This window comes from Chelonia mydas, chromosome 3, assembly GCF_015237465.2.
Source record: "Chelonia mydas isolate rCheMyd1 chromosome 3, rCheMyd1.pri.v2, whole genome shotgun sequence".
Classification (NCBI taxonomy): Eukaryota; Metazoa; Chordata; order Testudines; family Cheloniidae; genus Chelonia; species Chelonia mydas.
In genome coordinates this window covers 196,904,034-196,974,689 of record NC_057851.1, presented here as the reverse complement: position 1 = coordinate 196,974,689, position 70,656 = coordinate 196,904,034, and the positions used below count along the sequence as shown (strand labels likewise).

At 46.5% G+C, this 70,656-nt stretch overlaps 2 protein-coding genes and 3 long non-coding RNA genes across 7 annotated transcripts; 4 read left to right on the top strand and 1 right to left on the bottom strand.

The window, feature by feature from the left end:
* The first annotated feature begins 11,757 nt into the window (after positions 1-11,757).
* On the top strand, positions 11,758-18,669 carry CST3 (cystatin C). Its single transcript, XM_037896195.2, has 3 exons — positions 11,758-12,046; positions 16,734-16,847; positions 18,255-18,669. The coding sequence occupies exons 1-3, from the start codon at positions 11,828-11,830 to the stop codon at positions 18,330-18,332; spliced, it is 411 nt and encodes a 136-aa protein (XP_037752123.1). The 5' UTR covers positions 11,758-11,827; the 3' UTR covers positions 18,333-18,669.
* A 13,391-nt stretch (positions 18,670-32,060) lies between these two features.
* LOC102936310 (C-type lectin domain family 1 member A) lies at positions 32,061-42,710 on the top strand. 2 transcript variants are annotated; one of them, XM_037896194.2, is made up of 7 exons: positions 32,061-32,899; positions 34,495-34,590; positions 36,070-36,162; positions 38,366-38,482; positions 39,265-39,407; positions 40,739-40,881; positions 42,058-42,710. In XM_037896194.2, the coding sequence occupies exons 1-7, from the start codon at positions 32,827-32,829 to the stop codon at positions 42,197-42,199; spliced, it is 807 nt and encodes a 268-aa protein (XP_037752122.1). In that variant the 5' UTR covers positions 32,061-32,826; the 3' UTR covers positions 42,200-42,710. The 2 variants fall into 2 exon arrangements, with proteins under 2 accessions (XP_037752122.1, XP_037752121.1); XM_037896193.2 differs by having other exon boundaries at positions 32,061-34,590.
* LOC114021531 lies at positions 38,465-57,917 on the bottom strand. The gene is made up of 5 exons (XR_003566056.3): positions 57,840-57,917; positions 50,634-50,754; positions 50,213-50,270; positions 39,312-39,387; positions 38,465-38,701 (listed from the first exon to the last, which is right to left on the bottom strand). It is a non-coding gene; the product is annotated as an uncharacterized LOC114021531 (long non-coding RNA).
* On the top strand, positions 46,053-47,819 carry LOC122465265. Its single transcript, XR_006289979.1, has 2 exons — positions 46,053-46,199; positions 46,518-47,819. It is a non-coding gene; the product is annotated as an uncharacterized LOC122465265 (long non-coding RNA).
* On the top strand, positions 49,426-54,486 carry LOC122465264. Of its 2 annotated transcripts, XR_006289978.1 has the most exons (5): positions 49,426-50,286; positions 50,578-50,729; positions 51,101-51,222; positions 52,166-52,308; positions 53,197-54,486. It is a non-coding gene; the product is annotated as an uncharacterized LOC122465264 (long non-coding RNA). The 2 variants fall into 2 exon arrangements; XR_006289977.1 differs by lacking the exon at positions 52,166-52,308.
* Positions 57,918-70,656: the final 12,739 nt, after the last annotated feature.

The window sequence follows — 70,656 nt, the reverse complement described above, 5'->3', positions numbered from 1 at the left end:
TATTCAGAATGACAACATCAAGAATTATTAATACAAATGTTTACACAATGATACATTAGCTACACCCTAGGTATTCCCATCATTTATGTGGGTGAAGGGGGTTCAAACTGGGCAGAACTTCCTTGGATCAGGGGCGGGGAAGAATATAGACAGGAACTATGTAGGACTGGGAAATCTTAGTAATTTAATTACTAAGTTCAAACAAGGCTAAGTCTGTTACCTGGTTCTTAAATTACTAGACCTGACTTGTGGCTAGAGCACTGGACTGGAACTCAGGAGATTGGGGTTCTAGTCCCGCCTCTGCTGCTGGCCTACTGGATATCCTTGGGCAAGTCACTTCACCTTCCCGTGCTTCAGTTTCCCCAGCTGACCTGCTGTGTAAAGCGCTTTCAGATCTGCCGATGAGAAGCACTAGCTAAGAGCTAGACTTTAATTTATTATTATTTTATTATAAATTACTTGGCCCTATTCTTTTGTCACTGCTCAGAAAATAAGGGTCACATTTTCAAAAGAACCCAGCACCCTGGACTCTGAGCTCTTTTGAGGAGCTGGTCCTCAAGGACTCATTTGAAGCCATTCTAAGGAATGAATTTGTTTTGGTGCATCTCACAGGGCTGTTCTGAGGCTTAAGGAGACCACAGTTGGACCTTAACGGTGCTAGTCAATGTTAAAGTTGTGGTGTGCGCCAAGCTTGCCACACGGGGGGGAGGGGAAGGAGGGAAAAGAGAGAGAGAGAGAGAGAGAGAGAGAGAGAGAGAGTGTAGGTAGAAGGGGCAAGTCTCATTTCCTTAAGGTTGCCAAGTTGGGGACCCGAAACTGCTGGTGAATTATGGGTCCTAGTGTAGACAAGTCCTGGAGGCACAAAGCATCTACAGAGCATGTGCAGGGGAAGTGGACAGAGCCATGCTGAAGGGCTAGTGTCAGGAGGCCAAAATTCAGGTTAAAAAGAAAAAGGTCAAACCCAGGAATGTTTTGGAGAAAACTGGTAAATACCAAAAAATGTAGGGCCTTAAATACAGGGATGACACCAATGGGGCCATTTGTCTCTTCAAATATGAATCACTCCTAACAGCTGCCTCATGAACTGCTGACTGATTTTGCATCTGGATCACAGGACTTCAGCCCTTTCCAAGCTGAACTTCTCCAAAATGCAGCCCGTTGTCTATTTACGGGGCAGGGGAAAAATCCCAAAGGCCAGAATCTTAGCTGCTGTAAACTGCCCACAATGGTAATGTGCTGATTTACACTACCTGCGGGCCTGGCTTTTGGTTCCCATTAACTTCAGTGGAGTGACGCCGAGTCACACCAGTTAAGGATTTGGCTTTGTGTCAAACAGCAGCTTGTACTGTCTCCTCTGGGAGATTTTTGCTGCTCTGGAGGTTAAGATTAATTTAAAACAGCTGTTTATTTTTTCAAATGTGCTTGTTCTATTGTACCTAACACCATCTACTGCAGTAATTGCTTTCCGTGAGGGTCATGGAGGGTTCAGCCTTGTAGAGAAACAGTAACATTGGATTAAGAGACTGAACACGCCTGCCAATCTGCCTTGTTTAAAGAGCTCTATTTGAACTCATGAAGCTTCTGAAAAGAGCTAGCCAGCATGAAGTTAGCAGACGGGATGGGGCCAGTAGGGTGGGTAGGTAGGTAAGCTTTGTATGCACACAGCCAATAGCTGGAGCTGGGCATGCCTTAGAAACAGACACACCTGCGTTTTTAATACACTGGACCTCAAAGATATTAGGTCTAACTTAATTCAGTGCAGTTTGTCTTAATTCCATAAGGTTTCTCCAGGATATTGTCAGTCTGTCACACCTACACTGCAATTTTAACCCCTGGGGTAGCTAAATCAGTGCAGCTGCACCAGTGCAAACCCTTTATATTGACAATTGATGCTGGTGCAGCACCATTCGCACCAGTGTAACTCACCCCAAATGGTGCTACACCGGTATAAACCATGCCTGCACTGGGGTGTGCACTGGTGAAATGCCAGTGCAGACAAGTCCTGGGTTAGTGTAATGTCTCCAGCGCTCCCGCAGGGCTGGGCAGCCCCCTACTGCCCCAAGGTGGGGCTGTGTAGTTAAGGCGTGGCCAGGCCCTCTGGAGTTATTTTAGGGGCCGCAAATTCACTGTGGCATCCAAAAGAGTTGGTTCAATTGCTTAGGTTATATGCCTGAGATTTCACCCAAGCCAAAGGGAGAGAGGCATTCAGATCTGACTGAAATCCAGTGGGAACTGGGCGCAGAACCAGCAGTTTGGTGCCTAATTGCTTTGAGGATCTGGGCCTGGCTGCTTTAAGTTCTTAGAAACATCCCCCGCCATATCTATAGTATTTACTTCATAGCTTTGCCTCATATTTAAACAGATGGAGAGCACCTTGCCCCGCCCCTCCAGGTATAATCAGCTCCTATTAGTGAATGCATTTGGTTGTGTAGAATTGTGTAGATTTCATTGTATGCCTGTACATCTGTCTGTCTCCTCCTATGGGCAACAGTCTTTTGCACTGATTCTGGTCAATTCCTTCCCTCCATTTCTGGGTCATGAATAGAGCTGGGTGGGAAAGGGTTTTCCTGTCTTGCAAACATTTTGAAGGATTAAAAAAAAAAAAAATTTCTTGGTTGTATCGGGACAAAACTGAGACCCTGTGAACTTTTGTTGTGAAAAAACAGAGCAAACAGGGAGACTTGTATTGCCCTCACCTAGTCTCCCACATCCCTGGCGAGTACCCGAACCACCATGCTATTGGCTATTCTGGGAGAGGGGAGGGACCTCTCTCGCCAGAAACTCCATACTGGACCTGAGAAATTCTCTCCCCAAAATTTTCATAGAAACCGACCGGCACCCATGAAAAGTTAACTCCCGACTCACTGAGACATTCCTGACTCATTTGAATTGTCAGTACAAATAGAGAGAGAGAGTTCTCCTGGATAAATTTCATTGTAGCCTTGGGGCCACATTCACTTGTAGTGTGAAGGAATGTACTTCATGTAAGTCAACGAAACACCAGCAGAGAACTCAAGGCATTACTTTAAAACCTTCAATGAGACGACTGTGAAGTTCCGTTAATAGGTAACATCTTTGGGGCAGGGACTGTCTTTTTGTTCTGTGTTTATAAAGCACCTTGCACAGCGGGATCCTGATCTGTGATGAGGGCTCCTAGGTGCTACGGTAACACAAATAAATACACAATAATAATTGCAAGTTGGGCAAGGTTTTAGCTTTTAAATGGGATGCACTGGGGCAGATTCTCTAGTGCCCTGCCCCTTGCCTACTCCTTTACACCAGAGCAACGTGACTGTAATGTTACTATATTGACCTGGCAGCATCTTACACAAGCTGCACTAGCTTTGCATTGAATAAATGAGTACATAAGCTGCAGGCAACGGGGACCCTGGCTCACTGCTTTTCAAACCCTAGGTGTCTGTTTGAAAACATGCCCTGGACTCTCTAATCCTCCTCTCTTCATTAAAACCTTCTAATTTCCCTTGTAATACTGTACAGCCCACAGGTTTGTACTGCAGCCTGGGAACAGTGTTGGAATTCAGCTGCCAGAACAGAAGTTGAGGGGAGATTGTACTTCATGAAAGCAGGGGCCTATAACTGATCATGACACAGGAGGCCTGCTTCTTCAAGAATCAGGCATTGACAATGCAAGACAGAGCACCTAACTCTACCACTATGAAGATTAAAAACAGTTAGGGCCTGATCCAAAGCCCCTTGAAGAAAACGGAGCAAGACTCCCATTGATTTCTATGGAGTCCGCTCTAAATTACCATGGTGGTTCTTTCTCCCTGCATACTGCGTGTCTTTTGTGGTGCACAAGTACCTCGTGATATAAACAACTGTCACATTTGGCTTCCATCAAATGAGTTGCACAGCATGTGGCCAACTTCAAGGATTGTCCCTGCGGTAATTCTCACACTGCACATTGCTTCCGCTCAGCAAACACCACGCAGCCTTTCCAGTCACTGCGCACTGCCCTCATTTTCATTACAAGGCTGCAGCCGCCGAGTGGACGTGATTCTCTAAACCATTTCACGGTTGCCATCTCTTGGCCTGACTACCTGACTACTGCCCTCTCTGTTTATTGCCACGATGCTCCATTAGCCGCTGCTCTTCCCCGTGTAATATTCCTGGCAGGTAAGGATACCTGGTTAAGGTACCAATCTAGGATTTGGGTGACCTGGGTTCCGTGCCCAAGTCTGCCACAGACTCCCTGTGTGACCTTGGCTTCATCTCACTGTGCTTCCGTTCCCCATCTGTGAAATGGGGCTGGACACGGAGGCTTGGAGGAGAATTCATTCATGTGCAGGAGGCGTGTTGGAGATGGGAGCTGTATAAGCACCTAAACAGGTTAAAAAAATAATCCTTCCCGGGATCATTTCCTCCACAGGAGGGGACAATGCGCGCTAGCAAATCCAAACGGTGGGAGGGGGCAGAACCTGGAAATGCCACAAAGCTTCAGCATGCCTGGGGGGGAGCAGGCCTCATCCCCACGGCAACTGCCAGGGTCCTCTGTGCTGTGCTCTGCTGTCCCCACAGGGTGTGGAGCGCCTGAAGGAGCTACCGGCTCTCCTCCTCCTCCCATGCCTGGGCCCTACCCCTCCTTTGAGGAGCAGTGAGGGGTGTTAATTGCAGTAGGAACATTATGACTTTAAGGTGTGATGCAAAAAATGCATGCTTATCCCTTCCCCTCCAATGGAGGCTTCAGCCCAATCAGGAAGACTTGCCTTCCACCCAAAGGATCAGAGCAGTGTGACTTAACTGCGGAGAACCTGAGGGCTTGGTTTTCAGAGTTGGTTTTCAGAGTTCCCAATTCCAGCTGAAGCCAGTGGGTGCCGTGTAGATGCTCAGCACCGCTGCCAATCAGCTCCCTAAAGCCTTGGCCAAGTTCTCAAACAAGCCCTTGTGTCTTTTCTCCCATGCTGCTGCTCATGCTTGGAAGGAGCACCCCATAAAGCGACCTCCTCAGCCTGCTTCAAATCCCTTCTTAAAACTGTGTTAAGTTTTTTCTAGGCATCAATTCGGCCGCTGGTGTGCCGAGGCCACAGCCTGTCATGCTGACCCATATTGTCCCACTGTTTCCTTGCGCTCACCCGTTGGTCTGTCTGGATCATCTGCTGTCTTTTGTTCTGTGTTCTGTGGTTGTACAGAACCTAGTGCAATGGGGTCCCAGGTCATGATCGCAACTCACTCGGGTAATATAAATAATAATAAGCAATACGGATGCCATTCCAAGGTCGTAGCTTGAAAGCAAGAAGAACATGGAAAGAGACATTCCACCAGCAGGTCACTTCCCCCATGGAGCAAGGAGAGGAAAAAGAACAAACAGACTCAGAGTCACTATCAGTTCCTCAGTCTGTGCTGAGGCAGCCCGGCAATGCATGTGCGCCACCCCAGCTCCAGGGCAGATTGTGATATGTCACAATCTCCACTTCTGTTATGGGGATCAAATGGCTGCTTTGCATTTTCTGAAACTGGGGAGGTACGCTATGTATGGAGGAGATAGGGAAGATAAGATTTCTGAAACTTGATCGTGTTGGTTGAAATGCTTGCAAATACTGGGGTTTTTTAGAGTCATCAAAATATCCTTGGTCTTTCCTTGCAGGGACAATGGGGCACTTATTATGATGAATGATTTGATTTCACTTTATTTTGGCTAAGAGTGAGGCATTTGAATCTTGTTAGGTTGTGCCCTTGTGCTTCAATCTTTGGGTTTTTTTTGGATCATTGTCACATATGGCCTCACCTGACTACATTAGCCTCTTCTAGATAGTCACTGGGAGGGGGTTCTACATTACTTCTAGCATTGCATAAATACCGTCGGTCTGTTCAGTAGGTTTACAAAAGTCAAAGGCACAAGGTGTGGGAGGTATTATCTTTTATTGGACCAACTTCTGTTGTGAGAGAGACAAGCTTTAGAGCAGTGGTGGGCAACCTATGGCCCAGGGGCCACAAACAGCCCTCCAGGCATTTTAATCTGGCCCTCGAGCTCCCACTGGGAAGCAGCATCTGGGGCTTGTCTCGCTCTGGCGCTCCAGCCGGGGAGCGGGGTTCAGGTTTTGCCCCACTCTGCACAGCTCCCAGAAGCAGCAGCATGTCCCTGATCTGGCTCCTAGGCGTAGGGGCAGCCAGAGGGTTCCGCACGCTGCCCTCGCCCCAAGCACTGCCCTCGCAGCTCCCATTAGCTGGGAACCACAGCCAATGGGAGCTGCAGGGGTGGCACCTGCGGACAGGGCAGCACGCAGAGCCGTCTGGCCGCATCTCCTTGTAGGAGCCGGAGGGGGGACATGCCACTGTTTCTGGGAGCTACTTGAGGTAAGCACCACCCTGAGCCTGCGCCCCTGAACCCCTCCCATGCCCCAAACCCCTCCCCCAGCCCTGATCCCCCTCCCACCCTCCTAACCTCTTGGTCCCAGCCCGGAGCACCCTCCTGTACCCCCAACCCCTTATCCCTTGCCCCACTCCAGAGCCCGCACCCCCAGCCAGAGTCCTCCCGCCCTCCAACGACCAATTTTGTGAGCATTCATGGCCTTCCAGACAATTTCCATACCCAGATGTGGCCCTCAGGCCAAAAAGTTTGCCCACCCCTGCTTTAGAGCTTACACAGAGCTCTTCTTCAGGTCTGGGAAACTGACTCAGGGCTTGTCTACACTTACAGCGCCATGATAGCGCTTAATGAAGACGCTGCCAACCTGATGGGAGAGCTTCTCCCGCTGACATAGCTTATGCTGCTTGTGGAGGTGGGTTTCTTTATGCTGATGGGAGAGCTCTTTTCCGTTGGCATAATGCGTCTTCACCACCCATGCTGCAGCGCCGCCGCTGCAGTGCAGTATGTGTAGACGTGGCTCAAGTGTGTCTGCTAAATACTGGGGCCTGGTCTACACTAAGGCTGCAAGTCGATCTACATTACGCTAGTTCAGTTTCGTAAATTACATACTGAAGTCGATGTAACTTAGGTCGCCTTACAGCAGTGTCTGCACTGTGCTGTATCGACGAGAGATGCTCTCCCATCGACTTAGCAGGTCTTTACCAGACCCGCTAAATGGACACCGCTGCATTGATTGCAGCAGTGCCGATTTAGTAGAGTAGACATGGCCTGGGTTAACTACTTATGTTAAACAATCTTGTTTTTAGCAGTAACACTTCGAATCAGTTTCCCAGAGCCGAAGAAGAGCTCGGTGTAGCTCGAAAGCCTGTCTCTCTCACCCACAGACGTTGGTCCAATAAAAGATGTTACCTCCCCCACCTTGTCTGTCTAATATCCTGGGACCCACACGGCTACAACACCATTGCATACAAAAATCAGAATCAGTTACACAAATCGGTTGTTCTTAAAGGACGTGTTTCTCCGCTGCCTTGCACCTGTGTAAAGTGGGTGTGAAATACTATAAGCAGTTGAATAGTTGTGTTTTACTCCTCAGTGCTGAGGGGGAGAGGTTGGAGGAGACTTGATGGGCTCCTTCCAGCCCTGTATTTTTATAAATACATAAGAATGGCCATACTGGGTCAGACCAAAGGTCCATCTAGCCCAGTATCCCGTCTTCCAACAGTGGCCAATGCCAGGTGCCCCAGAGGGAATGAGCAGAACAGGTAATCATCAAGTGATCCATCCCGTCACCCATTCCCAGCTTCTAGCAAACAGAGGCTAGGGACACCATCCCTGTCCATTCTGGCTAATAGCCTTTGATGGACCTATCCTCCATGAACTTATCTAGTTCTTTTTGAATGCTGTTATAGACGTAGCCTTGACAACATCCTCTGGCAAGGAGTTCCACAGGTTGACTGCATTGTGTGAAAAAAATACTTCCTTTTGTTTGTTTTAAACCTGCTGCCTATTAATTTCATTTGATGCCCTAGTTCTTGCTTTATGAGGAGTAAATAACACTTCCTTATTTACTTTCTCCATACCAGTCATGATTTTATAAATCTCTAACATATCCCCTGTTAGTCATTTCTTTTCCAAGCTGAAAAGTCCCAGTCTTATTAATCTCTCCTCACATGGCAGCCGTTCCATACCCCTAATCATTTTTGTTGCCCTTTTCTGAACTTTTTCCAATTCCAATATATCTTTTTTGAGATGGGGCAACCACATCTGCACGCAGTATTCAAGATGTGGGCGTACCATGGATTTATGTAGAGGCAATATGATATTTTCTGTCTTATTATCTATCCCTTTCCTAATGATTCCCAACATCCCATTTGCTTTTTTGACTGCTGCTGCACAGTGAGTGGATGTTTTCAGAGAACTATCCACAATGACTCCAAGATCTCTTTCTTGAGTGAAAAGAAAAGGAGGACTTGTGGCACCTTAGAGACTAACCAATTTATTTGAGCTGTAGCTCACGAAAGCTCATGCTCAAATAAATTGGTTAGTCTCTAAGGTGCCACAAGTCCTCCTTTTCTTTTCGCAAATACAGACTAACACGGCTGTTACTCTGAAACCTTTCTTGAGTGGTAACAGTTAATTTAGATCCCATCATTTTATATGTATAGTTGGGATTATGTTTTCCAATGTGCATTACTTTGCACTTATCAACATTGAATTCCATCTGCCATTTTGTTGCCCAGTCACCCAGTTTTGAGAGATCCTTTTGTAGCTCTTCGCTGTCTACCTGGGACTTCACTCTCTTGAGCAATTTTGGAGCAATCTGCAAATTTTGCCACCTCACTGTTTACCCCTTTGTCCAGATCATTTAGGAATATGTTAAATAGGATCGACCCCAGTACATGGATGACTATGTAAATTGCAATGCAGTGCCCCCCCCCCCAAGAAAAGCTGCCAAGAGGATGAGTCTGAAGAAATGGAACCCCAGTCTTTGCAGATGTGCGAAGTGGAGCTGGGTGGGACATTTTCAATTAAATGAAATTTCGTCGAAATAGCGGATTCATCAAAGCCACAACATCGGCAGCGATGTACTGGTTTCGATTAAGTTTTTATAGAGGAGAGTTGTGAGGTCAAGAGCTCTCTGGTCGCTTCTGGTCAGAGAGAGAGAGAGCCCCAAATTGAAACCCTGAGCTTTTCAATCTGAAAATGGTAATTTAGTGAACACATTCAAAAGGTTTTGGTTTCCTTCCAATGCAGAACAAAAACAAATTCCAAAACCTCAGAAGTTGCGAAATGGAACTGCTGTCCTCCAGCCAGCTCTAATCAAAGGGCCAGAGGGGAGTCCTTCTGCACCGTTAAAGCCAGTGTGCTAGTTTTCACAAAGAAATTCAGGTTGTCTTGTATTAACTGATGTGGGTTGTATTAACTGATGTGATGTTACACACAACTTTGCAATCAGCGTGTGCAGGATTGAGACTCAAGTCTGTAAAGCACTCGGTAGTCAAGAAGGGCCAAGGTTAAGGGAGCTGGCACAGCCTTTTCTCTTGTGCGTTGGCATTATGGGACAGTCCCTAATTACATGATCACCTACTATTTCTTCTGCAGGACCCCATCTAATTCAGGGCAAGATTTCTCACTCTCGATCTACAGCATCTTCGGTCTAGTCCGCACTAGAAAGTGGAGTTGAACCTTACACAGGCAAAAGAATGTTTTTGCCAGAATTAGTGCTGGAGGTGACCCACCTTGATTATCATGCGCATTATAAAGAGGGGTTTCAAAGGGGGATGGGCTGTTGCCAGCAGGAGAGTGAGTTTGTATGTGTGTGTGTGGGGGGGGGGGAAGGGTGAGAAAACCTGGATTTGTGCTGGAAATGGCTCTACTTGATGATCACTTTAGATAAGCTGTTGCCAGCGGGGGAGTGGGGTGGGAGGAAGTTTTGTTTCATGGTCTCTGTGTGTATATAATGTCTTCTGCAGTTTCCACGATATGCTATGCATCCGATGAAGTGAGCTGTAGCTCACGAAAGCTCATGCTCAAATAAACTGGTTAGTCTCTAAGGTGCCACAAGTCCTCCTTTTCTTTTTACGAATACAGACTAACACGGCTGTTACTCTGAAATTTGCCAGAATACTTATACCACTTCCCTGATCAAAATAAGTTATACCAGAAAACAAGAAGTCCTTTTACTGGTATAAATGCATCTACACCAGGGCTTTTGCCAGCATAGCTATGTCAGTCAGGACTCTGTGTGTGTGTGGGTGGGGGGGCGAGAGAAGAATCACACCCCTAACCAACAGAACTATGCCAGAAAACTTGTAAACTTGTAAACACAGACCAGGCCTCACACTGCAAACAGCCTCATGGAAATCACTGAAGCAGCTTGTGGAGTAATGTGCTGCTCAATGTGAATCAATATTTCTGTGCATGTATTGGATGGTGAATGATGTAGTTGCTCAATGTTGTTCTGTTGGCAGATGTTGGTGGCTCCCAGCATGCCTGTCTGTAGTTGCTCATAGATCAGAGACCTCTTCGAGGCTAATGGCGAAATGGAAGAAGCAATTAAGCTCCTTTAGAAAGTAAGATAGCTGAAAAAAAGAGAAGCCACTGCCCAAAGCGCTGGCCACATAGAAGGCCTAGGGAAGCACTAATAGAGGAGAAATAAGAGGAATTTCCCTGAGAGGTGATTGCAAATGCAGAGGATAGTGCACTGATTGGTTTGCAGCTGTAAGTGTCCATAAGTGTCAGAAGCAGACAGGCAGGAGAAAGTACCTGAAAAGCCAGGAGAAAGCCAGACTCGCTCTAGTAGCATGGCTCTAAGGGGAAGCCAAGACAGGGACCTTTTTAGAGGCAGAGTGCTGGCTGAAAAGGCAGGTTTGGAATTATGAGCAAGGAAACTGCTTTCTGTTGTTTGTTCGTACTGTGTCCTGGGAAACATTCTTTGTAATGACATGGGATTGAACCAAAGAAATACCAAAAAGAAAAGGAGGACTTGTGGCACCTTAGAGACTAACCAATTTATTTGAGCATAAGCTTTCGTGAGCTACAGCTCACTTCATCGGATGCTCAAATAAATGGGTTAGTCTCTAAGATGCCACAAGTCCTCCTTTTCTTTTTGCAAATACCGACTAACACGGCTGCTACTCTGAAAGAAATACCAGACATAAATATCTGCCCCCTATCAGCAACTACCCACAAGGTGCCAAACTGCTAACCGCTTGGGCCAAAAGGAGCAAAGGTATTTATTTCCCCCTCCCTGTTCACTGCATGCCACGCAACCTACCCCTTGCACCTTCAAAGCTATCAGCTAAAGTGTAAATTAAGCAGTCGTGGTCTGGGGGGCTGACGTCTAGTTCATGTTTTGTCAAGCAGCGGGAGAGGAAGTTAAGGGCTGAGTGGAGCTGCCTGATGATGTTTTTAATTCAACATTCTGATGAGCTTCTTCCCTCCCAAGATTGGACTTCGATGGCGGGAAGAAAAAGAATGGAAACATTTCAAGGGCCAGGGAGAAGACGACAACTGAAATGTGCTTCCAGGTCCCCGAGGTCTGTTTGCAGACAGACAGACAGCTCCCCCTTTGCCAGGTGTAACCAACGCCAAGTGCAGGTCTGGGGGGGGTGTGTGTGCGTGTGAACGGCAAGGGGCGATGGGATCAATCGCTAAGGGGTCAGTCCCTGGGCAGACCCCCCCAGGCCCGCCCCAGGCTCGGTGACCTCGGGCTTGGCGAGGGAGGGGGGGGGGGCTGAGTTTCTGGCACGATGGCGCTGGCTCGTGTCTGGGCTCCGCGCTGCCGAAGCCAGGGGGACGCGTGTGCGCCGGGGGCAGGGGCGGGGCGGGGGCAGTGGCCCGGCGGCCCCCCCCCCCGGGCTAGGCGCGGGCTGCGGCCATGTGGGCCGGCCGGGGCGGGCCCTGCGCCGAGCCTGCCCCCCGGGCCAGGCGGGATATAGCGCGGCGCAGGGGCCGGCCCCGGGCACCGCCGCTCTCCGCCCCGGCCCGTGCAGGACGATGCGCGCCCCGTGGCTCTGGCTGGCCGCCCTGGCCCTGGCCGCCGGCGCGGCGCTGGCCAAGGACCGGCCCCCGCGGCTGCTGGGGGGGCTGATGGACGCCGAGGAGAACGACGAGGGGGTGCAGCGGGCGCTGCGCTTCGCCATGAGCGAGTACAACAAGGCCAGCAACGACAAGTACCGCAGCCGGGTGGCCGAGGTCATCCGGGCCCGCAAGCAGGTACCGCGCCCCCCGCAGCCAGGGGAGGGTCCCGGGGGGGGCACCGAGCCCGCCCCCGCCCCGCTGCCCTCCACCCCCGAGCAGAGCCCCGGGGCGCCTGAATGCAAACGCGGGCGGCCGGGGCCAGCCGCGCTCCCCGGGGGCCGGACACGGGACAGGCAGGGTGTGAATCCCTGGGGAGGGGCAGGATTGAAATCCCAGCCCCGCCCCGGCCCCCCGCCCCCGAGATCAGCAGCGGGGTGGGGTGGGGGCCCGCTCTGAGGGGAAAGCGCCCCCTGGGCAAACTTGTCGTTTTGGCACCCGGGGGTTGGGGGTGCCCTTGCCCCAGGGGGCTCCTCAGGCCCCCCAGCCCCTGGCACCCACTGAAGTGGGGCAGTGACAGCGGTGCAGGGCTCGCAGCTGGAGCCCCCCCCAGACAGCCCCAGCCCTGAGTCAGGGCCAGGGCTCAATTTCACAGGGCGGAGCCTACCAGCAATGACATTGACACCTTTGTCAGTTTCACGGCGGCTATTATTTCACATTTTGTCTCTGGCTGTCAGCCCAGGGCAGGGCTCCCAGCTGGAGCTTCCCCTCCTCCCCCCCACCCTGGGGCTGGCAGCCTCTGGTGACCCAATGTGAAATAATAGCAACAGGGAAACTGACAAGGATGTCAATGTCATTGCTGGTAGGCTCCTTGCTGTGAAATTGAGACCAGGTGCCTGGGGTCCCAGCTCTAGCTATCCGCCCCTCTGTTGCTGCCTTGGGTGGGGGGCCTGAGCCTGGCTGCCTTCCAGTGAGATTGAGAGGCAGGAAGGAGAGCCTGAGTCCCCCCCACACCCAATCCCACACTGGGAGGTAGCAGCAGGGGGGGGCTGTCAGTCCCTGTGTGGGGGCAGACCGCCAACAGGCGCTGGAAGTAACGCAGTGTCTACACAGACCCCCTTGTCCTAACTACATCAACCTAAGTTGTATGCCCCTCACGGAGCTGGCGTTATTAGTCGATGTAGTGGGTGACTTCCGTCAGCGGGAGCACCATTGTAGTGGAGACACTTGCAGAGTTAGGTCAACGTAAGCTGCCTTCCGTCAGCCTCACTATGTAGCGTAGACCGGACCCCTTGCAGGAAAACAAACCACCAAGCCAACTTTTTAAAAAAGGAAAGAGGAACAGAGAAGCAGGCAAACAGTAACCAATCAGCAGAAAGGAGTGTGTTCCTATACTTCAGTCTGGCACTTAGAATCTTTGTGGTTGATGGGGTGTAGTGCGTACAGATTAAAAAAAAAAAAAAAATATCGTGTTCCCCCCCCAGAAGATGAGAGAATGAATCATGTTAGCCCCAGCACTTAATGCACTACTTGGTGCTCAGATCCCATTGTGAGGAGGCCCCAGGAAAGAGTCTAAACACTTATCTGAAATGTCCCTCCTCAAGGGGTGGGGAAGTGGAGGGGGAAATGAGTTGGTTCCTTCTGAAAGTTTAGTGGGGGAGAGGGAGGGGGAGTTTGCCTGTTTTATCTCAGCAATATTAGGAATGTAAACTCTGCTTTTCCCAGGCCCTCGTATATGTTCTTGGAGATGTTTTCTTAATTTGAAGGGGTTGAGGTTGTTTTAATGAAAAGATTCTTAGAGGTTAACAAAGCCGAAGACTTTTAAAAAGCATTTGCTTTCGCAGTGTTTTGGGCTTCATTTCTATGGTATCTGTAATGTCATAGCCACCTGTCCCAACTGCCCAGTCATCCAGAGAGTTTCTCATGAAAAACAAGCAAGGAGAAGCGGAAATAAATTAGGGGAACAGAACCAAAATCTTTTAGGCCTTTTCTCTGCATCATAAAGAAACAAATGCCACAAACCCTTCCCTCTTCTCCTTCCTCTTCTGCAGGACATCTCTGGAGGTTGCAGTAACACTTAGTGGCCTTGACACAATTTGATCAATGCTTAAAAACAAACAAACAAAAAACCCTGGTTACTTAAATACCTAGCTCTTACACAGTGCTTTTCATTGGTAGACCAAGTGTCACAGAATTCCCGGGCAATGCTTTGGAACTGCTCCCTATGAAGCCAGTCAGGACTCTGGTGAAGTCTCCTTTCTGTGAGAAGACTGTCTTCAGGGCAAAAAGCTCACACGGCTTCCACCTTCCTGGGTCTGACCTTGGAGCATTCAGCATCCTTTGCCCCTCCGTGCGCTCCCCACAGCGAGTCCACCCAGGTGGGGTCCTGGGGAAGCCAGTGGGTCCTGTCCCAACTTTGCAGTCAGACATGACTCTCAGCCAGCCAGCAAAACAGAAGGTTTATTAGATGACAGGAACACAGGTTAAAACAGAGCTTGTAGGTACAGAGAACAGGACCCCTCAGCCGGGTCCATTTTGGGGGGCAGTGAGCCAGACAACCGTGTCTGCACTTCACTCCTTGTCCCCAGCCAGCCCAAACTGACTCACCCTCCAGGCCCTCCTCCTCTGGGCTTGGTCCCTTTCCCGGGGCCAGGAGGTCACCTGATTCCTTTGTTCTTCAACCCTTTAGCTATCACCTTGCAGGGGGGAAGGGCCGAGGCCATCAGTTGCCAGGAGACCGAGTGTCATCCATTTATGTATGCTGGCCCTTTGCTCTCCAACAATTACATCCCCTTACCCCACCACCTAGAGACTCAAGACATGCATAGGGGAAACTGACAGGTTTCAGAGTAACAGCCGTGTTAGTCTGTATTCGCAAAAAGAAAAGGAGTACTTGTGGCACCTTAGAGACTAACCAATTTATTTGAGCATAAGCTTTCGTGAGCTACAGCTCACTTCATCATGTAGCTCACGAAAGCTTATGCTCAAATAAATTGGTTAGTCTCTAAGGTGCCACAAGTACCCCTTTTCTTTTTAGGGGAAACTGAGGCACTCCTACAGTATTCCGAGGAAACATTAAGAACAGTCCCACTTCATCACACCAAGACTCTTTACAAAGGTCAGTAGCATTAGCCCCATTTTACAGATGGGGAAATGGAGGTACAGGGCAGTGAAGTGACTTCTGCAGGCTGGCCGGTGGCTGAGTAAGGAACAGAACCCAGATCTCCTGAATCCTAGTCTAGTGCTCTAGCCACTAGCCCACATTGCTACCATAAATGATGGGAGGAAGCCTATGTGAGACTTTGAAACTGAAACTGGAGGACCGTAGCAGTTACTATATTTTCTAATGCATATTGCAGTAGTGAACAGAGACCCTGATGGGGATTGAGGGCTGCTCCATTATGCTAGATAGTGTACAAACACAGAGACTGTGCCAACAGCCCAAAGCACCCTCCTGAGAAAGGAGGGTGAAAAAACACACAACAGGCATAGAAAGTGATCAGGGTTATGGCAGGCACATATCATGTTCATTCCACAATGGTTTTCTAACCTATGGACTCTCAACTGCCCTTCTGCTTTGAGTGGTTAGTCCATTTTTCTATTAACAATTAAAAAGACTGCCATCAACTGCCCCTCAATCAGAATTGTGTTTATTTTTAAACTGTCCTCACTTGCTTGTTTCAAATGCTTCACTTGGGCAATTCTCCTGTAGGATGTCAGCTGGAGAATGAGACCCTGATTTAGCAAGACACCTGAGCACCTGCGTTTGCTCCATTGAAGTCTCCTCTGCAGTGTTGCCAACCCTTGTGACCTTTAGCACAAGTCACGTGATATTTGGTGTTTTTCTTAAAGCCCCAGCTCTTGGAGTCATGCAACTACTAGGGCTGTTAAGCGATTAAAAAAAATTAATCGCAATCAATCGCGAGATTAAAAAAAATAATTGCGACTAATTGCACTGTTCAGTAATAGAATACAATTTAAATATTTTTGGAGTTTTTCTATATTTTCAAATGTGGGCATGGGGCTCCAGCTCCCCTGCTGCTGATGCCTCCCTCCTTACCCAGAGATATGCAATTACTGCATTAATTTTCTTTTCATGTAATCACAGGCGTTAACTGCGATCGACAGCACAAGTAATTACATGAGAATTTCAGCTTTCAATTTTTGGAAGGAAGGGAAAAAAAAACAAACCACTCACGGTTGCAGAGAAAAGCTTGGACCTGTGACCCCTGAAGGCTCAAAACCTAGAAGTCAAATATTTTTTTAAATGTTGGAGTCTTTGTAACATGACTTTAGACAATCCTGATTTTGGGGGCTACCACTTGTGATTTTATTTTTTTTCTTCCACTGCTTGGTATTGGCAATACTCCCGTCGATGAACTGAAGGAGTAGGAGTCAACTGCTTCAGTTCCTTTTAACTAAACATATCGATTATAGCTTTTTAAGCCAGTAAGCAAAGCTATCACATGCCTTGAGTCCGCACCTTTGGTTGTGTTTTCTGGCCTGCAAAGAGTGCTGGGTCCTTACTTTAAATTGCCACAGGCAGTCCTTTTGGATGCATGTTTGGTTTCAGCCCCTTGGACTCTCTCTCTGCTTTTCCAGTGTCACTCACTTATTCCTTCCACCTCCATTTCTTCAAGACACTTTTCTTTAGTGCTTATTGCAGTACGACCCCTAGAGGCCTCCCCTGCGATCAAATAGTGCTTGGTGCTGTACACACACCTAGGAAAAGCGTGCCTGCCACAAAGAACTCAATCCTAGACTAGCAACACAACCACAAAACAAGCCTTCCTTTTAGTCCGGTCTCTCTGATCCTCTCGGCAGATCAATGGCCTGTAGTGCAATCTATCAGTGCTGTAAACAAGCTTTTCCCCTCATTTTACAGATTGTGTCTGGAGTCAAGTACTATCTGAATGTTAAGGTTGGCCGGACAACTTGCACGAAGTCATCAACGGAAGTTCAGGACTGTGAATTTCATGAAAAACCAGATCTGGCTAAGGTATGGCATAGAAAGAGCTTAAAAACACTCAGAGGGCTAGCATATCTCTCTGACTTGTATTAAGGTATTACCTAGATGCCCCAGATCTTATCTGGGGCCCCATTGTGCTAGATGTGGTACAGACACATAGGGAGACAGTCTCTGCAGCACTTGCAGTCTTAAATGGACAAGACAGACAAAGTGTGGGAGAAGAGTGCTATTATCCCCATTTCACAGATGGGGAACTGATGCACAGAGAATAAGTGACCTTATCCAAGGTCACATGGGTCTGGCAGAGCTGGGAACATAACCCACATCTCTTCACTCTCACTCCAGAGCCTACTCCTCTGTGACATTGGTCAGTGGCACTTTAAGACGTTTCGGTCCCCAACTTATTAAAAGGTTCTTTTTGTCACTGAGGTCTACAAATAGGTTAATGGTGGCAGGGGTTAGTTGTGACAGGAGTTGAGATCTGACAGTTGCGGCAGATTTGCCAAGAATCCCAGTCCTCTGCACAGAAACAATGTGATTCAGTGGGGAATGTCGCCTGATTTCAGATCAGCTCCTTAATGACTCAACTGAGCCACAAAATGGGGTCTAATCAGAATCCAGTTTTCAATAATACTACGGCCTCATCACTATTAATGACTTCATAACTATGGGCCTAGATGATCAGATGTGTGCCTGCATGCACATTTATTGCAACAGCACATGAAATTATACACGCAGTTACTGCACGTTGCACAGCTTGCTGGTAACTTGTGTGTGCAGCTACCAGAGGTGTGCGTGCTACAGTGATACATGCACTAAATGAGTTAGCTGCACTGACATGTCCCTTTTTAAACATACACATGCGCTAGCTCTCTTCCGAAAAGCTCCATCAGAACTTGACTCCCGTTGTTGAAAGTCTTGGCTGAAGTTAGGCTCTGAGGGTATGTCTACATTGCAGTTAGACACCTGGGGCTGGCCCGTGCCAGATGACTTGGGCTAGCACAGCTTGGGCGATGGGACTGTTTAACTGCAGTGTAGACATCCCACCTCACAGGGTCCCAGAGCCCAGGCTCAAGCCAAACCCGAATGTCTACACTGCAATTAAGCAGCCCCCAAGCCTGGGCCAGCTGGCACGGGCCAGCCGTGGGTGTGGTATAGACACCCTTAGAGGAGCTAAGTGCTGAGGGCTCAGCCTTTCCTGCTGACTTTGACAGTGGTTGGGTGCCTGACACTTTGGAAAACTAGTTTTCCAACTCGGATCTACTGTTGATGAAAACTGTTGTCCCAAAATATTCACAAGTGCAGATAATTTAAAGAGCCACCATCTCAGTTCTGCAATATGCTGCTGACTTCCACAGATAGTAAATATTTGCATCCCTGGGATGACCAGTTCAATTACATGTAAACTAACTGTTCCCCTCTCCTCTTTCTCCTCAGCACGTCACTTGCAGCTTCGTAGTGTACACTGTTCCTTGGCTAAACCAAATTAGCCTGGTGGAAAATAAATGCCAATAAGCACCTGTTTGTTCCCGCACACGTCGGCAACCAGTTGTTGTAGGTTTGCTGTTTAAAAAAAAAAAAAAAAAAGCAATAATCTGAATTACCCTCTCGAGATGGGCTTCTGTCCATTGCTGTTAACTGAAATGCTTATGTATACTTGTGCTATGCAAGTAAAGCTATATAACCTTCCTTTGAAGCACAATAGAATGGTTTGTTTCTTACCTATAATTACTTTGTTCCTCCAGTCTTTCCTTTCAAATAAAACATTAACCTAACTTGTCAACATCAGAGGTTTTGAGAAATGTCTGTGTCCCTGTTACAGAAACTGTCAGAATTAAAAACTAATTAACCAGTTCTGTAGCATGTAGTCATTTTGTCATGTGTGCGTTATAAGCCTATGAACGGATGTGTTACCTACTAAAGTGGGGGAGCTAGAATAGTGCAAGCAGCTGCTTGCACAAGTTCCCCACACAGCTTTGTCCATGTAGCTCAGTCCTGACCAACAGCACTCATGCTATTTGGCCTGGGTTTTGCTGCACCAGTTGTGTGGTGTGGTTGTGTTGGAAGTCGTGTGAGAGCCTACTCATAGCACCCATATAATCCAGGCTTGGATTACGGTGGTACAAGGAACAGATCCCTCTTAATTTAAAGCTAAAATTCTGGGCAGTGAGACAGTAGCCTGAAAAGTAACTCTAGCGGTCCTAGTTGTGAAGGTATCACATTTTCAGGAGTTAACCAAGGCAGCAGTGTCTCTCTGCCTGAGTCTGCTGAGAGCCTGGAACAATAGTGCTAAGAGATGTTTACTGTCCCATCAATCCAGAAGGCGCTAAAACCAAGGAGCCCCACTGAGGGTTGAGCCCAGTTTTAATTGCCCAGGGATGCTCAGAGAACATGCACAATGTAATGGGAGGAGTGAATCATGGGGTGGAGTCTTTCTTATGGGTGGATATTTTTAAAAAAAGTGCCCCCATCATTTTGCATCCCCCTCCCTGCCCCTGAATATATCATAATCTTCAGTGCATTATAAACACCTAGACACATGGATCAGGTATCCCCAGGACAGTACTCTGAGCTCCCGGTGTTTGTAATGGTTAAACATGATACCATTTCCCCCCACAGCCTCCCCAGCAATTTCATTTCAGTCAGTGTTGTTAGAAGTACAGCACAGGGGAGGAGCAATTGCTTTCAGAGCCTGAAGGCATTTCCGCAGCAGACAAAACACCACAAATAATGGCTTTGATCTTGCAGATATGCACACAGGTGCAGAAGTGTTTGCAGCATAGTAGATATAGACCCAATACTAGATGAGGACGGTAACATTGTTAATAATGATGCAGAAGTGTTCAATACAGAAGTATTTATCTGTCAGGAAGGACGTACTCGTCTCACAGGAGGATGATGAAGTACTTTCCAGTCCATTAGTAAACAAGGAGGATGTTAAACCACATCTACTGGGGATGAACATTTTTAATTCAGCAGCCCTGCAAAACTTTCACCCAAGAGTCCAAAAAGAGTTGGCTCAGGAAATCTCAAGCCCCTTCATATTAATTTTTATGAATCTTGGAATATCTGGGAAATTCCAGAGAACTTGAAGAGTGCTGCTGTTCTGCAAATATTCAAAAAGGGGCAAGCGAGAGGAATCAGGTAATTGTAGGCCAGTTAGCCTGACATCAATCCCAGGCAAAACAGAAAAGCTGACATGGAATTAAATTGATAATAAGGATAGAATTAAATGACAGTCACCAGGGCTTTATGGAAAATAGTCTTATCAAAGAGTTTATGTGTGTGTGGTTTTTTTTTTGGGGGGGGGGGGGGGAAGAGGGTGAGAAAACCTGGATTTGTGCTGGAAATGGCCCACCTTGATTTTCATACACATTGTAAGGAGAAAGAAAAGGAGTACTTGTGGCACCTTAGAGACTAACCAATTTATTTGAGCAAATAAATTGGTTAGTCTCTAAGGTGCCACAAGTACTCCTTTTCTTTTTGCGAATACAGACTAACACGGCTGTCACTCTGAAACTTTTCCTTTTCATTTTTTGATGTGATTACAAGTTGGGTGGATAAAGGTAACTATGGAAGTAAATATAAAATATCTGCAAATTTTATCAGCAGATGACACAAAGACTGGTGGAGTGGACAGGGCAGATCTAGATTGCTTGGTAACCTGGGTCCATTCAAACAAAGTGTGTTTTAATACAGCCAATTATGCATCCAGGAATGAGGAATGCAGGCCATGCCAACAGAATGGGGGAACTGCATCCTGGAAAGAAGGTGCTGGAATGGATTTAGGAGTCGCAATAGACATGCAACTCAACATGCCTTCCCAGTTTGATGCTGTGGCCAAAAGGACTAACGCAATCCTTGGCTAAGCAGGCACGAGTGAGTAGAAACAGAGGCAATGGTACCGCTGTATATGGTATTTGGGAGCCCACATTGACTAGTTGGTACAGTTCTGGTGTCCATATTTTAAAGAGATGTTGAAAATTGGAGAGGGTGCAGAAAGGAGCTACAAAACAGAGTTGAGGGCTGGAGGATATAGAATCAGAACTGGAAAGGACCTCGAGAGGTCACCTTGTCCAGTCCCCTGCCTTATGGTGAGAGACTTCAAGAGGGCCATCTGTTTAGCTTGTCAAAAAGAAGAGTGAAAGGTGACTTGATTACAGTGGATAGACAGCAAATACAAAGGACTAATTTAGCAGCAATAGGCAGAATGCGAACCAGTGGCTTAAAGCTGAGGCCAGACAAGTTCAAATTTGAAACAAGGCACACATTTTAAACAGAGAGGGTGGTTAAGCATTGGATCAAACTACCAAGGGAAATGGTGGATTATTCTCTATCTCCCGATGTCTTCACATCAAGACTGGACGCCTTTCTGAAGATATTCTTTAGTCAAACCCCTGTTATTGGGCTCAATACAGGGGTTAACTGGGTGAGATTTAACGGGCTGGGTTATACAGGAGGTCAGACTAGATAATTCAATGGTCCATTCTGGTCTTAAATTATGACTAGGGGCCTAAATATATTATAATTCACATGTGTACGCTATATTTATGTACCACCTCAGATCACATTGTTTAATATACTATTCCTCTTCTCCCCCTCCCCAGCTGCAGCTTTCAAAGCTACTCCAGCATCGTGGTATCTCTAGGACCTAGATAGGGCAGACTCTAGTGCATGAAGTAAGACTTGAGGTATCTAACAGATAGGAAAAGCGGATAAACAGCCAGTGTAAGTCAAGATCTTTCTGTTTCTCTTTATTTCCTGCAGATGCATTGTTCTAGTCTTCATGGAGATCAGCCGGGGTGTGTGTGCACACGTGGTTGAGAGAGAGAGGAGTGAATCCGTGTGTGTGTGTGTAAAATCTGTGTGTACACAGATCTGCTTTCACCATGAAGTTACTATAATATACATTTATTAGGCTGCATTTCTGAACAGGATACAGGATTTGTTGGAATAAGATGGGGTTAGCATAGCTAAAGCCAAAAGGAAGCCACTGGCATGAAGTGAAGTGCTCAACACCACGACAAAAACCAAACTTGGTTTTTGGAACGTACAGACAATGTACGAAACAGGGAAGCTAGCTCAGGTCACAGCAGAAATGAGACACTACCTGGGCGTCAGTGAGAGCACATAGATGGGATCAGGATTAACAGCAACCTCGGGAGAAATTTTGCTGTATTCTGGACGGGGTGATAGACAACACCATGAGGGTGTTGCCATCCTTTTGCAGAAGGGAGTGGAGTGGTCCCTGCTTGGGTGGAAGTCCATCAGCAGCAGACTTATGAGAGCCAGGCTGAAAAGGAAACAATAATAATCACCCTAATTCAGTGCTATGCTCTGACAAATGACAGTGATGAAAAAGCAAAGGACAAATTCTACCTTTCACTACAGGTGGAGTTAGAGAGAGTACCACGCCATGACCTAACTATCGTCATGGGAGACCTGAATGCCAAGGTCGGTAAGGACAACACAAACACCGGAGCAATGGGGAGACATGGGTGTGGCACCATGAATGAAAATGGAGAGCGGCTTCTTGATTTCTGCAATATGAATGATCCAGTCGCCGTCGGAACCCTATTTCAACATCGTGAAATTCACAAGCTGACATGGTGTTCTCCAAATGGCAGAGATCAGAACCAGATTGACCACATGATGATCAATGGCAAATGGCGACGCTCACTGACAGATGTGAAAGTGAGAAGGGGTGCAGATGTTGACAGCCACCACCACCTTGTGACAGCCTCCAGTCGAACTAAAACTGAGAAGTGTGGGTCCACCAAACAAGGGACATAGACGCTATGACACTGACAAGCTAAAGTCCCCTGAAATACAGAAAACCTTTGTTCTGCAGTTAAAGAACAGGTTGCAGGCACCTGCTGACCTTGATGAAGAGGGGAATGCAGATGAGATCAACAAGATGTGGGACAAAGTAACAGCAATGTCTAAACAGAGCAGTGAAGCCTGTCTAGGGCACTGGCAGAAGAGAAGGAAGGAGTGATTACACTCAGTACATGGAACAGCATAGAAACCAGACAAGCCCTAAAGGAAAAAGGTTTAGGCACAAAATCCCAGGAGCTAAAGGACAAATCCATGAGCTGTATAGCAAGGCACACCGGGAGGTCAAACGCCTTGTAAGAGTGGACAAACAACATTATACTGATAATCTGGCAACAGAGGATGCAGCTGTTCATGGTGAACAAGGAACAGTCTACAAAATGACGGCTTATCAGTGGTAAACGGCAGACACCAACAAACACTCATCAGGGACAAACAAGGCCACCTACTAACAACCGAAAAAGAACAAGAAATGCGCTGGACAGAGCATTTCAAAGAATTGCTGAACAGGGAGTCAGCTAATGAGGAAGCAAACATTCAGGAGGCAGAAGAAGATCTTGATATCAACATAGACACCCCAACTAAGGAAGAGATCATTCAAGCCATCAAATCCTTAAGAAATGGGAAAGCTCCTGGCAAGGGTAACTTGAACGCAGGACTGTTCAAGGTAAATCCTGAGTTAGCAGCATCTATCCTGGCCCCTCTATGTACATCAGTCTGGGAAAGGGACAAAGTGCCGGAGGAGGGGGCCAATGGGGTTATAGTGAAGATACCAAAGAAAGGAACTCTCAGTGATTGCAATAACTGACATGGCATCACACTTTTATCTGTGCCAAGCAAGGTATGGTGCAAGACCATAGTCCAGCATATATCAGAGGCAGTTGATAGAGTTCTCAGAAAAGAGCAAGCTGGTTTTTGGAAAGGGCATGGATGCACAGACTAGATCTTCTCTCTACGCAGAGTAACAGTGCAGTGCTTAGAATGGCAACGGCAACCCTACATAAACTCCATAGACTCTGAGAAGGCTTTTACAGGACTAGCTTAAGGCGCATTCTGCAGGCACACGGAATCCCTCTCTGTATAATCATCAAAAGCTTTTATTTCAACTTTACATGCAGTGCTGATCACAGTGAGCGCAGTTTTGATATCAAAACAGGAGCACGTCAGGGGTGTGTCATGTCTGCAATCCTCTTCAACATTGCCACCGACTGGGTAATGCGGCGTGCAACAGAGACATGCCAAGAGGCATTAAATGAACACCCTTCTCATCCCTTGAAGACCTGGACTTTGCAGATGGTCTTGCTCTCCTGCCACATACCCAACACCATAGACAAGAAAAAACAACTTGACTCAACGCATTCAGACAGAAAATTGGACTGAAAAATCAACCGCAGTAAGACAGATCTCATGACCTTTAATATTGCCTCACCATCACCAGTACGGATAGAGGGTTATGTTCTCGCCAATGTAGAAACAGTCACATACTTGGGCAGCACCATCAGCCAGGATGGTGGAACAAGCCAGGACATCTGGAACAAAATCAATAAAGCCAGGAAACCTTCAGGAGCTTAAATACAGTCTGGAAATCATCAAAATACAGCACCAAAACCAAATTCAAGATTTATCAGAGCTGCGTACTTTCAATGCTACTTTATAGTGCAGAATGCTGGTGAATGAGAAAGTCCGACATGTCCAAACTGTCTTCATTCCATACAACCTGCCTCAGAAAAATCCTCCATATCTTTTGGCCCAGAACAACCTCAAACCAAGACCTATTCACACAGTGCAGCCAAGAAGATCTGAGCACCATCACTGCCAGGAGGTGTTGGAGATGGATTGCCCATGTGCTTCGGATGGAAACGGATTCCATCACCAGAGTAACATTAAGATGGACACCTGAAAGCAAGCGAAAATGAGGCCACCTGCAAAGAACATGGCGAAGAGCTGTGGAAGCCGAGCTGAAGAACCTGGGGCACAGCTGGGGAACCACTGAAAGGCTTGCCAAAAACAGACAGGAGTGGAGGAGCTTCGTCACTGCCCTAAACACCAGAGGCATAATGAGAACGTGATGATGATGATGATGATGATGATGATGATGATTGCTAAAACAGACACTGATTGTTAAAGGCCCTGGTGTAGCTTGAGCTCCTGGGTTCTAACATAGCGTTTTCATAATGAAATCCTAGCGATCAATTTGCTGCTACAGTTTCTATCCCCATTCTCTGACTTTCAGTGACAGAGGCTGGTCAACAGGGAGTGTCGTGGTTTATCACACTGTACAACATTTTGGTTTGCTACCCTGGGTACAGTGGAAGAAATCTGTTATCTCTACAGTAAAAAGGAGAAGAAATACACTTGTGTGTTTAAACACACCATAGAGAAAATGGACTACAGCAGGGTTTTCCCAAATGCACCCCCACAGCCAGGTGTTTGGTAACAGTAGCCTTGCCTCAGTTTCCCTTTGTGTCAGTTTAGAAATTTAGCACCTGGCCTCCCTCTACAGCTCCAGCCCTCTGGCTGGCCATTTGAGTCCCTCCTCTGTTAGGGTAGTAAGACCTCCACCTAAAGTCCCCCAGTCTAGTATCTCCCTTTCCCTTCTTCATCAGGGAGGGACAAAGGAAATTACAGCAGGGAAAAAAATAAAGGCGAACAGTCTTATGTTAGTACCACCACCCTGAGTCTGGGGTGTCAGCAAGCTCCACTCCCTTCCCTTTAAGGCAGCCTGCGCTGGGCAGTCAAAGGCTGCTTATTTAGGTCTTTTGCTGCCTTCCCAGGCTGCTCCCTACCTCTGGCAACCTTCCCTGGATCCTTCTGCCAGGAAATTTGTCCCTCTGCGTGGCTTGGCTCCCTCTGATCCTGTGGAGCACCTTCACAGCAGCATTCAGCCTCTCCAGCAACCCCCTGCTTTGTCTGGGTTGCAGCATTTTATCCCAGCTGTTCCTAATGGTCACTTCAGCCCAGCTGGGAGAGTGCTGGGTATCGTCATTAACTCTTTAGTGTCTGCTGTCTTGTGGGGGTTGCACATGCCATTACGTCTGCCCAGTTGAGGAAAAATAAGGCAGAAGGCCACAGACTCAAAATCCTCTTCCTCCCCTCAATCTCCTGCTGCCGGAAAATCCTGTGGGGGCAGGAGCAATGTCTGCAACTGAAATTCATCTGAGCGGGCAATAATTTGCCAAGCAGCCGGGAACGAAGGTAAGCGTTTTAACACTAGCAGGGAGGCAGAGGTGAGAAAGAGGCTGCTGGTGCAGGACCGTGGTGGAAGTGGGAGCCAGGCGAAGGCCAAAGATGGGTGTCACAAAGTCTGTGTGTGACCCTGGTCCCGTGAGTTTTTGTAAAGGACGCTCGATTGCATGAGACCCACAAACTCAACACACGGCAGCAGGATTCCAGGAGCCCCCTGGCTCTTTGTGATTCCAAGGAAACCACTTACTGCCACTCTGTGCCCTGGAATTCATGGTGCAGAGCAGCATAGGGGACAAGAACAAGACTATCCTGCAGGTTGCAGCAGCCAGCTCCAGAGCCGCGCTGGGTTTTTTGACTAGCATTGACATATCACACGATAAACAGCGCTGGATTCACGCAGCAGCCTTCCTGGCTCTCCCTCGGAGCTGGCTTGTCCGTGCGGCTCCAGGACTGACCCGCCGTATCTTCTTACCAGGCAGGGGCACAGAATAAAATGGCAGGGATCTCCCCAGGCGGGGTGGGCAGCGTGCCGAAGGGCTAAGCTACCAGCTGAGCCGGTTGAAAAGATCTGGGGCTAATCTTTCCAAACCTTTGCTCCCCGGAGGCAGAGTCTGAACACAGACCCCGGGGGAAGCCGTGCTCCCTCGTCTTCTCCAAAGCACAATGGGGTGTCAGTCAGCTGCCAGCTCCAATCAGTGTGAAGACCCAAACACACTGCCCCCTAACTGTGCCCGGAGCTGCCCTTAATAACTAGCCGCCCTCCACTGACCCTTCAGAGCAGCCAGACACATACAGGCAGCTCGGGCGAAGGCTGTGGCCTGTTTGGCCCAAGCCGTAGCGTAGACGGGAGCAGGAGGAAGAGCCTGCCAGGACCCGTGGCCGGCGCAGAGTCTGACCCAACGCCAGCCAGGAGTCAGCACCCGGGTGAGCGGAGACAGCAGCCGACGGGCGTGTGGCCACGGCTTCAGGCACAGGCTGGAGCGATTAGATGCAGACGTGACATTCTTCTCGTTAGCAGGTGCCTGCAAAAATATCCCTCCCCTCCCCCCACCACGGGAGAGAGTCAGACCCACGCCACGTCGACCGAGGGCGGCTGGCTTTGTGCTGAGGCCGCTCTCTGGCCGGCCTGTGCACTCCCGCTGCTTACTGCTGCCCCGGCTGCCAGGAAAGACACCAGCCGCCTGGAAAGGAGCAAATCCCCCTCCCGCTGGTGTTTGGCCATCGGATGCCAAAGGAGCCGGAGTGAGCGCTAACCTGTGCTGGGACTAAACCGTCTGGGAGGAACACGTAATGCCCCTCCCCAGCTAGCTGATGGCTTAAGGCCTCCCCTCACTTGGCAGAGGTTGTCATAGAGTTACACTTCAACAGTGCGTGACACAGTCTTGCTGTGCAGCGTTAAAGAAGCTAGCAAGGCACACAGCAGGCAAGGAACCCATCAGCGGGGGTACCTGGCCCCTGTATGAACTGGGGGAGGACGTCCGCCAGCCGCACCTGAAGAGGGACATGACTGATTGCTGCCTAGCACCTCTGCTGTGACTAAACCTAGGGTTTGAGAGCTGAGTGCTATCCAGGGGGTTATCACAGAGACAGTCCAAGCAGCTTATCCCCTATACATGGCACAGTAGTTATTGCCCGAATATTATCATGTGCATTGCCGTTACGAAATGGAGAGATGTGCACAAAACATTCAAGGGGGAGGAGTTATATTAAGGCTGATTAGAAAGATAAGGTGGGTGAGGTGATATCTGTTATTGGGCCAACTTCTGTTGGTGAGAGAGACAAGCTTTCGAGCTACACGGAGCTCTTCTTCGGGTCCAGCCAGGTACAACTGCTTAAATGCAAACTAAGACAAGCAAACACTCCTGTGTTCAAGACAGGTCTGTTTGACCAGTTTGGTGTTACGTGAGTCTGAACATGTATTTTCTACACCATACAGGGGGAAATGTATAACTTTACACAGAATGCTGCTACACACATTTCACTGTGATATTAATGATCAGCACATTACGCGTTTTCAAACGATACCTCAGAAGGCATTTCTTGTACAAAGATTATTACAGTAGTGCATAGGGTGTGACTAGAGGGGTGCATTCCATCACACACTGCTAAAGCAGTGCTCCCCTACCTGTTTTTCTCCTGGGCTGGTCCCGTGGGAGCTTTCCCTCCCTTTTCAATCCTCTTTAGCCTCTGAATGTAAGTGCCACCAGCACAGAGACCACCCGAGGCTCAGAGCTGCTGCAGGGCTCCTTGATAGTGAAGAGTGAAAACATCCAGGAAGTACGGTCTACCTCCCTCTCTGAGAATCAGCTGGGGTCCTGGAAGCTTGTAGACAACCCGTCCTCCAAACACTCCCAGGAAAGCCACTTTAAACACCTTGATGGCAGCTGAAAGGCTATGCCAGTGCATTGAACGGAGCTAGTCTGAGCAAATCAGCCATCTCTAGGGCAGGAGCCTATTGAAGTGCCATTGGGCTTAGCTCTTCAGTGCTCAGACACAGGCCTTCACTGAACGTGTCTCATTGTCACCGCCGCCACAGTGGTTCAAAGGGAAACAGCATAGGATGAAGGACAAAAATCTCCAACCCCGAAGCAGCTACTCCTTAGTAGAGCTGTGTGAATAACAGACTCAAAAAACTCAGGATGAGGAAGGGATAAAACAAAGGAAGTTCACACAGGGGAAGGACCATCCTTCCACAAAGACTCTTTGTCTCCAGTTCTCAGCTGGAAATGCTTTTCAAGAGGGGGACTGAAACTATAAAAAGGAGGGGCAAACACCTGAAGAGACCACCACCCCCCCCCCCCCCCGCCCTTCTCTCTCCCGGCCCATGGCATTCACTGCACCTGAGAAGACAAAAAGAAGGAGCCATTGGACTCTGGGGGAGGGGTCCTAACCTGAAGAGTTTGCTCAGGAATGCTGTTGGACGCATGCTGGGAGAAACTTTGCTTTAAATCGAATATAATTTGTTAAGTTGGCCCTAGAAAGAGGCTTTATCTTTATTTTTCTTGTAGCCATTTTTGACTCTTCTGCCTCATTGCTTGTACTCACTTAAAATCTCTCTCTTTGTAGTTAAATCACTTGTTTTATTGTTTAACTTAAACCCATTGGATTAGATAAGAATGTCTGGGTAACTATTTAAGGTAATACGCTGGTGTATATTGTTCTCTTAAAAGGAATAATATTTGGACTGTCCAGGACAGGGCTGGACGGTACAAGACATACATTGCTGGGGGAAAATCCAGGACTGGGAGTGCTTTGGGGTCAGCCTGTAGAATAACCCAGGCGAGTGGGAGCCAGAGTGTAACCCACGTGTAGCCGGCAGGCTGCAGGTACACATGGACGCTCGGGATGCGGCGTGCATGCTGCTGGGATGTTTGTGAGAGGCCTGGACGGGAGTTCCTGCAGCAAGGTAGCGTGAGGTGCCCAAGATTGCATGCAGGGCTCTGTGCACTAGAGCCACAGATCTCAACCTTTTTAGGTTGGGGACCTCTTATGTGAAATTGAAACCTTTCACGACCTCCTCCCGTGTGCTATAAAAGAGTAAAAAGGTCTCATTGCATGTAAAGATTAAAGTCCCTTTTTGGTTAGCACGCTAGGTAAGGACCGTGTCTCAAATTAGCAGTGAGAGAGCTTCCTGTGCAGCTTCCGATGGCACTTTGCACAGCCAATCATTGTTCTCCTTTATCCCTCCCCCCACTGGGGACTCATATATGGTGGGACATGCCTCTTCAAGGTCCGTTTCAGAACCTCTGCCTGTGAACCACTGGAGATAAACAAAGGTACTGTGTTCAAATCATGGGGGCGGGGGGAGGCACATCCTTAGAGCAGGCTACATCCAGTTTTAGAGAATCGTGTTTTCAAAGAAGGAAAGCGGGATGATTTTGGAAAATACACGGGAAGTGTCCAGTGACTGAGGCTGAGGACCGTGTTGGAGTTGCTTGTCAATGTCTCGGTAGGAAATAGAGCAGGGAGGCAGCTGGAAATGTTTGTCACCGGGGCAGGTGGAAGGATTTTGCAGCTTGGAGCAGGATCAGGTTGGAGGTGATTGTCCTTGGGGGTAAAGGTTAATGTTGGTCTTACAGGAAAGGGGAGAGAGGACATGTTTTGCCTGCTGTGTTTACTCCACTGAAACCCGTCATGATCAGAAGAAATGGGAGAAGAGACTTTTCTGTAAGGAGTTAATGTTCTCAAGAAAAAAGAAGCAGATTATTTTGTTCTCCTGTCATAAGGCACAATGGGCCAGACCCTTAGCTTCCATAGATCAGCATACCTCCATCGACTCCAATGGAGCATGCTGAGTTACACTAGCCCAGTGTAGAGACAGACCTACCCAGGACTAACTGGAGAGATATTGGACACATACACTTTCTTTGTATACCATGATCCTGACTCTGATCTCTCCTACAATGGAATAAACCGGGAGTAGAACCAGTGAAGTTAGTGGAACTAGAGTGCTATAACTGGAAGCAGAATCTGGTCCTATATATGTCCCTTGCCAGTTTTACCATAGGAAGCACAACTATACTTGAACTGCTGCAGGGAAAGCTGGTGCAGAAGACTTTGGCAGCTCAATCATCAATGCTAGGCTCTTTTTAGATGCAGCCGGTAGCAGAGTATTTTCTAGCTCCTTCTGAAGACACAAGAGTCTTGACAGCCGAACACTGATTTCACAACAATAGTCAGCTTTTGGTTTAGCAACACTGAAGGGGCTTTGGGTTGCTGCCTTTTAAAGTCTCCTCTGCAACTCAAGAGGTCATCAAAATATTTTCAAATGATATCTATCTAAAGCTTTTGCTCCCTTCAGGACTCCGATCAGTTATGATTAGGGCTGTTCGAAAAATGGAACTCTCCTTTGGCCAGGAAGGTTGGCATTTTCAAATTGTTTTCTGTTCCGAATCAGAATGAAAAGTTGAAATGTCAATTTTGTTCATGACATGAAGAATTCCAAAAAGAGTTTTGACTGAAACAAAACGATTCAAAATGGCTAAACAGCACTTTCCATTTCGAAACAGCATTTAGGAACTCTGTGCATTGAAGGAGGCTGCTGCCTGTAGGACCCCGGTGTCATTTGTGGCAGAAGCTGGAAGGTGTGTAGTGAATGAGGCAGGGGCTTGTGGGAAGAGAAAGGAGGGTCTCCTGGTTAAGGCAATTGACTGCTGCCCAGGAGACCGAATTCTACCTACTCTACCTATGTGATGCTGGGCAAGTCACTTCAGTGAGACTTTTCACAAGCGGTCAATAATTGTGTGCTCCTCATTTCCTGGGGGTCTGACCTGAGATACTTGGGGTTTGAGTTGCATAAGTACTAAGCACTCACAGCTGAAACTGAGGTCAATGGGAGCTCTGCTCAGAACAAATAAAGTGCTATGAAAAGCTAAGTATTCTGACAAATCAGGCCCTGGGCTTCTTAAATTGGGAAGCCAAAATTAGTTAACACTTTTGACAATTTTGGCCTTGATTTCTGTGCATTGATTCCTCATCTGTAAAATGGAAATACTCCTTGCCCCTCCCCAAACAGGGATGTTGTGAAGATTGTTATACCAATAAAATAAAAACCAGCAGGATCTTATTAAAGGGGAAAAGGCAAAATGCCACATTTATTGTGAATAGAGAAAGAATCATAGTAAGCAGTTAGTTATAGCTATAACATTCCATTCAATTTCATATTTATTCACACATTCATTCATACAAACACACACACACAAGTTCTGCAAGGTTGTTATCATAGTTACCAGCCTTAGAGTTGGTCGTGCCAAGCCACTGGCCAGGTGGCCTGGACATGAGGAGGGAGCAGGGCCTTGTCAGATGCTCATCTGATGCTCCTGGAAGTTGGTTTGCAGAATCAGACCCCAAAGTTCTCACTTTCTAGAGTCCATTTTTATAGGAATTTCTTCCTATGCCAGTCTATGGGAATTGCTTCATCATGCTGTTGCTGAATCAATCAGCAGATGTCACATTCCTGACGGCTCCGTGCTGCCAGATGTTATCTTGTTCTTTGGTTCTCCCATCCTTGAGGCTGTTGCGTGGATTCCAGTCTGCCCTCCAGGGTCCTCTGTTATTTCCACTTGACTCCTTCTTCAGCCGATGGACACTAAATTCTTAGGCTGGCACCTCCCTGATCATTCAGTTATTATCCACACCAAGCATCCATCCACATACATCCTCTATCTCTATTTTAATCACAATTGTAAACAAAGCGAGATGAATACAACAAAAGGGTGGGGAGTCTCTGGGTGCTGTTTCTGTTGTTACAGAGTATTGCTTTGACTCTCTCTCTGTCTTAGAATGTACTAACACAATTAGCAGCTTGCAAGTTTCACACACAGAGGGAGAGAAACAGTAACAAAAACCAAAGTGACTTCTTAATGAGTAATACCCTGGAATTTAAACTATGGGGAATCAAACTCATTTGTGATTTTAATACAGAACTTCTTTAATATGATCCAACAAGATGAATTCCTTAATGTTTGCAAAGAGCTAAGATACTATCATGAGAGTAGCATAGAAAAGTCGACGAGGAATTAAATAATTCTGTATTCAGTGCAGGGTTTGAATAGAGCGCAGTAGATAAAGCACGGGGAGGGGGGCACATATTAAATGATGAGAACAGAAAGAGATCTTGAATAGCTACTCATTCACAGAGCACCATCCATCCTGTGCACTGAATGAAGCAGGAGTCCAGCAGAAAAAACAGTATGTGATGGTGTAATTAAAGACTGTATCAAAATGCACAAGGTGGTGAATTAAGGTTACACGGGCAACCTTAAATCTGGCATGACCAAATTATTGAGTGCTTGATTTTGCAACCTTAACATTCTTTTTTTAAGTGTCATTTCAGACTATAACATGCTATAAAGCTCAGCAGTACAAGGCCCAGACAGAGTCATCACAGTTCACAGAGATCTTTCACGTTCCTGTGAGTTTCTCATTGAATCACACCCAGCTTCCTCAGTCGTCTAAAACCAAGTCTAAAATTTCTATTCCACTGGAAATGAATGAAGATGTGGTAACCTACTCAGCTCTCAAATTTGATGAGTCTAGAAGGCCAAGACCTGGTGACAAAGGTACAGTATGTAATAAAACATTATTGTACAGAAATAACATCTAATGGTGTTTCACTTAGGGTACCTGGTAGAAAACTCAAAGTAGCCTGAATACGAGTCCTCTCCCACTAAATAATCCGTGCTTACAAAGTAAAAGAGGTCGGCTGATATATTTTGCCAAGGTCTTTGTTTTCCTTACTAAAAATGCTCTGATTTTATAGCCGTGACCGCTACATTTCAAACCTAGATCAGCAACCTGTGTGTTTGTACAAGGCTAATAAAGATTACTCTGGCTCTTCTCTTTGCTTAATTTCATACCCAGAAATTCATCGTGAATGTAACATAACATTTAATTCCTCATGCTGCATGGATTCACTGATTATTTTTCCCTTTAAGGATTACATTAACCATCAGAAGCTCATCAAAAGCAGACTAATAATAATGGCCAGTGGATGAGATTTCTCCTTACCTCTGGCTATCACTCAAGATTCAGCCTTCTGAGGATTTTAGATCTGTATCTTTGCAAGCTTCTTGCATGAACATCTATGTTTCATCAGCAGGGGTTAGTGGGTTTTCACAGTAAACAAGTCTGTCTAGATCAAGTTCCATGCTACTCTCAGCTTCTGATAACATTGCCCTTGCTAGGGAATTTGTGTTAGCTAAGGCTTAGTTTGAACCGATGCTGTGATGAGCTTAAGTGTCCTTTGCATTCTGTGGGGTGCGCTAGTCAAAGGTTTTCAAAAAAGTGCCTAAGAGTCTATGGTAATTTTATAATGTAGGTTGTCAGGATGTGGTCTAACTTGAGAGACCATCTCCTTTCAGGCAGCTAGCCTCCAGGGAAGGACAAGCATGTTCTACACACCAGTTCTGGTCAACCACCGCAAAGAGACACAAAGGGCAGAGGAAGCTCTTTCTGCCTTCTTTCTCCCTGCAGCTGTGCACTGGTTGGCCAGAATCTCACCCTAAAGCTCTTCAGTTAGTAAGAAAAAGTTTCCATCACTTTTGGATGCACCCAGCCAGTTGGCTGACTTGATTTCTCACTTTGAAATGCATGAGGCACGTAAGTTCCTGCAGAGCCCAGCCTCTCCGTGCTAATGGAACTGCCCGGGGTAGAATGATACTCAGGCATGTCCTCACGCCAGCCCATTTCATCAAACCCACCAATAAATTCTTGTAGAATTTGTCATTCAGACCACACCAGGCTCCTGTTATACGTGTGACCTGTCTTAGCTATTCACATCTTGCAGTCCCTAACACAGATGGAGCTTCTTCACCCACCATTGGAAAAACAAGTGTCTTCACAACACCTTTGTATTTTCCACGGCTGATATCCTGTTTACTGGGAATGTCTCTCCATTGGGCCCTGTGTTATTTTCCCTCCTCCCCACCATTTCAGATTTATTCCTGGTATAATATTACTGCTGGCAGCTCCTGCGTCAAATTAACTGTGACAAGGATCTTCATTCTTCAATTCCGAAGATACTTACAGTTTGTATTGCCCTCCCCAACTATCGATATGGGACCCTGTTTTCAGGATCAGCCCCTCTACCACTGTGTTTGTATTATCAACCTCCCCGATGTCAAGCCTAAAATTTCTGTCTCTATAATCTCACCAGCAACACGTAAGGAATCGGCAACGTGCCTGGAACCGAACTGTCACACCCCAGCTAAGCAGCAGGGAAGCCAAAGACCTCAAGGTGCGGGAGACAAAGGTACTGTCTGGAACAACGGCATCATTGCAGAGAAACAAAGCTAACCTTGTCGTGATTGCGGCTCAGAATTTAGCCTTTCTACTCTTCCTTCACCACCACCAATACAACACATATCCAACACTCCTCTTCTTAAATCCGACTAAATACTTCCTATTAAATCCGCCTGCCATATATTAAAACCCCATGAGACTTTCTACCTGTAGTAACTGACTAGAACAATACTGTATTGTACCTTTTAACGACTCCCTGCACTCCTGACCATTCTATTACTTTACTGCCAATAATCTGACATCTAAGTGTAATCCATAGCCCCGGACACTATATCAAGCACCTTAAAGCTGGAATTTCTCTCTCAAGATGGCCAATGGCTGTTGTATCTCAGCTGTAGTTATGCTGTGGGTGAAACCTTTGAGTTACACAAATAAAACATTGTCTCCACTAGATGGGAAATCTTGAACAGAAGCATAGACCATCACTGTCTGCTGCTTATTCAGTACTGCCAACCCCAAACATTTAAAAACCATGAGTCGGGCCTAAAAATCCTGAGATGTAAAAATATGACATTTTGTTTTCTTTTGTTTCCTTCTGGCCCTGGGGTGTTTAGGGGCAGGTGTTCAGTCTGGTCTCCACAACCAATGAGTGCAAGAATCTTACCATTTTTTTTTATAGTGAAAGTTGAGATTCTCGGGTAATAACCTGATTCCAGCAGCTGGGGCTTTACAAAAATTTTGCAAAACTCATGATCAAATGGAGAGAGTTGGCACCACTGGAAATAACATCTCTGTTGGGCGAGGGGGAAAACTACAGTCTGACTTTCCTGATCGCTATTCACTAAAAATCAAATGATTTCACAGCCCTTTCAGACATTATCTGTCTGAAATCTCATTGACTGGCCATTTCTCTCCCCTCTGCTCTGTCTGCTATTTCTCTTTTTTCCCCAGCTCAGGCTTACTTCTGATTTTCTGGTGTAACTTTGCTGACAATATATTGGTTTGGGCACCTGTATCAACTTTAATTGTGGCAAGGTCGAGATAGCTAGAGTCTCCATTCTGCATTTCCAGAGACGCTTTGGTACAGAAGTGTCCTTCTCTTTACTCCCGGGCCCCTCAGTATTGCTACAGGAGGCTCTTTCAGTGATCGGCTAATCTGCCTTTGCACCACCAGTCTCTATGATTGCATGCACAGGCGTTGCTTTGCAACGTGGTTCTGTTAGGCTCAGCAAACTTTCTCAAAGGTAAGGCACGTAGCTATTTGTGATCCCGGACAGGCCAGAATTATCTTCTTCGCTTACAGTTTATTGGCCCTGCTACTCTGTTTCTTTTTTTAATCAAAAGCACTCTTTCTAGGAGATTTTTTTAAAAGACAACTACATTCCTCCCTCCCCCTTCCTTTTCTGTTTAGGTACTTTATTTTTGATGTTCATTTTGCAGCTTTGCAGACATCAATAATTATGATGTATTATTTGTATTTCTTTATTAGATCCTCTGCCTTCTCAATGGCTGCTCACTACAGTTATCCTTGGGATTCTCTGCCTGCTTTTGTCAATAGCAACAGGAGTTCTTGTTTCCAAGGGTAAGTACAGGAAAAAGGAGTCATTGTGAAACTGACCTGAGTTCTTACAATGTTTTGAAGGGGGAAGACAGCATTGTTCAGTGGCTACAGCAGAGACTAATACCATATCATTTGCAGTATATTATTCAGCCACTAGATACCTCTGTATGCAGTTCAAGGCAGAATATGCACCCTGGTAAACAACAGAGACAAGACTGGAACACAAGCTGGGTAGAAGCCTGTTTGTCTATAATTGCAGGGGTTCTCTTTAATACGTGCCTTCCTGTTTAAGACAAACAGTGATTCCGTGCACCATCGCAGAGCCTGGGAATCAGGACTCCTGGGTGGAGCAGGCCTTTGCACTGTACACAGCCTCTCCCTGCTGTGGGGGAACTAGAGATGTGAGAGAAAATCTTGACTTTTGTTTTTTAAAAAAATGCACCTTTGCTTGTGAAGAACCTTGAAATCAAACTGAATGGATGAAAAATGGTCACTAGGGTGGCAAGGAGCAGGGGCTCCACTCCTCCAGCAGGAGGGAGTCCAGAGAGTCTCCCCTCATGCCATGCCAAGGACGATTTCAGTGTCCACTGAGTCAGTTCAGTTAGGGGAGTGTAAGCGAGAGGATAGTTAGAATCATCTCACTAGCCCTCCCCCAAACCCTGGGACAGTTCCTGGGCACAATCTCACTGGACAGGAGGTACTTTGGTTTTGGTAGACCCACCACAATGTACTAAAACTGGCTTTGCTCCAGGGTTCTAGTTAGCTCTGCTCTGACGTGAGACAAGTCACTTTACTTCTCTGTGCCTTTGTTCTACCCTGTCATGGGGTGTTCTACTCACTGCTGGGGCACCTCCTTGTGTCCATCTGGGGATTAGCTCATGACCAGTTTCCTCACCCCATGGTCTCGCTCTCTTTCTCTGGAGTCAGGTTATAATTCCTTCCCCATCACTCAAGGCACTTCATGCCTTGGCTAGATCACTGTAGTCCTTCCCTTCCACGGTATCAAAGTCCTACTGGATAAACGGCCTCCGGCAGTCTTCTGCTCCACTGCCCAGTCTGACCCACCTTCCCAGAGGCTGGTAGAGGAACCCAGGCCCATCATACTCCAGGGTCCAGCACAGAGCCCCTCTAGTCAGCATCCTCAGTCTGCTCACTCCCAGACCCCATAGATGTTTCCCTGTGCTCCTTCCTACTTCCCTTCCTATCTTCTGGCCCGCCGCTGAGTGGAGCTTCCTCTGCTCCCTATAGCTATCTCACCACTCTTGGATTCTTGCCACAGTCAGTCTGTAGCCGAGGCAGGACCTTAGGGATTACTTGCCCTTGTCTGTTGCCAACTCCCCTCCTCTCTAGGGAACAACTGCAGAGCTCCTCCCTGACACCTTCTCTTAGCACCAACTTCCTCTCTTCCTACCTGTCCCAGCTCCTCTCCCCAGCTGGCCTTCATCAGCCATTAGGCCTCATCAGCCCTGGCTCTCCTCCAGGTGTAGCCTGTCACAGGGTTAACTGGCCTTTTTTACCTAGTCAGGCATTGTGTGGGGCAAGCACTCTGTCACATACCCATATATACAAGGCTATAATAATCCATGAAGACATCAGTGGGGTGTTGGGGCAGTCACCTGTGATAAATTAGCCGACACTCCGTGCACTGGACATAGTCCCCTGTAGGCCTGACTGGTTTTGTTTTAAGGTACTGCAACATCTGTATTTGTTGCATACAGGTTTCAGGCCAGATCCTTTGCTGGAGTAAATTGACAGTCACTGAACTACATTGATTTACACTAGCTGAGAATCTGATTTGCAGTCCCGATGCCTGAGCTGTTGAAAAAATACAGAACGTTTTCATGCAGGTATCCACACTGTTCAATATTCAAAAATGTGTGCAATTGTATACAGTAAAAAAAGCTACTTTATTAAGACTTTCTTAAAAGAATTGTAGTAGAGCACCAGCCCAGGTGTGGATAGCTGCTGCGGAAGGTCCCCAGTTAGAAGATCTGAGCTGTGGGGCAGATACCCACAATGCACTGGTAATACAATGGTTGGGTGGAATGCTGTGCATGGATGTTCTGAACAGATCTAGGCGAATCAGGGTGGGTTTTATGGACCCATTGCACTGTACTATGTTCCAGCTGAGGCTTTCGTATCACTGTGATTCAAAGAACGACTGCTCTGTAAATTCTGCCGTAGCCTTGGTCAGTGACACTGTTGTGTTGTTCTGACGTTTAAGCAGTTCCGCAGGAAATCCTCACCCAGCAGGTGGAAAATCTCACCCAGCAGCTGAAGTTGTGCCAAAGCCAAACCACAAACCACCCAGGGACTCCGCAGGAGCTGCCGAGCAACAGAGGTAAATGGAGGAGGAGAAGGAGCCGCTGTCCCCACCAGGCAGATACAGATCCATACAGGAGAGTCCTTCTGTCCCAAAGAGCTTAGGCTTAGGATGGGAGTTCCCCTGTAGGTGGTTGAAGGAGATCTCACTGGCCAGCTGTGGGGTGGGGTGGGGTGGGGATGGAGAGCCCTCCCGACCTTGCTTCTCAGCCCATCCAGCTCAGCGTTTCCCCTGTCCCTTGGGAGAGGAAGGAACAAAGTCAGTGATAAACTCCCCTCCCGGAGCCCGATGCAGCCCAGCGGTGGGCAGTGCACTTAGGCCAAAGCATGTGGGTCAGTTCTCACATGCAGCTCCACGGTTGGCTCCTCCCATTTCCCCTTAGCTGCTGGGAGTCTGCTGAATTGGACCCATGTGCTCCTCTTAGCCGCTACCCCTCTCCCTACTTGTGACAAGCTCCCACCTCCCCAACCCGACTGGGGCTCAGGAGGGCAGTCGGGCCTCTACCAAGATGGTGGGGGTTGGTTCTCCAGTCACCCCATCATGCTGTTGGGAAAGCCAGTCCCTACAGGCAGCCTGCTCTTCCCCACCTGGCAGCAGCAGTTCCTGGAGGGGAAAGGCCCATCCCCATGGGATGACGGGATTGCTGGACTGTATGGTCCATGACAACAGTAGCCATGGGGCCCGAGGTCTAAGGCTGGAATACAATCCCAGGGATAGACGGCAATGTCCCCAGCACATTTCGTCACCCCAGAGCGAGGCAGGATCCTGGTGAACTGATCAGCGGCATTTGTTCGTTCAAGGGGACAAATGTCCGGTACGGTGGATACAGTCCAGTGACAGCTCGTACCTCTTTGCCGCTGCAAACAGAACTTGGGAACAGTGTCAATCCTACTGCTCATCTCAGTCTGCCCGGCTGCTTAAAACTGAGAACAAGGAAGAGAAGGTGAAGCTGGGTTTTTGTTTAATATTGGGGCAATATCCCACTCCCCTGCTGAATGTGTGGGATGGACCGTGCCCGACACACAATCCTTCCCCATGCTACATGCAAGGTGCTGTGACCCTGCAGCACCGCCCTGCATGGCACAAAGGGCCCTGTCATCTTCAGACTCAGCTTGACTATAAGTGTCAGGGAGATTCCCCCAAACAAGCAGAGTCTGAAGACAATGGGATCAGTTCCTGTAAATGTATTAACAGGGCCCTGTGGGTAACGCCCTGTTGTGACCATGAAAATGGCCAGAAAATTCCCCTTTCTGCCATTAAACCCTGTTTGTGGTGAATAAATCCAAACCACTAATGGCAATAACCACATTATCCTCCATCTTCTCATTTCGCCCACCTGCCATTTTAGGAGCTCTGCTTGGGGCCGGGTTTTGTTGCTGGCTGGAGAAGGGGCACCCATGGTTGCAATGTTTGTCCTAAATCACTTTCCCAAGGCTGCAGGGGAACCATGTGGCAGAACAAAGAATGGAAACCTGGCTTGCAATGTTCAAAGCCCAGCAGAGAATTCAGCCACCCAGCTCCCACTGAAATTAATGGAATTGGGTGACTCAGTCATCTGGTGGGCTTTGAAAACTTCCCCCACGAAGCGTCATCAGTCCCGAAGGAACTGGCACCTATAAATGAGACTAAACGAAGCTAAAGTCCTTCACAGCCTGCTGTATTCAAACCCACTCAGGTTCTGAGTAGATATCAATGAAAGTTTCAATTGACCATTTGTGTACACTCATAGCAGTTACACCAGTGAAAGTGACTTCGCTAAATCTAAAGGGACTGGGAATATTTGGGAAAAGTTAGAACATTTATAACTCAAACCAACCAAGCTGAAGATCTTTCAAGCAGGTTTTTCCGTAGATCCCTTTGAGCTCTATGAAATTAGCCATGTCTGCACAAACCCAATACAGGCACCTATGAGTTCAATGTGCGCACTGGTAAATTTGGGGAAAATGGTGGGGGGGTGGAAGTTTCACCCTTCCATAACCCAAAAATGGTTAAACAGTTTTTACTGTAACCTTGCTATAAAAATTCAGCTTTGGCCTGACATTCAAGCTGGACAATTTCGGCCCAGAAGGATTTGGTTTGAGAAAGTTATCGGTCACTGAAACAGTTACTGTAATAGAAGTAGGAACTCAACCTTAACTGTAGTGATAACTTTAAGAAGACCTATAGTGATACCATGTGTTGGGAGTTCCTGATCTTCTACCCTGTCCAGTCATTTCCACTTATACCCACGTGATGGCATTTGAGTTCTTAACACTTTATTTTATTCTTGTGCAGGATTTCATACAGAAAGAATCCTATCTTTATTCTGAAACGCGTCAAGGCTTTCAATATTATCTCTCTTTCTGGATTGGATTATCGTACGATTCCAGCTCCAGGACGTGGGTCTGGGTGGACAGCACAGCTCTCTCCTCTGGCCTGTAAGTCTGGGTCACTAGCACATCCTCGGCTATGGACCAAAGCACGGCACAAAGTCCTGTCTTTGATTCTCCACCGAGAGCCTTAGCCAGCCTCCGTTATATGGGTTTATTCCAGTGGGGACACTAACCCACCGGACTGCTCTCAACTTGGGTTCAGGCCCTGGGAACTTCCTGTTCTCCCCAGCTCCCACAGTGCCATTCTCTGAGCCATTCTAACTCCTTCATGATGCCTTTCATCCTGAAATACCCCAAAAGTGAGCCAGATAGTAGTGGTGGTGCAGGTCCCCTAGTGACACAAATTCAACCCGGAAGGCCAAGAAGGCTGTGGGGGAGAAAGGCATTTGCTACTTCCCCCTGCCCTGGGCTGCAGCCAGACACACTGGTCCACTCTGGGCTTAAGGAGGATGAGCTGGTTATTCAGCAACCTCTGAGGACGAGCTGCTGAATTCACTGGTGTCAGTCAACGGTAACACAACCCTGCCATGTTTGTGTACCGGCCACATGTTACAGCAAAAATGTGTTGTAAAAAAAAAAAAAATGTATTCGGACTCCTGTTTGTATCCCTCCACCTAGAGAGCCTGGTGAGTTTGTTACACCACGAGTCCAACACGACCGGGCTCAGGCAGAACCGTAAACATCGCCTACGTATATTAAAATAACTTTTCTCTACCTACGCATGTCCGTGTAAATGTCTGTGAACATTTCTCTGACAGACTGATTCACAAAAGCAAAGTCAGCTGTTTGATACTGCTCCAGGGTTTTCAGTGTTAGATCAAGTCCCAGTGAGCTGGGTGAGCAGGCTGAGGGCAGGTGATTTGATCTAAGGTGCATGAAAAATTGCAGAGCCATGTGACACATGAATTGATCACATGGATACCATTTCCACTTCTGTGACTGAACGTGGCTGCGTGTGTGTATTTCACTCTCCCACGTCCAAACCGGAGACATCTCTGGCCACAATATACCACAATGGGAGGGAGAGTAAAGAACACACGAGGGCCATGAGGTCTTAATGATCCTGTGCTCACAGAGTCTCCTCAGACAAATTGGGTAACGCATTGGTTCAGCATCGCCTACTGTCCCCAGGACGAACACAGAGTCCAAGCACCGTGGCCTGAGGCAGGGTGTTCAGGGGTTATTAAGATAAAGTGTAAGTGGTGCTTTTTTGCCCTGCAGGTTTGAAATCCCAGAGGCTGGTTACCAGCATTATCGGCATGGGGCTTGTGCCTATATCCAAGGTGGAGCTGTCAAAGCTGGAGACTGCAGAGAAACTCGATTCTGCCTTTGTGAGAAGATGAAGGATTTATCAAGAACTTGAACTGCCTCACTTGGAAGAGGAACTGCCGGCCTGGGGCAGTCTGCTAAACCAAACAGCGAGGGGAAAATCTCATTTCCTTGCTTGGTAATTTCCTCTGTCTGCTCTTTTATGTTGCACGTGTGAGAGTTGACTACATTCTCCTTCACCTGCAGCCTAACTTCATCTGCTGGGGCTGTAGTGGGTAGATAAATCTGCATATCTCACCTGACCTAATGTTATTTTCTTGGCTGTATGGGTTTTTTTGATGCAATGTTAGGAACCACTGGGGTAAACAACTCTCCAGAGCCTATGGCATGTACAGACATATGTGTGTGTTACACAGTCATAGACATGAGCGATGGAAAACACCTATGAACTCCCCTAGTGCAGCTCCTTGCCAATGCACTATCGCCCCCTATTGTATAGATTGTAGTGTCTGATCCTGTCTAATTTCAAGAGTTTCAAGTGCCACCATGTCCCTAAGCACATCATATATCTGAAACATGAGTTGAATAATTGCTATAAAAATAAATCTCACACCAAACATCCCTGAGTCCTCCTCTATGGGCAATTGCTGAAAAGGTTTCCGAACTCGGTGTGTGTATAGTTTATCATGATGGGGGTAGGGAGTCAATACTCTGAAAAGATCAATTAATGTAACCTATTTGGGGCATATATTTTTAAAATGCGTGTTGCTGGTTATGTATCATGGATCTGCACTTTCCAGAGACGGCACCTGGCCTTTGTGGTGCACAGCATTCCCTAGGATGCTGGATAATTGCACTTTGCAGAGCTGTCCACAATTACCATAACCCCTGGAGTTGGGGCACATAAAAATATCCTTGTTATGCAATTCCTTCACCAGCTGGGGTGAATTGCTGCTGAATGCTGGGTGGGACGTATTGGGGTGAAGATCCCTGGATGCGCTGACGAAGAACCTTGGTCCAAGTGAGATGCTGTTTCTCTTCTCAGTTTCCACCCTTCATTCTGAGACTGCATTGCCTGCTCACTAAGGCCCAGATTTTAAAAGGTATTCAGTCATTGCTATGCTCAGCCTTGCAACGCCTATCTAATTTAGGAGCCTACTTCTCATTTTCAAAAGTGCTTTAGGACGTTAGAAGCTAAAAAAAACCTAAAAAGAAAATGAGTACTTGTGGCACCTTAGAGACTAACAAATTTATTTGAGCATAAGCTTTTGTGAGCAAGCTTATGCTCAAATAAATTTGTTAGTCTCTAAGGTGCCACAAGTACTCCTTTTCTTTTTGCGAATACAGACTAACACGGCTGCTACTCTGAAACCTAAAAAAACCTATTGACTGTCAACGGGAGTTTAGCTCCCATGTGCCTAAATCACTTTTGAAAATGAGACATAGGCTCCTAAAACAGTTAGGCCTTGCAAGGCTGAGTGTGGCACGGAAGGCAACAAAGAAAATGTCAAGGATGGGGGGACAAAACGTTCCCCAATCTCCTTCCAGCCCAGACAGTGCGGGGAGTGTGCTGGAAGTCCCATTCCAGGTGGAGTCCCTCCTAAGTGAAAGAAGAGCACCTGAGAGCACAAAGACAATGCTCTAGGGCAGGTATTTGTGAAATACGGGTGTCTAAAAGTAGGCACCACAATAACAGTGGCCTGATTTTCATGGGAGCTGAGCACCAAAACTTGCACGGTCTGCAGGGGGAGCTGATGGTGCTGAGCACTTCTAGGAATCAAGTCACCAGTTAGGTCTGGGATTTTCAAAAGGGCCTCAGGGAATAAGACATCCCAATGCCATTGAAAGTCAGGGGAAGTTTAGCATCTAACTCCCCTGGGCTCTTTTGAACATCGCAGACTAGATCCTACAATATGGCTTGAAGGGCTTAATCCAAAGGCCACTGAAGTCGATGGCAATCGTTCCACTGACTTCACTGAGGTTTGGAGCAGGCCCCAGGAGCCTGCCTTTAGCCACCTTGCTTTGCAGCTGTTGGCCTGTATTATTCCAACAAGCCTGGTCGACAGCTGAGCATCCATTTCCAATGTGCTCTTTTAATAACGTCAACACTTGAAGAGGCTCTGCTGGTCTGTGAATTTATCCCCTCAGGCCACCTCCTCAGCGTTGCTTTCTTTAGCTCATCAAGGTAAACGTCATGTGTAGAAGCTTCACATCTCAAATTAGCAGCGAGAGAGCTCTTCCTGTGCGGTTTCTGCTGAAACAGTAACGAGCAAATCATCCTTCCTCTCTCTGCTGGGCCCCTGGGGTCCAGACAGTCCAACTGGAAGACACGCATGGCTAGAGCCTGATTCTGACCTCACTTACACCAGGGTAAATCAGGAGTAAGCCAAGGGAGTTACTCCCAAGTAAAGCAGATGTGGGAGGAGGATCAGAGCCTTGCCCCGCCCCCTGACACGCCCATCGGGATTCATAAACAGCCGCGGGGCTGATAATCCACTCAGAGTTCTATTTAGGAACACCGGCCTTGGCTCACAGACCTCTGGATGCACACTCAGGTATCCCTCCCAGCTGCTGTTATGGATTGTAGTTTGATAATGGGTGTTTGCTGCAGGTGGGACTTACCTATTATATTTCAGGTGACTTAATATTTCAAGTAAGAAAACCCAGAGAATTTTGGTAAGATTTTGGAGATGACGGCAAGAATTGTCGTGGGCTAGCAGGAAGATTTTTACTTCTGGGAAGGAGGTTGGCTTGGCCCATTATCATTGAACCATGCCTGGGCAGGTTTGGCTTTTGTTGTAGGGTGGACAAAAGGTATTGGCAGCTGGAAGCAATATTCCCTAACTTTCCTTGAGTATGGAGAGCACTTTACAGGGTAAAACTTTGGGCTTAAACACACATAATACGCACACAGAATGAGAACGGGGAAAGGGTAGTTGAAATCAGAAAATCTTTCTGATTAATGACCTCACTATACAGACAAAATGATGGGGTATAATTTGTTGTTACCACCCAAGAAAGAGATCTTGGAGTCATCGTAGATAGTTCTCTGAAACCATCTGCTCAGTGTGCAGTGGCAGCCAAAAAGTTAACAGAATGTTAGGAACCATTAGGAAAGGGATCGAAAATATGACAGAAAATATCATATCAATCCATGATACACCCACAGCTTGAATACTGCCTGCAGTTCTGGTTGCTCCATCTCGAAAAAGGCATATTTGAATAGGAAAAGGTGTAGAATAGGGCAACAAGTATGATCACGGGTATGAAACAGCTTTCATGTGAGGAGAAATTGAAAAGACTGTGGGTCTGTTCAGAAAAAGGATGACTATGGGCGGTGGGAGGGGTTGCTAGAGGTCTATAAAATCATGAATGGTGTGGAGAAAGTGACTAAGGAAGTGTTATTTACCTTTTCACATAACACAAGACCCAAGGGTCACGCGATGAAATTAATGGGCAGCAGGTTTAAAGCAAACAAAAGGAAGCATTTCTTCACACAACACACAGTCAACCGGTGGAACTCGTTGCCGGGGGATGTTGTGAAGGCCAGAAGAATAACTGGGTTCAAAGAAGTATTAGAAAGTTCATGAAGGATATGTCCATCAATGGCTATTAGCCAAGATGGTCAGGGTTGCATTCCTATCTCTGGGTGTCCCTAAAGCTCTGACTGCCAGAAGCTGTGCATGGACAGCAGGGATGTCAATAATTGTCCTGTTATGTTCATTTCCTCTGAAGCATCTGGCACCGACCGCTGTCGGAAGACAGGATACTGGGCTAGATGGACCATTGGTCTGACCCCATATGGCCATTTTTTATGTTCGTATGTCTATTCCACGATTTTTGTTCATCTCAATCTACCCAGATACTACAAATCATTGTATTGTTTAAATCCTTTCACCGAAAGCTTCTGCACCTGTCTTTATGATCTATTTTATAGACCCGCCTGCATTTCATCAATTCTCATCCAACCACAGAAGGCGAGTCTCAAACGTCTAACCCTATTGCCCCACCAGAACTGAGAGAGCAGGAGGACCCCAAATTTCAATCCTCTTCTGAACATCAGAGACAAAAGCCCGAGAATGCTGGAAGCAAAGGTACTCCATGTAACAAATCCGGGAATGTGGAGAAATATAGCTAGGACCCAAGCTCATGCAAACAGGCAGGGCTCCATTGCAGTAAATGGCACTGCAGCCACCACCAGGTTGCACTCCACTTTCACCAGCTGAGCATCAGCCCCATCGAGCTTCCAGTCAATGGAAGTTAAGTTGGAGCATTTTTTTTTTCCAACTGGGTGGTTGGTCTCGGTCATTTAGAGTTTCGTGCTGCCCAAATAAACTCCAACGTGACCTTCGTTTCTCAGGCCTCTCTCTGCTCATCTTTTTTCTGTTCATGTCACTCTCTCTGTGCGCTAGATTCTTCCACTCCATTGTCCTCCTGGTTGCCAATGGCAGTCGTGCTCGGCGTCCTCTCATTGTGCCTGCTTTTGCTGATAGTAGCGAGAATCTTTGGTGCCAAGCGTAAGTACTGGCAGGAAAAATCACTCAGGGCTTCAGTCAGAAACCGTTGGCTTTATTCTTGGCTATGCCACTGACGTGCTGCATAACTCAGGCCATATCTCAAATTGCTCATCTGTAAAATGGATAATAATAATTTGCTACGTACATAGGACCTGATTCTGCAGTCCTTACTCATGTGAGAAGCCCCATTGACTCGAATGGAACTCTCTGTCTCATGCGTCCGGAATAATGAACACAGTTTTAAGGGGGAGGTAATCTTAGATCAGTTTATATCAGCAGAAGCACTGAATGGGGCTGAAAATATGGAGGGGATGCTTCCTATCTCCTTTCAGTCCTTGTCACATTGCTCTGCCTGCCTGGGAGGGTGTTATACTACCAGGTAAGGTATCAACTGCCAGGTCTTCAGTTTCTTCTACAATATCTAATATAATATTTAATATCCATTAGGTGTCATTCAAGGGCTTTCAAGTCTGTTTTCTGTTCTCCTGGGAGGAGATTAGTTTGTGTCTTTGGATAAAAACAGTCTGATTTAGAGAAAAAAGCTGATTTAGCAGAGCATAATTTTAACATAACTCGGGTAAACTCAGCTGATTTAGAGATAAAGGAGGTGAGTGCTATGAATGTTGTTTGGTGCTTGTTAAAGAGAATATGGGGTTTTCTAGGAAATAGAAATAATGGGAAATGCTACCAAGTTCAAAAATGGATGGATGCTTGGTTTCCCTGAGAATTATGCAGGTGGAGAACCGTCTGCTAATAAGATATGTTTCTTTAACTCTAATGGACATTTTAATCTTCCCTTTAAAATTCCTGCAGTCCCTAATCAGAGTTTTTCCTCATTAACCTCAGCAAGACCTTTCCCATGTATGTTGACTGTTGCTTTTGGTATCACCAACCAGTCGTGAAACACGAATGAGAAACATCTGAAGAAATTTGTTTTTTTACAAATTCCATGTATTCCCAGGTGTTTCTAAGAACACACAAGCTCAGAGAAAGAGACGTTGCTGTTCCTTTGCAGAGCTGATATTTTTATCTTGCTTTTAAAATGTGGGCCTTGTTCCCTTCTAGGCATTTGGCTTAGCAAGGATGGTAAATATTATTATTTTTTATTATTATTATTACGGGAAAGCCAAGATCTTCCTTTCCTCGAAGATAATGCTGAAGCGAGCACCGCAGTTGAATGATCTATTTCATGACAAATAAAGAGGATTATGTAAAAAAGCCAAGAGTTTTGTAAGGGATATAAACCCACACGCTTCAGGGCATAAACAAGCCTCCAGCTAGTGCGGGTGTAACAGGGTGCACGTCACGCCCCGTTGTAGTCAGCCCCTTGGCCCCGCTCCTCACAGACTCAGGGACACTCCAAGTTGGTGCAACACCCATGCTCTTTATTTGTGTCCGTTTCCCACCACCAGTTTCCTACTATATACAGGCTATTTACAATGGGTTGGCCTAACACAGGCCTGGTCAACAACAGAGTAGCAGGCCCTTACCTCTCCCTGAGCCTCCCTTCCCTCCTGGTCTCCACCCACCTTTTCAATCACTTCCTCCCAGCCTTATAGCTTCTGCCTAGTGAGGCTGGCACGTGCAATCAGTGATTAGGCAAACCTCGGCTATTTACCCAGCCCCAATTCATTTCCCCTGATTGGAGTTAGGGTGGCAGGAGCTCACTGAGGCTTCCCCAGCAGCGCGTTGCCACAGGGGGTCAGGAAGAAATGCCATAACCCGTCTGCTGCAGTTTCTTGTACCTTTCTCTGAAGCCTCTGGGTCCAGCCACTGTGGGAGGCCAGTTACTGGATTAGATTAGAGGGATCCTGGGTCTGAGCCAGTCTGGCGGTCCCTGTGTTCCCATCTCACTTGTTTCTTAATGTTCCTGTATGTAGCACTTTTCACAAGTTTGTTAATTTACAAACTAGCAATAGGAGTCTCTTTTCTGTTACTCTATAGCGATTGCCTTATACGGTCTTTTTAATTGGTTATGGAGACGGGCATTTTAACGTGTTGCTGTATTTATTTCTTATCCAGCCAAGGTCGTTTGGCCATCTTGTTCCCCAAGGCTCTTTTTCAGTAAGTTTACTGGCTTGATTGGAAGAGGTTTTTTTCTTCTTGGCATCCAGCTATTTGCTTGCATGCATAAAGGGTAAATTAAATCATAAAGAGTAAATTAAAGAAATGCTCCAGTCTCCTCCGAGTCAGCTGGCGTGATGCAGTGACAATTGACAGTGGGGCTTGGCTGAGACTTGGGGTACATCTACATTGTCATGGGGTGGTGTGATTGCAGCACCTAGTGACGTACCCGAGCTCAGAACAAAGCCAGCTCAAATAAGAATAGCAGTGAAGCTGCAGCAGTCAGGCACTGGCACAGGCCTGCCCTTCCTCCTTGGGATCCTAGGTACACACTCGTGCAGCCAGCACTCAGCCGCCATGGCTTCACTGCTGTTGTTATTCAAGCAAGCTAGATCAAAGCTAACTCAGGTAGTGAGGGGGGATTTGATAGCAGCCTTCAACTACCTGAAGGGGGGTTCCAAAGAGGATGGAGCTGGGCTGTTCTCAGTGGTGGCAGATGACAGAACAAGGAGCAATGGTCTCAAGTTGCAGTGGGGGAGGTTTAGGTTGGATATTAGGAAAAACTATTTCACTAGGAGGGTGGTGAAGCACTGGAATGCGTTACCTAGGGAGGTGGTGGAATCTCCTTCCTTAGAGGTTTTTAAGGCCCGGCTTGACAAAGCCCTGGCTGGGATGATTTAGTTGGGGATTGGTCCTGCTTTGAGCAGGGGGTTGGACTAGATGACCTCCTGAGGTCCCTTCCAACCCTGATATTCTATGATTCTAAATCCTCTCTCTATATGCTCTCTCTAAGGGTGCACTGTTACACAGGTACATAGCACTGAAAGGGACCTCTGGGACCATCACATTCAGTCCCCTGCTATCACAGGCCACCCCATCATATGATCGCATTCATCAACTGATCAAGTTCCACTGTAAAAACTAGTTAGGTTCCTATTCTTGTTTAATTAATTAAATGAAAATTGTCCTGATCTGGGATGGATACACTTTGTTCTGAAAAGTTGATGGCTTTTAAAAATACTTTTAAGACACCAAAACCCAAAATCAGATCAAATCAGCAGTGTTAAATGTATCACTCTTTTGGGTCGGCACGCAGGAATGTTTGAGGCATCGATTTGTAACACTGAATTGTCATTTTGGGGCCTGGTTTTCTAAAGAGCTTAGGACCTACTAGCTCCCATTAAAATAGCATTTGAATGGCTCTTCATTTCACAGACCACGCATTATTTAAAAGACTCTTCATGTAAGATTAAACACATGCACCCGTGTTTTCTGGGTCAGGTTCTAAATCAGTCAGGTGTCCCCAGACACCAGAAAACACTCTGGAGAGAGTGCATTTTTGACATCATTTCAAGCTCTGAAAGGAATCTGGAATATTAAGTGTATCATGCTTGGTATTGCCATACTCAATGGACAGCTGCTGTGTGAAGCCATTGTTATTTTAAAATAAAATTGTTCTGTCCTTTTTCCGTCATTTTTTTGAGCAGACAACAGGAAAATTTAATCCAACAGCTGGAAAACCTTACCTAGCAGTTGAACATTTGCCAAGCCCAGAATGCAAATGCCTCAGAGACTCCGCAGCATCTGACACAGGAGAGAGGTAAATTGTGTACTAGAACCTGATGTCTCCTAAGGAAAGCTTTATAGTTGTAGATCTGTTGAATTTGCAATTTACCAGCCAACCATTCAACAGCAATTTGATTGTAAATCCCATAATAATTGAAGCAAAGAACAATTGTGGGTAAATGATAAAGGAGGATATAACTCTGCTTTATTGACTTGGCAAGCTGATGATTTGGCAGGTGGCGGGTCTCCAAATCCCCAGCCACAATAGGTTGCACCATTTACGTAGAGATGCAATGGAGTAACGGCATGTGTTTGGTTTTCTGAGGACACAAAAGCAGCCCCTGTCCAGAGAGGTGGATACATCAGGGACAAGCCTCTTACCTCTTTTCCGATGAAAGCATCTCTTGGCAAAGATCCAACTCCTTTTGCTCCTCTCAAGAGTCCAGGTTTCTTAAGATTGATGGCAAGGAAGAGCTGGTAAAAGTGAGTCTCTTTTTAAACACTGGTGGAAACAAAATGGATCAGAATTAGGGCCTTGGTCCTCCATGAATAAATCAGGAGAAATACCATTACGTTGCTATAAAACTGGTGTAAATGAAAGGAGGATTATGGACTACCTTGTGGCCTAGCTTGCTCTGTGGCACTTACATTCCAGTGCCTGCTACCCATCTCACAGGGAGGCCAAAGCAGAACCCACAGAGCGGCGACTTCCCGCAGTGGGTGGGAGGGACTAAAACAAGGTGGGAAGGGGGTGGAGCCTAGGTTACATCCTCGCAGTGTACTAGCTGGTACAGCTGTGACTGACCATCTGGTACAGCTGTGACTGACCATCTACTCTCTCTTTACAGCAACGGAGGGAGCAGGAAGAAGAAGACTCTGATTCCCCACCTCACAGTCTCCTTCCCAGGCTGTTGGAGGGGTAGCACAACCCTTATGCTGGGCAGATTGTAATGTCACACTCTACCCCCATGTTCGTATTGTTTGCTGTGCTAATTGGAAAGTAGTTCACAATGATAGAAAGATACCTTATGCTAAGGCATAAATAGTGGCATGAAAGGGGCAGAGTTAAGGTTGTTTTGGTGGCATTTAGCGACTGAGCGTTTGAATCCCCAACCTGGATTTTGCATTAAAGTTATCAGATTATATTGAGTTTCCAGCTTCACTCCACAACTTCAAAGCTCTGCAGCTGCCTTGGACTTCTATGCGATAGTCACCTTCAGCTACCCAGCCGTCATTCTAGGGCTGAGATTGAGAAATGTAGGCAAAAATCTGAACCTGCTGCATATGTCCAAGAAAAGTTGGTACACTGATGACTCTGAGTCTCATTTACACTAAGGTCCTTTTACTCCTTTCTAGCAGCATAAAGGGATGTTAAAGTGCACGTATATGTAATTTATGCCCACTTTAAGGCCTCTTTACATTGATGAAATGGTGTAAAACGCCTTAGTTTAAACAAGAACCAGAGCCTTTTAAATCAACATCTACTGTATCTATTTTCTTCAAACTAGGCCTTTTGTTTAGATCTTCTGTGATTGCAGAGATCTATGAAATAAGCCCTGTATGAATAAAATCTATTCAAGCACCTTTGAATTAACGTGGGCCAAAGTCCTCACTGGGAAATAGATACATTTTTCAACCTTTTTTAACCTGGAAATGGCTACATGGATTTTGCTGAAGTTTGAAAAAAGGCAGCTCTGGGCTGAGATTCAGCCTGGCGAACTTCAGCCCCCTGGGGTTTGTTTGAGGCAGTTCGGGGTAGCTGATAGGGCAGGTTAATATACTGGGAGCGCGAGCCGACCACAGCTATTGCGCTCATGTCTAGACTAATACAGCGTGCTGGGCCTCGGGGATACTCTACTGATCTGTTCATTCACACCGGAGGGAATTTAGGGTCTGTCTTTATTCTCGTGCAGGATTTCATAAGAAAAGCATCCCATCAATATGTTGAAGATCGCCAAGGCCTTCCCTATTATTTCCCTTTCTGGACTGGATTATTGTATGACCCCAGCACCAAGAAATGGGTCTGGATGGATGGCGCAGCTCTGCCCTCTGGCCTGTAAGTCTCTGGCGTTAGGACATCCTCTGTGATGAGCCAAAGTGTAGCACGAACACCTATGTGGGCTCTGCCAGGGAACTGTGGGCCTCCAACGTGGCCATCAGCACATTTCCCACCGCCCCAGACCTTGAAAGCACCATTGCCTGACTGCAGTCCCCCAGTTGTGGGGAGCTTGCAGGTGTATTTACATCACCGTAGTACTCTTAGGGTGGGTCTGCACTGCAATTAGACATCTGTGGCTGGCCCATGCCAGCTGACTGGGACTCAGGCGGCTGTTTAATTTTGGGGTAGCTGTTCCGGCTCAGGCTGGAGCCCAGACTCTGGGAGGGTCCCAGAGCTCAGGCTGCAGTTTGAGCCCAGCTGTCTACGCTGCAAACAAACAGCCCCATGACCCCAGGTCAGCTGCAGGTGTCTAACTTCCGGGCTGATTATCTGCCATTAGGGGCCCTCTGTTAAGGTCTGCATCAGCTTCCCTGGACAGAAACCCAGAAACAGGCCAAGCCATTGGCTCACCACCTGTGAGGCACTGTTGGATGTTTCAGGATGAAACAGGGGGCTAAGCAGGCATGGGGAGATAAATGTGCTTTGATCCCCATTCCCTGGGACAGGGTAACAGGAAGTTCTTAGGGGCTTGAAGGCAGTTGGGGTCAATGGTGGTGTCTGTCATTCTGTGGCTGCGCTAGAATTATAATAATGCCATTTAACTAGCACTAGCAGCGGTGGTGAATGTGCTGATTCAGCATTATTGGTAGTCTGCCTGCAGGCCTCCGCCGAGAAGAGACGACTTAGTTCCCTTCTACGCTCATGTTCTACTGCCATGTGTCAGCGTCTGTGTCCACTTCCACCATCACAGGGGCTGTACGGAAACCCCTGCATTCTGTTTTCCAGGTTTCACATCCCAGGAGGCCGCAGTGACAGTTTTCAGAGTGGAGCTTGTGCCTATTTCCAAGGAGGGAACGCGAAAGCCGGAAACTGCAGAGAAACTCGATTCTGTATTTGTGAGAGGACCAGGGTGGTAACAGATCAACTAGACTGAGCCCTCAAACAAATCACCCAGCAGGGAGTGAAGGACTAGACTCAGGGGAACGTGGAGCTGCAGAGAGAAAATATGTCTCAGCACGTCACGCTATCCTCCAAAAAGGACCCAGAATTTTATAAAGCAATTTGTAAAAATGCTTGCAGAAATACAAATGAGTTTGTGCAACAAGGAGAGCCAGAGTCAGCCCTTCAGAGTGTAATACAACAATTTTAGCCAATAGACACCCACCTTCATCAGCCAATCAGATTGCTCCCACTGGCCCAAAGTACCAGTGTCCCATTAAGAATTATTTGCACAGCTCAAGTTCTCCGTAACCAGGTTTTCAGTTTGCTGGCCCAACCAAAAAAGTAAAAATAAGTTAGAAGGCCAAGCAAACCACTTCATTTGTTTTTTTTTTAAAAACCTTTTCAAACAGATAAAATTGAGGCAAAATTTGAAATGAAGTCATTTGTATCAAAGTTTCAGAATTTATATTTTTCTTTCCCACTGGAACAATTTGGCAAAGCAAACGCAAGTTCATAAAATGTTACAGTCAACCTCAATCTACATTTTGCTGCTGAAAAAAGTTACACAAAACAATGGCATCTAGCTCTACTGAGAATTAAATGCTAGGATGTTTGTTTCCAGCTGGTAACAAAATGCAAAACGGTGAATGACTTCTCCTGGGGTCCCCCGTGTTATCACTAGTTGTGTGTGACTAAGGTCTGCCTCTTTCAGCGATCAACTTCTGCTTCTTGTGTTTCAGTGATGCTATAATGCTAGGTTTGCATCATCACCTAATCTTGTCTCGTTGGCTGTTTGATGGGATGGCATGTGGAGCCCTGAGGACAAAACTTAAGTCATCAGAAACTTTGTGTGTCTGTACAGGTCTATGCCCAGTTCCTTGCGCTGTGTTATTACTGTGCTAAGTCTGAGATAATGAATTTAAACAATTGTTAATGAAATCATACACAAAACAGCCCTGAGCACTTCTGCATGCACTTTGATTTTATTAGATGTATGCGAATAGTGAGGATAAGACAAATTTAGCATTCAGAATAAATCAAATTAGCCTGGTTAAGAATAGATTCTCCAAAGACAGTTAGCTGGCTGCATCACATTGGATATAAATAAAAGGTAATTTAACAATGCCAGAGTGGCCTGATTTTTAAATCCAAAAATCTGGGGCACCTCTCCAGAGAGAGGAGGGGAGGGGAGGTGCTGGTGAACCCCATGGGAGGGTTTTGGCATTGGGGTACCTCTGTGTTTGCATGCAGCACGTTTGAAAGCTGGTGAGGGAACCTCGCTTCAGTTCATGTCACTGGAGGAGTAGATGGACGTTAGCGCATATCATGAGATGGGTGAGGGCTTCACGCTTCGGTGAGGGATAATTGGAGAAGCAGGTCACTGGGAGTGGAGGTATGTTCTCTTGCTTCTTCTGCCTTGCCTCCCCTCTCCTCCCCCCACCATCCTCTTCCTGTCCTGCACTCTGTCCATTGCTTTGCTTGGAACTGTCTCTATACTGGGTCAGAAAACCCTACCTCCCTCTCTGAAGGACACTACTTATGTCTGTGTCTTCAAGAGCAGCCCCTATCCCCCAGGGTGTGTCTATGCTGCAATCAGACACCCGCGGCTGACCGGTGCCAGCTGATTTGGGCTAAGGGGCTGTTGAATTGCGGTGTAGACATTTGCGCTCAGGCTGCAGCCTGAGCTCTGGGACCCTCCCACTCACAGGGTGCCAGCCTGAGCCCAAACGTCTACACTGCAATTAAGCAGCCCTTTAGCCCAAGTCAGCTGGCACGGGCCAGCCCTGAATGTCTGATAGCGTGTGTCTACACTGCAAACAGGTTAGTGCTCTGAGACAGCAATACAGAGGCAGTTTGCTGGAGGAGAGGCTATCTAACTGCAGTGCAAAGATCTAGCCCCAAAGACAGCAATCTTGCACAGCACTCAAGGGGATGGGGTAAGTGTCCCTATAATGCATCTCCATCACACAGAGTGAAATTCACCCCTGGGGCAGGGACCAGCACAATACCTAGGTAGCAATTAAAGGCCTACGTGATGCCTAGTCCTCATGCTGCCTGTCTGTGCTGGGGTGATTCTCACCAAAGAGAAGGGTGCGGGTGAAGATGTGAATCATGTCGAGTCTGCATTGAAGAGCTGCCCATGTTGAGATTGTCCCTGTTCTCCCCCATCCACACGTGACACTGGCATCCCACCACACGGCCAGAGAGCAATCAAGGTGCTGGTGCTGTGGTTGACGTGGGTTCAGTTGATGGGGGTGGCGCTGAACCTGCATTGACCACACAGGAGTAGAGGTCTAGGGTGGGAGGAATAGACTGGGGAAATTCCAAGGATGAAAGGGGCAGAGATCCAGAACCTCCTGCTCAAGTGGAAAAGTCCAGTTTGGAGAGCAGACATTCAGAAAGACAATCCTGGGGGCAGTAGGCAGAAGGAGTGAAACCAGAGAAACCGGGGGTCAGATCCTCAGCTGGGGTCAACCTGTGAATTGTCTCCAGTGGAGTTACACTGATTTACACCAGCTGGGAATCTGGCCCCATGTCTTTATAAAGGAGCCAGGATCCCTGCTCAGTGTTTGCTTCTTGCTCACTGGTGTTGGCCATCAGTGTTTCACAGGTCCCACATAGGCTTTGAATTAAACACCTTGAGGGGAGTGTGGGAGGGAGAGAGAGAGAGAAGTGGAGTTGCTCCTGCTTGCTATTTTCTGCATGGCTGCACAAACAGCTTAACCGCATCCATTGCGTTGGGAGAGCTGTTTGCAGAGGAAACAGCGACCGACGTCAGCCAACCCCTCTCACTTCACCTCGAAAGTCCCTCCTCATTGAGCGCTTTAGGTAGTGGCAACGTAGCTAAAATTTGCAGCATGAGGTTAATGTGTCCAGCACCGTTTGAGCTGTAACTTGCGGCTGATTATTTCCACTTCTGCATATTATCGAAAACAGACGATAAACTGCTGGAAGCCATTTTGCAAAGAACTGCCTCAACCTCACAAAGACTATGAAACTGTACACCCAGGAGGCTATTTATATGGCCTTTGTCATCACAACATCTGAGCCCTGCACTGGCACCAGTGGGTGTTCTCCTCAGGTGAAGTAGGAAACTACTGTTGTAGTTTTATGGATTGGGAATCGAGGCCCAGAGAGAGTAAGGCCCAGATCCGCATAGTTATTCAGGTGCCTAGCTCTCATGGATTTCAGCGGGAGTTAGTTGCCAAAATACCACTGAGCATCCGGGCTTAATCATAGAATCATAGAATATCAGGGTTGGAAGGGACCTCAGGAGGTCATCTAGTCCGACCCCCTGCTCAAAGCAGGACCAATCCCCAACTAAATCATCCCAGCCAGGGCTTTGTCAAGCCTGACCTTAAAAACTTCTAAGGAAGGAGATTCCACCACCTCCCTAGGTAACGCATTCCAGTGTTTCACCACCCTCCCTTAAGGGAGTCTATTGCACAGGAACTGAACCTACATGCCCTGAGTTCTAGTCCAAGGCCTTACCCACTAACATCCTGCCAGTTAGATGGGAAATACTCTCCTTTATGGGGCCTTGTCTTACAGAAGGCATGGCTTCCAGAGCTCTCTTAAATAGTGAAAGCAAATGGTTGCAGACAGCGCGGTTTGGCCTAAGTAATCCACCAGCACTAGCCCCTGATAGGACAAAAATTGGACAAGCTCCACAAAAATGAACCAAGCTTACAAGAGACAGAAATGGCCACAGAGAAAGCTGAGGAACCTCCCAGCATACACTGAGCAGAAAAGTCAGTCCAAATAGCAGAGAACTTGATGAAAACAAAAGTCTTGGCAGATTCAAGGGCACCAGGGCAATACAAATAAATAATAAAATGTCCCCAAATGCATTCTCAAAAAATATTAAATAGTCCAATCCAGCCTGCCATCCTTCAAACTCTACTGAGATAGAAATAATGAGACCCCAGCAGCCACCTCAAAAGTCACAGCTCAGAGCAGTGGCACCTAGTCGTATGTGAGCTATACACAGCACCTGTCCCCGGAACAATAAGAAAAGCAGATACAAACCCTCCTCAGCATCTGGGATAAAGATAGAAAGGGAGAGGTATTACCATGGCTACCCAGACATATCACAAAAAGACAGTCTCTGCCTCAGAGATCCTACAATGTAGAACCACAATCTGAGTGGCTCACCAAAAAGACGACTGAGAAGCGATTAGAATACAGTGGGTAAGTACCATCAAAGAGAGAAAATATCAGACACGAATGGGCTGTTTCACCCAGCAGAGACAGGCAAACCAAGATCCAATGGCTGGAAGCTGGAGCCAGACAAATAAGACACAAAATGTTTAACAGAGACAGCGACTGACCACTGGAGCAAATGACTGGGGAAGTGGTGGCTTCTCCATCTCGATGTCTTCAAGCCACAACCAGGTGCCTTTCTGTCCAAACATAAGTTATCGAGCTCAGCTCGGGGGTAACTGGGTGAAAGACAACATCCTTTGGCACACAGGAGGTCAGCTTACCTGGCAAAGGTGCTGCTGCTAAGCTTGCTCAAAGCCCTGTGTCAATGGAAGGACTTCTCTTGACGTTGGTTCAGGGCCCTATACAAATCACAAGATTCCTCAGGTCAGCTATTGTAATGCGCAGGATGCATATAAAGCAAATCCAGACACTGTGGGAAATCTGCTCTAGCATCTGGTCTCTAGTTGTCCAAAACAGACGAGGGAAAGAGAATGGGGTTAAAAATAACAAAGGGGATGGAGGAGCTGTGGTCAGTTGGAGGGAGGGACTGGGTCAATTCAGCTGTTATCTGAACTAGGAAGGAGGAGACTAAGCTCTTGGGGGGCAGGGAGCATCATTTTGTTATATTGTTGCCCCCTTTGACTTGAGCAGTTAGCTAAAAATTCAGGGTCTGGCAGGATGTTCCAGTTAGGAGGAAAAAATTGGTGATGAATTCAGGTGTTTCTATGATGCAATCCTGTTTGTTTATTAAAAAAATGTACAAAGTCCTGTTTTCCTAAACACAGCAGGAATCAAAAACAAGAGACAACGTCTTTGCCCAGAATTTGAAGCCTCTTTCTAGGCAGCACTGTGCACAAAAGCTCCCTTAGCTATTCTCAGGACCACATTCCCATGGCTTTTTCTGACTGTGTCTTTGGCTTTTTCCACCCTGAGTCCTCATGCAGGGGGCAAAAAAAGAGAAAAAAATTTGCTGAGAGACTTAACACCCAGGCAGAACCAATCACTAATCAGTGTGTGTCCCCCACCCTTCCCAAATCAGGTAACCCACAGCTCACTTTTTGAAAAAGTCATGCGCCCATTGGGCTGTAGGTACCAGGTGTGTGTCAGAGGGAGGGGCAGAGAAGGGGTTTAGAGAGAACATAGCACTTTCAGGTGGAGTTAGATAGCAGTGTGGGCTGCATGGGGCAAGGGAGGGCTTAATAAATGTCATCACGCTGAACAAGGTGGCAGGTCATGCCACCAGCATCCTCAAAAGGAAAAAAAGCCCAAATAAAAAGCAGTCCATTAATTTAACAGAAAAGACCTGTGGTCTGCAACCAGTTCCCGAACCCTAAAGTCGCTTGTTTTAAGCAAAATTGGGTGGGCGTGAACTTAGTTCCAGCTGGGACTGGAAATGCTGAAATATCATGGAAAACAGCTCTCTTGCAATATTTCCAAAATGGCTGCAAGCAGAAAATACCAGAAATCTCCAGACAAAACCTGTTTAGATAGAATCTCCAATAGGTGAAGAAGATATGTACTGATTTTCAACTGCCAGAGAGTGCCACTGCCTAATTAAACAGTCAGATATATATTGGAGGGCAAAGAGAAGCCTATGAAAGCCCTGGATTTTTGATGAATAGGTTGGAGCTGTTGGCCAATTTGTTTCCATTGTTAATTATGAACTTGTTTTCCAGTGACCTTTTGTCCTTTGGCTTGGTGTATAATTTAGGGAAAACAATATTGCAGATGACTTTCATATTTTCCATTAAGCAATATATGAAGTGTTTTTTTCCCCCAACTCTCGGTGGAGGTTTCACTATCAAAATGGATCCCTGTTCTGTAACGGTTGTTTTCAGTGAACCCATAAACGCTAGAGGTGGGCAGAGACTCGGGAACAGCTGTGAATGACATAATAAAGAACATGACACAATAAAGAATAAAAAATGCTACATTTTCAGATGATCTGGCAAAATAACCCTCTGACTACCACGAACAATCTGAACACTTTCTGACGAAAATTAGAAGTGCTTCTCAAAACCAGAATCAAATCTCTATCAAATTGACCAGAAGGTGTAATACCTCTTAACAAAGGCCAGGATTTGGTACCTGTGCTTGCAATGAACAATACATTAGAATAATGCCACTGAAATCAAGCGGCTATTTTGTGGCATAAGGTACCACTCCTTGTAAATAAGGGTGTCTAACCCTGGTTCTACAAGGCGGGCCGCTCACTAGTGGGGAGTTAACAGAGCTGGTCTGGAATTTTCTGATAAGATGTTTTTTCATTGGAAAATGTTGATTCATTGAAATGAAACTGTTTAAAAAGAAAAAAAAAAAATCCTTTCCTGCCAATCTCCTGATTAGAAAAATGTTGGGAAAAAAATGTCAAAGTCAACCAAGCTTCCTGTTTTGACGTTTTCCGCATGCATATTTTGTGTCTATTCAAAATGACTTTTTATTTTTAAAATGTTAGTTAATTTATACTAGAAGAAGTTGCCATTTTTATTTTATAAAGTCAAATTGAAACAAAACATTTCAATTGACCGGATCTGAATGATGATTAGGTTTTGGATTCGTCTGTGAAAATGTTTGCGATGTCAACTTTTCATCCCATTTCAGGGCAGGAAAATGTACTCAGGGCTCCTCGTTGTTTTTGCTGATACAGACTAACCACTCTGAAACCTGTCTTCTGGGATGGGAAATCTATTTCCAACCCCGCCGTAGTAGTTAGATCACACACAAATCCTCTTGTGCCTTTACAGTCTGCCATGGCCAAGGGCTGGCCATGCGGGAATGCAGGAAGCAATTTTGCCGCGGGGAATCAGGATTCCTTCTCTGCTCCACCTTGTTCTGACAGGGAGTGGAGGAAACAATAATTTACTAAGGGACCGGACTAGCAGCACATTATAGCGCTGCCTGTATCCCCACTATGGTCTCAGGTCAATTCCTGGCTCTGCCACAGAATACGTGTATGACCATGGTCAAGTAACTTAATGGGCCTGTCGTCATTCCCCCATCTGTAACATTAGGATAATAATCCTCTCTCCCCGTTACCCCTTCTTTTTGTCTCTTGCTGGTTTAGATTGTAACTTTGTGGGTGCAGGGACTGTCTCTCGCTATGTGTATGTACAGTGCCTAGCACAATGGAGCACTGATGTTGGTTGGCCTCAGGGCATCAATATGACCTTATAATAATCATCACCACCACGCATAGGCACACATTCAGGTGTGAATCTAGACAGTGAGCAGGTTAAGATTCACCTGTAATTAACCATGTGCTCTATAGCTATGACAGATGTTCTTAACCATGCCCTTAAACTGCTGTTGAAAAATAAAAACCCTGATGGAAGAAAAGATATCACATTAGAGATCAGCCAAACAAGGGGGATTTTTTGTTTTTTAAAGGCCACTCTTAAAATATAAGGTGAAATCCTGGTCCCTTTGAAATGAATAGCAGTTCTGCAATTGACTTCTGTGGAGCCTGCATTTCACCCCATAGCATTAAAACTCTAACTGGTTTATTAATGAAATGTAGAGACATCAATCTGTGTTGGACAGTCCGTAGTCAGTGATTTTGGCATATGTGGAGCATATCATAGGATCAGGATCTTTGAGTGCATGCTTCAATTTTATTCCTGGCAATAATAATATATCAGACTAATGGTCTGAGTGAAGTCACATTGCTTGAGGATATTTATTGGTCTATTTTCCTTTCCCCATTTTTACTGAGGACTCTTTGTGTAGGGCAGGAGTTGGTATTGGGGTAGAAAGTTGCTGGAATTATGTTTTTAAATGGTTTTTGCTTCTTGTTAACTTATTTTAATGCAAACTAAGATTTAAATCTGTTTTTAAAAGATATTCAGAGCTCTAGATCATTTCTAACATTGAAATTAAAGTATAAACTCAAGTGGTGCCTCTCGTCGGGATTACCCTACACCTGCTTTGCAGGGCTCACTTGAGGAGCAGCCTCGGAAGGATAACAATCATCTATGTGCCAACAAAAGTGGAAAAAACACAGAATAAAAACCCTACAAAATAAACTGCCCCCGAGAAAACATTTCATAAACCCAAGAAGCCTGCAGCTCCAAGGTAGAAAATATTTTACAGCAAAATTGAGGGTTATATCTGATGTTTATTGCATTGCCAGCAGAAAACCTGACCTTTGTTGTACTTGTTTTCTGGCTACAGCTTTGACAGGCTAAAATAATCCGACTTTTCAGAAAATTATGTGCTTCGTTCTCCTCTCATTTACCCTGAGTTTAATTAATTAAAGGGATTTTGTCGAAAAATGAAAGTTTTTCTATGAAAACAGAATTTAGTGAAAGTTTCCATATTGTTGAAACACCCAATTTTCCACTAAAAGAATTGTGTCGGGGAATTTTTGACCAGCATGTTAGCATTATACCCAAAACAGTTACATTTATTTATCTGAAGCGCTTACTGTGTTCCCACTAATGTCTGGCTGAGTAACTAGCGGAGAGACACAAGATAGGTGATGTAATCTCTTATTGGACTGACTGATTGGTGGAAGGTTCAAGCTTTCAAGTGACTCAGATTCCTTCTTCATATCTGGGAAAGGACATCCGAGCATCTAAGCTAAATACAAGCTGGGACAGAATTGTTCAGCACATGGGGTAGTGAATCTGCCCCTACTGGTATTTAGCTCAGATGCTCCGATTTCCTTCCCTAGACCCAAACAAGAGCTCTGTGTAGCTCAAAAGTTTGGATCAACTTCTGTTGGTGAGAGAGACAATGTAAGATATTACCTCACCCACCTTGTCTCTCTATATCCTGGGACCAAAACGGCTACAACAAATAAATATCTTTGGCAATTTGAGCCACCACGGAGCATGCTGCACTTCATCGCAAGGGCTGGATTGTGATTCGGGCTATTAGTAGCTTTTGGCATGTACTTCAGCCAGGCATAATCGACGATACGGTACAAGGCCTTGTGGTGTGAGGCTCAGTGACTTCTAGCTACACGTTTTAACGGCTTGTAACAGAACAGCAGAGGGCAGCAGATAACGTTCTAGCACAGATTGTTCACACAGGGCTTGCAAATCCTTCAAGTCACAGAGGAGGAAAAAGTAATTAGGCTTGTTTATGTGGTACTGATTAATTAAACAGCCTAGCAGCTGAGCTAGTTAAAATTAGAGCAAGCCCCTTGTACAGACCCCCTTATCTCAGTTTAAAAGTTACTTCCATGAGGTTTCTAAAGGGTGGCAGAAACTAGACTGGGACAGGAGTGAAGTTCCACAAACTGCCTGTGTGACTACAGGCAGATTACTGAGGGCTAGATCCTCGAGGTGTCCCTAACTCTCATTGAAGTCAATGAGAGTTCGGCATCTCAATACCTTTAAGGATCTGGGCTGTAGTCTACCCTTTGCCTTAGTTCCTCATCTGGGAATAATGTTTCCCAACCGCATGGGGGTTTTGTGATGGTCCATGGATGACTATGACACGCTCAGACACTATAGTCATGAGGGTTATACAGGAACCTACATAGCGTATGTTGACTCCTTGCAGAGAGTCCAATTCCAAATAAGGCTCTCAAAGCAAAGAGTGTCTGCACAACAGGGATGCACCACTTAAATAAAGCCATTCCCAAGTGTAGCAAAACCAGGGCAATTTTATCAAGTGGGGTGTCTCTGGTAACTCAACATGTGTCACGCAAACTGAGTGGATCATTCTGAACTAAGCCAGAACTATATGCCCCCTCTCTTTAGTGTAAGCATAATTCAGGAAAGCCATGAACACAGTTTACTCCAAAAGTCCCTGAACCAAAACTCTCAAAAACACATGAAGACAAGCAAGAGGTGCTTGACTACATACACGCCTACCTTTTGCGGAGCCATTTGATTTTACTACTGTAGCATGCTGACTTACACTACGAGGAGGAGAAGCTGTACAGCTTCCATTGCACAGAACGGCTACGCAATGAACGGCAGAAGACCAATGAACTTTACGGTGAAATCCTGGCTCCATTGAAGATAGTGGCACCATTGAAGATAGTGGCAAAGCTTTAGTAGGCCCAGGATTTCACCCTTAAAGATATATAAAAGTTCTATTTTCTCATAATTCAGCGCATTCTAGACTTTGCAGTAGAAAATAAAGGCCGTGAATTCCAGCAGTTACATTACATCCTTCCTGAGCCAATACTGGTGCATGGGACAGAAGCTCGTCTTTTCCATTCCTCTGTCATTTGCGGCTGCCACCTCCATCTGCTCTATGGTCTTGAGATGGACTGTTCTGTCCTCCCTGCTCAGTGGTTCTTCTTGAGGTTTCTCTTGGGTGCCCTCATTTCCTTACACCATTTGGTTTCCTCTGAGTACACGCTCCAAATATGTCCAGCACTTCCTTCTAATTCGAGTGGAGACAAGCTGTGGTTGGTAACTTCTTGGATCTCTTAGTTGGTGATGAAGTCTTTCTGACCAATGCCCAGAATCTTCTGTAGGACATTATTTTTGAAGGCCTCTGGTTTTCTAGTCATAGGTGCAGCAACTAAGGGTGTGTGGGGTGCTGCAGCACCCCCAGGTTTTATGCGGGGCTGCTGGCCCCGCGCCCAGGCCTCTGCTTCCCAGCCTGGGGCTTGGGTCCCGGCCACCAGCCCTGACCCCCACGCCTGGGGCTCCACTCCCTGACTCCCATGCCTGGGGCTCTGCTTTTGGGTTGCGGGCCCTGTGCCTGGAGCCCTGCACCTGCCCCCCCCCACGCCTGGGGCTCTATTCCCGGGGTCCCTGCCGCTGGCCCTGTGGCCAGGGCTCTACTACTGGCCCCATGCCTACCTCCAGCCTTTTCCCCCTTACCCCTGTCTGGGTCCCCTGCTCCCAGAGACATGGCACTGCTCCTGGCCCCAGCTGGGGGGGAGGGGCACAGACAGGGGTAAGGGGGCTGGCTATTAAAAGTGTTCCTGCACCACTATTTCTAGCTAACATTTTGGAAGATCTCCAGCTCTTGCAACCCTATGTTAGCACTTTGATAAAAAAGGTCCGTTTTGTTCTGGGGCTTTGATGTCCATACTGTGTGGAGTTTAGTAAATACTGTAGATGCCTTTTCCTGTCTGCGACGTCACTTCCTTCTTGAGGTCTCTGCTAGCAAACATTGGGCTGCCCAGGTGAGTGAACTGTTCTACGTTTTTGATGTTGCTGCCTTCTAATGTGATGTTGTTACTTCTTGACGTCTGGGTTTCAAGGTGGTTTGTTTTAGCATAACTAATTGAGCCCTGCTGGCCTGCTATTTGCGCCAGGTTGTCTGTCTTCATTTGTAATTTTTCAGAGGGGTCACTCAGTAGCACAATATCAGCAGAGGCTAGATCTTTTAGATATTTGCCATCTACCCATGCTATACCAGTGTTTGTGTTCCTAACACACTTTGTTATCCAGACCATGGCAATACCAAACAATAGCTGAGATAGAATGAAGCTCTATTTCATGACAGTGTCCACATTGACCCACACTCCGTTGTCTGGTTGCTCAAACATACAGAACACTTTTCCTCTCTGAATAGGACCTTGATTATATTGAGGACTTTAGCTAGGATTCTATAGGACTTAAGAATGTTCCACAATGCCTGCGCATGCTGTCAAATGCCTTCCCCCCTCCCACACCAAAAATCAGTGAAATTGAGGGGAGTCTGCCATTCTGTACATTATTCTGTGATGGACCTTAGTGTGAATTTCTGGTCTACACAGGAACTCTTCTCTAAGTCTTTGCCTGTTCTTCTCTAAGCTTTGCATCACACTGTGGAAGGCTTTCCCCACAACAGAGTAATGCATCTCTTCTCCAGCTGTTACTGTCAGCAAGTTCATCCTTTCCTTTTGAGTATTCTGACAGTGCTTCTGCTGGTGAAAAGGGATCTCTTTCCCCCCAAACTTTATTGATCCATTCTACCAGTTTCATTCAGGTGATGATTGCTTTTAGCATTTCTCTTGTAATTTGATCATCTCCCACCATGTTATTTTTCAGCTTCTTGACTGCAGCTAGTACTTCTGACGTGTCAAGTTGATCAGGTCCACATGTTTCATCAACATCTGGTGCTGAAGTAGGGTTGGGTCAATTGGGGATTCCTTTGAAATGCTCGGCTCATCTCTTTTTCTGTTCCACTTCAATTGCAAGCATTTTTCCATCTTTGCTTTGCATTTCCTGTTTTGAAATTTCCATGCAGGGCTTAATTCAGTTGGTAAATGGCTCTGTAGTTTCCTATCATAGCAGCAGCTACAGCTGCTAGGTCTTCAGCATATCTTCATTTCTCTTTCCTGGTGTCACTTTTCACTGCTTTGTCTACTTCCTTGTACTTCTCCTTTGCTTTTTCCACAACCTTTTCTTGGTCTTAGCATTCAGGTCATTTCCTTTCAGTACTTTTCTTTCTGAAATGAGATACCGCGTCTCTTGGTATCTCCAGTTCTTGCTCTAAGTTGATATCCGACTCCGACTGCTGCAGCCTGAATCCCATTGTCTCTGAGCACTGCCTATTTTCCTTCGTGTCCAGTCAGTGTTTTGCCTCCTTCTACCTCTGGCAGTGGCTAAAATCTCCAACCTGAACTAAGGGACAATTTCTCACAGTACTCTTTTCTTTTCAGTTTCATACTGTTGATTTTACATCCCATTTACTCCAGCGGAGGACAGCGTCTTTGATATAGCACTCAGCGTCTACTGGTGTAGGAGTTTTAACGATGTTACCCCTGCACATGACGATTAGGGCCTAGTTTTAAAGATAGGTGCGCAGCAAGAGCCAGATCATCGGCTGATGTAAACTGACAGTGTAAATTGGTGTGACTCCATTTACTTAAATGGAGCTACTCCAATATCCACCACCGGAGGGTCTGGCAGTTAATGTGCTCTATCACTACCACACTTGTGCATGCAAATCAGCTACCTGTGCATTCAAAGTTAGGAGTAATTATTTGGGAAGGCAGCTCCAGGCCTGGCATGCACAGATACTTGCCTGTCTATTGAAAGTCAGGTGGCAGGCGCAGAATGTTGTGCAAATCCCTTTACAAATCCCATTCCTACGGACTTAGGCAGCCACTGAGCAGGAATTGAGTCTAAGGTTCTGTCTACACTGGGAGCCAAGGGTGTGACCCCCCCACCCCAGCTCATGCAGACACACATGCTAACTCATCGAGCCAACCCACTAAAAACAGTACTGTAGCCATAGTAACAGGCAGCAGTGAGCAGCAGCCCAGGCCAGCTGTGCTGAGTATGTGCCCATGGGGCCCAGGCGGGATTGTCGAGCTGGGAGTCATAACTAGCTCCACGTGTAGACAGTTTACATTTTGATTTACGCACTTACAGTGGCAGTGAGGTGCCAAAATCCCTTCATGGCTCCAGCCCCGAGTGCTTTTGCGACCCTTTCATCATTCTCTGAACTGGAGCCTTTGCTATAGTTCTAGCATGGGAATGTCTTTGAAGCGCTGGGCGACTCCAGGCATGGGGGAAATTTGCTGACACAAACAAGGTGACACCCAGACGTTCACAAAGCCAGGTTTCTTACTCACCTCCAGAAGACTTCCTCAGAAAAGGGTGTAGCAAGTTGCCAGGAAAAGGATTTGCTAGCACTGATTTGAGGAAATCAGACGCTGCTTTGGGTTTTTCTTGGAACAGAGCACAGTTAGCAAGCAGGGATTTTCAGATTTCCAGCTCAACTCATTGTCCGCTTCCCTTTCCGGCGGAGACTGCAGGAACTGTGGGATAGCTACCCACAGTGCACTGCTCCGAAAGTCAATGCTAGCCACAGTAGTGAGGACACACTCACTCCGCTGACTTAATGCTTAGTGTGGTCATACGCAATCGACTGTATAAAATCGATTTCTAAAAATCGACTTCTGTTATAGCGACCTAATTTCGTAGTGTAGACATACCCTTCGACTAGTGTTAACATGCCTTCACCTAACCATTTAGAAAAACAAAAGATTGAGAAAGATTACATCACAACCACTTTAGATCAGTAGGGGGCACTTCAATTCTGTTTACTACTGCACACTGCATTTGTTGATTGAACCAGCTTATTACATTTACACTGCCACCAGCGACCCCATCCCCGTGTGCGCGCTTCCCTTCAGTTCAGACGCCTGCTCGCAAGGGCGCACTTGTAGATCTTGAAGCCGGAGTCGGCGCTACATTGGACGGGGAAAGCAGTGCAGCCATGGCAACAAGGGGCAGAGCCATTCTACCTTGGGATCCCTTGGAGCTGCACAACCCTCTGGAGATGGGAGTTGTCAGAATGGGAGCTCAGTAACCCGGATCCTGGTTAGCCCATTAGACCCCTTCCCTTCTCAGACTCAAGGAAACGCCCTTCAGGTCTCTTCACTAGCTCCTTTCCCTTGAGAGCACTTTCCCTAACATACATGCTGGTGGTTACTCGCACTGACTTCACTGCAGGCCAGCCTCAGTCGGTTCTGGGGACAGCAACTGTCTCCGCCCTGGCCCTGATGATGCCCAGCAAAAGCCTTCTTGGCTCCCTGCTTGGCCAAACCCCAGTGGTTTCTCAGCAGCAGCTCCTGGCTTGGACAGAGCTCCACCAAGGAACATCCTGTCCCCTCGCCAGGGGACTGGTGACAGTCGCAGCTCCCCACAAAATGGAGCCCACACCACTCTGCGTCTGTGCCCAAGACAAGGCTCTCCTCACCTCTAGAAGTGAAGGTCTCTCCAGCTCCCATGATGCCTTGGGGAAGACAGTCTCCAAGGCTGGGTTGGAGCACGAAGGATCTTCCTGCCAGGAACAACCCCAATTAAGTTCAAAGGCCCCTCAAATATAGAGGCTGCCTCTGCTCCATTAACTTCAGGGAAGTTATTCCTTATTTAAGCTAGTGTCATGAGGGCAGGATCAGGCCCACCATCTAGGACTTGTGAACTGAGCACGAGTCACTGAGTCACGTTAAACACAGGCCCCACAGTGCCATTTTTCAGAGCAGAACAGCACTTCAGGCAATAATGACGAAGGCCCAAAGCATTTCTAAGGGATTAGTGACCAGTGAGGAGTCAATGTCCCAAGGTCCAGAGCCAAGGGCTACTAACCCCAACTAGCAAAGGCCCTAAGAAATACTCTTGGTATCAGTTATAGGGGCCCTAGAAACTAGAGCTATTAATTTTTCAAATGAATCTGTGTTTCAGCTAACAATTCAGATCCTGCATGGATGTAAATCAGCAGAGCTCTAAATCTCTAGTGATTTCAAGGCTATTTACACCAGTTGTGGATCTGGCCCAGCATACACAGAACATTTCTAGAGAATTAGTATCCTGAATATTACCCAGAAGGATTGAATCCTTTGAGTTTTCCATTGAGTTTTCCTAAGACTTGCTTTTTCTCACTGCTCTGAATTTTCCTAGAGCACTTGGCTCTTAATGCAACCTCTTTCCCATTGCTTCCGTTTTAACCCAAGTCCTTCCTTTTAGGTTTTCAGACTGATCCTCTTCCTCACTGAAAGGCTGGTTAGACCTTTGAGCCTGGATAGACTGACACAGGAAACAAGAGCAGATAAGGGAGGACTGCACAGAGGATAGAATGCTGTTTGTATAAGAACACAGTTAGCCAGCAATGGGTGAAATAAACGTTGCAGAATTGCTAAGGAAGCGTGCATTACTGCAGCTGTTGAAGGACTATTTCCTTGAAGTTTGTTGGGTCAGAATCAATTTGGGATATTGCCCTGCAAGAAGCAAACCAGATGGGATACAATGAGTCAGTAAGAAATGGGTGAAAATTCTAGAGCTGGTTATATACGCCCTATGGAAGCAGCAGTAAAGACTTCACAGCTAAGGCTAAGTTGAATTACAGATCACAAAAACTATATAAAAGATTATTCAAGTTTCAAGGTCAAGCACTCAAAAGCTAGGAAATGCCAGAATTAAGGTTACCCATGCAAGTGTAATCCAGGTACAAGACAAGAGACAACAGACGGATACAGGTGGATGGGGGAGTCAAAGGAAACAATTGTGGCTAAATAGACTAGGCAGACAGCATGGGGGAAGGGGTAGAACACAAACGGAATGAACAATAGGATGGCAGCAAACATCAAGTAAGTACCATTTTATTTTATTTAGGGCAGATTTACTGAGGGGGATCATCTAAATGGAAAAGCAAAAGCAAAGGGAAGAAGGATCAGAGGACAGGGCAGATAGAGGAGCGGGGCAGATTGCGTGAAGCTGAGTTGAAAAGCTCGATAGGGATGGGGAGGCAGAAACCCAACATTGGAAACGTCGCTCAAATGGTTAAAGTCTGGCAAAGTTATAAGCAACTGAAAACAGGGTCTTATATGGGAAGTGTCAGGCAACCTTAGCAGTGCTGCCAGACTGGGGTGACAGTCAGTATGAAATCAATTTAATTTAATGGGACTCTTTGCAGCATCGGGGTCTTGGTAATGAAAAGGAAGGCATTAGAGGTATCTCGATTGTTCTAAAGCATTTACTCCAGTTTCTCATGTAGCCGTTCTTGAAACTGTAATTTAAACGAAGTTGGATATGAGCGCAACTGAAAATTGGCTAACTGACCATATAGAAAAGATAAGGGTAAACAGCAGTGTATTCATTTGGGAAGAGGGGTCTAGTAACGTGCCAAAGCAATCAGTCCTGGTATCTGATCAGCTAGAACATTCATGGGAGCCCTGCATGTAGATAAAGTATATTTATTAGTAATCTGAAAGACTATTAAAGGGATCCTAAAGAAATTTACATATTTATGGGAGTGTAGGTAGCAGCTCCATAGTTAAAGTTCAGGTTTGGATTTAAAGCAGGGATTAAACCTCTTTTATATATGAACAACACACAGTACATCCTCCCCAGATTTACAGTACTTAATCTTATATTACAGATCGAATTTTCAGAGAATTTACGAGTAAATCTGTTAATTTCAAATCATGAACTAATTAAGTAAAACTGGGGCCCTTTGAGAAAGTTTGTCTTTGGGTCTCTTTTTTGCCTTTCTTTAGATAATGAACAACTTCTCATTAACCCTGCCGGCTTTCCATATAGTAAAACAGTTATGGAAAATTTCAGAGTAACAGCCGTGTTAGTCTGTATTCGCAAAAAGAAAAGGAGTACTTGTGGCACCTTTGAGACTAACCAATTTATCTGAGCATAAGCTTTCGTGAGCTACAGCTCACTTCATCGGATGCATACTGTG

Bases quoted from the DNA above. Each gene is read 5' to 3' on its own strand.
- CST3 (XM_037896195.2), top strand. From the start codon at position 11,828: ATGCGCGCCCCGTGGCTCTGGCTGGCCGCCCTGGCCCTGGCCGCCGGC. The intron at 12,047-16,733 runs GTACCGCGCCCC...CTCATTTTACAG, and splicing joins TCATCCGGGCCCGCAAGCAG to ATTGTGTCTGGAGTCAAGTA. The intron at 16,848-18,254 runs GTATGGCATAGA...CTTTCTCCTCAG, and splicing joins AAAAACCAGATCTGGCTAAG to CACGTCACTTGCAGCTTCGT.
- LOC102936310 (XM_037896193.2), top strand. From the start codon at position 34,224: ATGTCTCTCCATTGGGCCCTGTGTTATTTTCCCTCCTCCCCACCATTT. The intron at 34,591-36,069 runs GTACTGTCTGGA...TTTCTTTATTAG, and splicing joins TCAAGGTGCGGGAGACAAAG to ATCCTCTGCCTTCTCAATGG. The intron at 38,483-39,264 runs GTAAATGGAGGA...TGTTCGTTCAAG, and splicing joins GGAGCTGCCGAGCAACAGAG to GGGACAAATGTCCGGTACGG.